This window comes from Henckelia pumila, chromosome 4 (assembly GCF_033568475.1).
Source record: "Henckelia pumila isolate YLH828 chromosome 4, ASM3356847v2, whole genome shotgun sequence".
In the NCBI taxonomy this organism is placed as follows: Eukaryota; Viridiplantae; Streptophyta; class Magnoliopsida; order Lamiales; family Gesneriaceae; genus Henckelia; species Henckelia pumila.
This window is the reverse complement of record NC_133123.1, coordinates 131,265,722-131,337,810: the sequence shown is the minus strand read 5'-3', so window position 1 is coordinate 131,337,810 and position 72,089 is coordinate 131,265,722. Positions and strand designations below refer to the sequence as shown.

At 37.4% G+C, this 72,089-nt stretch overlaps 2 protein-coding genes and 1 long non-coding RNA gene across 3 annotated transcripts; 2 read left to right on the top strand and 1 right to left on the bottom strand.

Moving 5' to 3' along the window:
* Positions 1 to 29,250: 29,250 nt before the first annotated feature.
* Positions 29,251 to 31,920, top strand: LOC140861759 (protein FAR1-RELATED SEQUENCE 5-like). The gene is made up of 3 exons (XM_073264774.1): positions 29,251 to 31,359; positions 31,673 to 31,735; positions 31,819 to 31,920. Exons 1-3 carry the CDS (start codon positions 29,251 to 29,253, stop codon positions 31,918 to 31,920), a joined length of 2,274 nt encoding a protein of 757 aa, XP_073120875.1.
* A 4,387-nt stretch (positions 31,921 to 36,307) lies between these two features.
* On the bottom strand, positions 36,308 to 40,235 carry LOC140867564 (uncharacterized). The gene is made up of 3 exons (XR_012145186.1): positions 40,115 to 40,235; positions 37,093 to 37,158; positions 36,308 to 36,988 (listed from the first exon to the last, which is right to left on the bottom strand). It is a non-coding gene; the product is annotated as an uncharacterized lncRNA (long non-coding RNA).
* Positions 40,236 to 61,152: 20,917 nt separating this feature from the next.
* On the top strand, positions 61,153 to 61,629 carry LOC140861758 (uncharacterized mitochondrial protein AtMg00820-like). Its single transcript, XM_073264773.1, has one exon. It carries the CDS (start codon positions 61,153 to 61,155, stop codon positions 61,627 to 61,629), a length of 477 nt encoding a protein of 158 aa, XP_073120874.1.
* The last annotated feature ends 10,460 nt before the right edge of the window (positions 61,630 to 72,089 follow it).

Here is a 72,089-nt window from a genome sequence, read left to right as displayed (position 1 = left end):
AAATTGTTGTTGTTTTTGTGTTTGTAGGTAGTTATGGACCTTGATGAGTATTTAAAGGATTTGAGCCTAAAAGATGAAAATTAAAGGAAGAATTAAGAGTTGAAAAAGAGAAGAAAAAGGCAAAAATCGAGTTCAAGCGCGCCCGCGCCAACTGATGGGGCGCCCGCGCTGTTATTGAAGAATTTAGGCAGAAAAGTCGAGCTAAAGGTGCGCCCGCGCTGTTGAAGAAAATTCTGAAGAGTGTTTTGCGAAGTGGAGGCACGCCCGCCCTGTTCCCTGCGTGCCCGCGCCGTCGTCTGTGAGGAAATAAAGAGTCCGACTGTTTATGAAAACTTTGGGGATATCTTTGGTATTATGTTTGGATGATTGTTAGGTCATATTTAAGAGATTTTTCTGAGTCATTAAGCTATCTATCAGCCGCCAATACACACAATATTCTGGAGAGCACTTTTGTGAGTTTTTAAGATCAAGAATTGAAGATTGCTTGGAACGAAGACGAAGACTTTTCAACCGGACACGGAAAAAAGACTACGGCTTTGTTACTTCTTTTTATTTTTTTTTTGATTGTTGAATTATGTTTGAGATATTAAACATGATTTGGATTTTATTGAATTTGAGCATGAACTAAACGTTTCTAGTCTAGAGGTTGACGTAGCTTGGTTGAGACATATTCATAAATCTTTGATTTTAATGAATTGAATTTCTATAGATTAATTGTGTTTCTAGAATTGTCTTCTTAATTTACTGGCCATAAATTAAGTTGTTATATTTACTTAGAATCGTTGCTCGGGAGAGGGGATTTTGAGTAGGATCAATAGGAACTACACTATTAATTGTTTATATAGCTCGGGAGAGTATATAGCTTTAATAGAACCTTTAATGAACATCGTTTTACACATATCACTACATCTAGATTTTTAATAGGGATATTGAAATCGAAATGTAGTTGATACACTCTATTTATTGCTAGGGAGAGGGAAATAGAATAATCTAAGTGTTCTTGGTTATTAATCGAAAGAAATTCATAAAATAGATTAATTAGGATTGAATATTGTTGAGACCAAGTGAAATCAAAACCTCTGGACTATTTTTTCCCTGATTGATAATTTCTCAAAATTTGTGTGTGAGTGAGCTTGATAATTCTTCATTACTTATTTAAGTTTTCAGCAAATTTCCAAAGTTTGATTTTCTAGATAAAATTAAGACTATTTTAATTACCAGTATTAAATATTTTCAAATTACTCTTCGTGGGATCGACACTCTCTCTTTCACTATACTAAAACTTGACACTCATACACTTGCGAGTATTTTTCACAACAACCACCCAAGCCACACAAAGATCGAACCAAGATGCTACTCAAAGTTAGAACAAAATGGACAGGATACATCCGACAGTCACACAACATATGCGCATAAAAAAAAAAGTAAACAACTCAATCCTACTGCAAATGTATGAGGTAGACCGAGCATGATTATGTCCGAGATTTATGGAGCAGTAAACACGAAGAGAGAGCCCCCAGATTTCTCAAAAATCACGAAATGCACTAAGAATGCAAACATACACCTATACCTTCCACTAAGAATGGAAGGAGAGAAAGGAGCTCGGTTGAGCTGGAAATCAAGCTGAGGAAGGGGATGCTGGGACTTCGAGCAGCACGCCTGGAAGGAGAACCCTGCCGGAAGAAGTATAGCTGCTGCGGCCGAAGGCTTTGAAGGGAATGGGAAGCCCGATCACGAGAGGAAAATGGGGAGAAAATTTTGAGAGGGCTTCGATCAATTCTTGGAGGAGGGGAAAATACTTATGGGCCGAGATTGGCTAGAGAGTTTCTTTAATGGGCTGTGAAGTTGGGTTGGAGAATTTCCTTTGGGCCGGGTCAGCTCATGAGTTTAAGCGGGTAGGAAATGAAATAAATAAAATATAATATGTAGTATTTTAATAGCGTTAGACTCAAATTTCGCAAATACTCAAATTTGAAAATTCAAGAATTAAATACTTAAATTCTATATACCAAGTTTGAAAATGCTAAATTTTCAATACTTAAATAATTTGATGTCACCGCGATAAATAAAATATTTAAATAATAAACAGAGCGATTAAAATAATTTAAACAAACTAGTCTAACGTTTAAAAGTAATTTAAATTAATACACAAGCGAAAATAAAAACCTTTAAAATGATTTGAACAATTAAAAAGCATTTAAATAAATAATCTAGACATTTAAAATAATTTAAAATAACTAACCTCTAAACTTAGGTTGTTTAAAATAAATAAGTTGGACACTCGAAAATATTTAAACAAATAAGTTAAACGGTTAAAATCATTTAAAAGAATAAACTAGACAATTAAAATTAAAATCATTTAAATATGCAAGCCTAAACCTTTAAAATATTAAAACAATTAAATTGCATAATAAAAATCATTTTGACAAATAAACTTAAACAATTAAAAATATTAATTAAATAGTTAGTACAATAAAATCATTGAATAAATAATAAAAATATTTTATTAACACGTAATTCACATAAAGAGTTTAATCAATTAAACTTAAAAATAATAATCCTAATATTTATTAAATTTAATGCATGCGATTTAGTAGATTGGGTTTTAGGTACTACAATAATCGAGTGGCCTAGGCGTAGAAGTTCGCCTAGTGTCAGCATACTCCTTATAGTCGCACCAAAGTCTAGAGGATGGAGATACGTGACACCACCTCGATCGGGAGAGTCGGTGGGTTGTTTACGGGATCTCATCCTCGGGATCCCAAAAGAATAGCATAAATTCCTTGATTATCAGAGTTGATATCCCGTTTTTAAAGACATGAATTTTATTCGTATTATCATTGAATATGATGTCTTTATATCATGTTATTGATATATTACTTGTTATTGCATGTTATGTTGCTTTTACTGGGAATATCATTCTCACCGGAGTTATCCGGCTGTTGCTTTGTTTTGTATGTGTATTTGGCAATAGTTGGGGCAGAATCGAGTCAGAGGAGACTTGGTTAGCATGGAGATCAAGGAATAGAAGTGGGACTCGGTTTAGAAACCGAACAGCATGTCAATCTAGTTTATATCTTGAAAAATGTCGAACTTTTGTTGTAATTGGAAGCATGTTTAGAATTCTATCTTTTTTGGAACTCGTTGTATCGACTATTCGTATATGGATGCTTGAATGTTGTTGTTGCATGATTTAAGAGCAACTTCTGATTGATTTTTGTTCAGAGCAGGGTTCGCTCGATCGGCAGAAAGTTACCGATCGAGCGAGGAGCCCCTCTAAGCGAGACAGAACTTTTCTCGCTCGATCGGTAACATTTTACGGATCGAGCAAGAAGGCCCTGGAGTTTCGGGCAAAGTTTTGCCCGCTCGATCGGTAAGAAGTTACCGATCGAGAGAACCCCTTTTTCTTTGAAAAATAATTTTTTTTATTTGACTTATCTATTGGTTTATCTTAGCTTATTGTTTTAAGTATTCAAGATTAGATGATTAGAACCGAGGTCTCATAATTTGGTTGATTTATATTAGTCCGATCGGGACTTTTAACAGCTTCAACCTTGACTTCCTCATGAGTGAATCCGATACCAAATCTATTCCTGTTCATTTGCTCTATTGACTTTCAACTCTTTAGGAAAAGTTTATCATAGATTTCTCCATGTTCATTTTCCCTACATGCTCGTACAAAGTGTATGAACTTCCATTTGCACATATTTAGTTTGGGTAGAGTACTGGATTCACCGATGTCATCAGTTTTACCAAACCCTAGACCACTTTTGTCACTTGTGGGTTTTTGTAAACTTTGCATTTCTATCAGCATGCTTGAAGATCTATTCCATGAACTTACCAAATCATTCAATCTATGATTTTCCATTGTAAGATTCATTAGTTCGATCTTAAGTTTCTCATTCTCAGTCTCAAGCTTAGCAATCTCTGTTTCAAGATTAATTTTCTCAACTGATTGTTCCCAGTTGGGTTCAGTTGAGGAATCTTGCAGATACTCTTGCTTTGATTTGACTTCATCAAATGCTATGGATACTTTGTGATACTCATTTGCCATTTCGTGAAGTGTTGTGATGAGATCTTCTCTAGAGAATTCATCAGAGCCAAAATCGAATATCTGTTCACTTGTAGATGCCTGTTCATGATCATTATCCATCAGGCATGTTACTTCTTCCTCATCATCACTGGAGCTAGAGGAGTAATTTGATTCATCTGTTTCACTGTCAGTTTCTGCTCATTTGGCTTTACTTTTCTCGGCAACAAGTGCTTCATGCTACTTTCTAGATGTGTATTTTGTTGGAACACGGTCGTTCTCCGGATCGAAAAAGTGATACCCATTGCAGCGGAAGTTTTAAAATTTTATATGGAACGATTCCATATGGGTATCAAATTCCTACGATTAAAATTGATAACATAAAATTTAAACAATGTAAATTTTACCTTAAAATCTCGAAACGAGATTATGGACACCAACAGATTAAACTACTCTTGTTGTATATCCCAGGAACTGATGAACGAACGTTTCTTCAATCAGGTCCACAAACAGAAGTTTAATCCCTCTGATAGACTGCACTAGAAAGTCTATCAGAAGTTTCTACGAAGAGAAATAACAGATTTGATCTGTTAAATCTGACTGCAAATTCGAAATTTGCAGACTGAAATTCTCGAACACAGTAGGGGAGGGGGGTGGCCGAATTCTCTAGAGAGAGAGCTCTAGGGTTTCGAATTTTATTCCTTGTGTTGTGTCTAATTTTTGTACTGCAATAACTTATTTATAATGTGGGCTGCTAACAGCTTAGGGCCCATTAGTCATAAGTTCAAACCTGAAAAGCAAAGCCCGCATGTTCATAAATTAATATAAAATTCATCGTGACTCAGATTGATAAACCAATTTCACCAATGTGTACAGAAACCATTTCTGCATCTTTTAAAGTCAAAATAAATTTTCTGAATCCGAATTCAGTGATTTCCAAAAATGTCCATCACTATGTCATTTTAGGAAATCTTACTCCCTCTACTCTTAAATAAGAAGTCCCACTTCTTTATTCACTAAATTTAACTCTTTAAATTTAATTATCTCAACGGGGATTAAAAATTCATTACTTGTGTGACCCTCAATGGTTCAGGGATACAGCTAGCCGTGGGCTCACAACTCCTTGTGACTCGCAACAACAATTTCTGACTTACTTAACGAATCATGGTAAGAGCGCCTAACAACATCGCCCCATGATTCCCTAGGTATCACTGATAGTGCCTGCAAGAACCAATAGATTTTGGTTAGCGTACAGTACGGTCCCTTTATCCATATATCCCGATCGAATCAACAACCATTGGTACATCGAGAGTCGTTCGAGATTCGATAACTATGCAATGCATCTTGAAGATCAAATAGTGACATCGCATGTGCTACTAGGAAACCAAGTAACCTAAAACACATCATGTACTCTAGCCAGAGATTCGTCACACTAATATCTCCTCAGATTGCATAGGATATCCACACTCGCAAGTGTGCGGTGAATCCTTGACAATAAAGCATCGACTCCTATATGTGTCATAACTGTACCCAATCCCGACACCTGATGACCCTAATAGAGTCGGTAAACGAGTCAAAGCACAGTATTAGCATATAGAGTCTCAATGATGTTTTAAGTAATAAGGACTAATGGTGTACAACCAAAATCGCGGACTATATCCACTCGATAAGTGATAACCACTTGGAAAGTCCGAATAGGGTAGTTCGATCATTCATCATATGAATATCCATTGCATGATTCGAACATCTCTATGTTTCATACTAATGAAATGTGGTACTCGGCATCGCAAATGCTAGTCTCAATCTCGAGCGATCCTTATCCTTATTTGTGGATGGCTCAATTGACTAGGAACTGTTTAGAATATACAGTGAACATAAGATGTGTTTCATGACAGTGATCTCTCTATATTCACTATCTCATCTTACTTTAGTATATTCAAGGTCTTTATCAAAATAGCAACAGTATATCATTATATAATAATAAGATAAAGTGAACGCCATTTAAAGAACGTATATTATATTAAACAAATATTGTTTACAAAAAGAGACTCTCAAAGCCCTTAGCCACAAGTTGGCTAGCGGGGCATCAACTCTTTCAATCTTCCACTTGCCCTAAAGCCAACTAGTCATACTACGTAGTCCCATTGCTTCGCGATGTTTGTCAAATAATGGTCCTGGAAAGGGCTTAGTAAGTGGATCAGCGATATTGTCTACAGAGGCCACTCTCTCAATAGTGATGTCTCCTCTTTCCATGATCTCCCGGATGATGTGGTATTTCCTTAGTACGTGTTTGGATCTTTGATGAGACCTTGGTTCCTTTGCCTGAGCAACGGCACCCGTGTTGTCACAGTACACCGGGACTGGACCAACAGCTTCAGGAATAACGCCCAACTCTTGGACGAAATTCCTCATCCAAACGGCCTCTTTAGCAGCAGCTGATGCCGCAATGTATTCTGCCTCAGTGGTGGAATCCGCTGTGGTGTCCTGCCTGGAACTCTTCCAAGAGACAGCACTGCCATTGAGCATGAACACAAATCCAGAGGTTGACTTCGAGTCATCCACGTCACTTTGGAAGCTAGAGTCGGTATAGCCTTCCAATTTCAGTTCTCTTCCTCCATAAACCATGAATACATTCTTAGTTCTTCTCAAGTACTTAAGAATATCCTTCACGGCTTTCCAATGCATTTGACCAGGATTGGCTTGATATCTGCTCGTGACACTCAGAGCAAATGCCACATCTGGTCTGGTAGATATCATCCCATACATGATACTCCCTATGGCTGACGCATATGGTATGTGTGTCATTTTCTCTATCTCTTCGTCAGTCTTGGGACACATAGACTTGGATAGAGAGACTCCATGACACATAGGTAGATGTCGTCTCTTGGACTCATCCATTGAAAACCTTTTCAATATAGTGTCGATGTAGGTAGCTTGAGTAAGTCCTATCATTCTCTTAGATCTATCTCTATAGATCTGTATCCCTAGAATATAGGACGCCTCACCCAAATCCTTCATCGAGAATCTACCTGACAACCATATCTTTGTTGACTGCAACATCCCTACATCATTCCCAATGAGTAGGATGTCATCAACATAAAGTACTAAGAATGTTACCGCATCCTTAACTACTTTCTTGTACACGCATGGTTCCTCCGGGTTCTTGATGAAACCAAAATCCTTTATTGTTTCATCAAATTTCTGGTTCCAACTTTTTGATGCCTGTTTGAGACCATAGATCGATCTCTGAAACTTACATACCTTATGCTTGCTTCCCATGGATGTGAATCCCTCGGGCTGCATCATATAGATCTCTTCCTTAATGTTTCCATTAAGGAATGCAGTCTTCACATCCATTTGTCATATCTCATAGTCATACCATGCAGCAATGGCAATAAGGATTCTTATGGACTTGAACATTGCGACTGGTGAAAAAGTTTCATCATAGTCAACACCTTGTCTTTGAGTGTAACTTTTTGCAACCAATCGTGCCTTGTAGGTCAGTACCTTACCATCAGGACCAAGTTTTCTCTTGTAGATCCATTTACACCCTATTGGAACAATTCCATCGGGAGGATTTACTAAAGACCAAACTTGGTTTGTATGCATCAAATCTATTTCCGACTGCATAGCTTCAAGCCATAAATTCAAATCCGCATCAGAAATTGCTTCCTTGAAGTTTCTTAGATCACATCCAATGTCGGGTTCACTTTGATCCCCTTCAAGAAGAAGACCATATCTAATAGGAGGCCTAGAAGTCCTCTCGGATCTTCTAATAATAGGCGTGTCTTGTGTTGATTCTTGATGTATAGGATCGTTATTTTGTATCTCGGGTTCTTCTCGAATTTCTTTGAGTTCCATCATCTTGCCTTTCTTATCCAATAAGAACTCCTTCTCCAAGAAGGTGGCATTTCTTGAAACAAACACTTTTGTTTCAGTGGGATGATAGAAATAATATCCGATTGAATTCTTCGGATACCCTACAAAATAACATAAGGTGGATCGACTATCCAACTTATCTCCCACTGTCTGCTTTACGTAAGCAAGACATCCCCAAATCCTCAAGTACGAATACTTAGGAGCTTTGTCATTCCATAACTCGTATGGTGTTTTGTCCACTGCTTTAGTGTGGACATTGTTCAACAACAATACCGCCGTTTCAAGAGCATAGCCCCAAAACGAAGGTGGGAGCTCGGTGAAGCTCATCATAGATCGAACCATGTCCAACAAGGTTCGATTGCGATGCTCCAAAACACCATTTAGCTGAGGTGTCATAGGAGGAGTCTACTGAGAGAGAATCCCATTCTCTTTTAGATAATCCAAGAACTCGGTACTTAAGTATTCTCCACCAAGATCTGATCGAAGTGCTTTAATATTCTTACCTAGTTTGTTTTCTACTTCAGCCTTGAATTCTTTGAACTTTTCAAATGATTCAGACTTATATTTCATCAAATATAAGTACCCATACCTAGAATAATCATCAGTAAAGGTAATGAAGTAGGTGTGACCAAATTTTGTACCAATACTAAATGGTCCGCAAACATCTGTATGGATCAAATCCAATAGATTTTGACTACGCTCTGGCTTCCCTTTGAAAGGAGATTTAGTCATTTTTCCTTTGAGGCAGGACTCACAAGTAGGTAGAGAGTTAATATCAGACATATCAAACATGCCCTCTCCCACTAGCTTGTTCATCCTTCTTGAAGAAATATGACCTAGCCTAGCATGCCAAAGGTTTGCTGGGTTTTGACTATCAATTTTCCTTTTATTTGTTGTTATCGGTTTATCAACATAATTAATTGGAACGTCTTTTAATTTTAAGTTATATAGATCGTTTTCAAGTTGTCCACATCCAATTAAACATTCATTCTTGTAAATATTGCAAATCTCATTCACAAAATTGCAAGAAAAACCATCTCTATAAAGCATAGAAATAGAAATAATGTTTTTAACCAAATCTGGCACATATAAAACATCTCTCAGAAATAACTTAAAATCATTCTGCAAAATTAAACAAATGTCTCCCACAGCTTTGGCTTCAACTCGAGAACCATTTCCGAGCCTCAGCTGGGTCTCACCCATCCTAAGCTTGCGACTTCTTGTCATCACCTGCAAATCATTGCAAATGTGAGATCCACATCCGGTATCCAATACCCAAGAAGTAGTATTAAGTGAAATATTTATTTCAATATAAAACATACCCTTCGCAGTTCGCAACTGCTCGAGATATTCCTTGCAGTTACGTTTCCAATGACTGGGTTTCTTGCAGTGATGGCAAACATCCTTGGATTTTTCCATGTTTGAAGCCTTTGTCTTGTTCTTCTTCTCGGGTCCGGTTTTCTTGGATGGGGCAGAACGTTTCTTACCCTTTGTACTTGGCCCCTTCTTAGCAGAAGAAGAGGAGCCCACCAAGAGAACCGGTTTATCCTTCTTTAAAGTGGCTTCATAAGTTACAAGCATATTGACCATCTCTTCAAGGGAGGCCTCTATCTTGTTCATATTGAAATTCACCACAAAACCGTCAAACGATGAAGGAAGAGAGAGAAGTAATAAGTCCACATTGAGTTCATGCTCCAATATCAATTCAAGCGTTACCAACTTCTGAATGAGCCAAATCACGCGTACCCTATGATCACGAACCAAAGTCCCTTCACGCATGCGATACGTCATTAACTCTTTTACAGTAGCGAACCTTTCAGCTCTCGATTGAGCCCCAAAAAGTTCCTTGAGTTGTGCGTGAATGTCAGCAGCATTCACGGTATCCTCAAATCGCCTCTGGAGTTCATCAGACAACGAAGCTTGCATATAGCATTTGGCCTTGATATCATGGTCCCACCATTTATCAAGTTTGGCCAACTCTTCCGGACTTATATCAGCTGGTGCTTCCTTCGGAGGAGATTTTTCTAACACGTAGAACATCTTCTCCGAGGTCAAGACAATCTTAAACTTACGGAACCATTCCGTATAGTTTGCGCCAGTCAGTTTGTTTTGTTCGAGAATAGAGAATAGTGGATTTCGCGAATTCATCTTAATGAAATACTGAAAAGAAACAGACAATAATCAGTGATTGTTTAATTAATTTACTAAGACATAAAATAAGACGAAATTTATTTTATGAATCTCACTCCCACTATTTTAACGATTTCACTACCCTCTAGTGAAAACGAGAAACATTTTCTTTAGTGGGAACATGGAGTCCAATTGACAAACTATAGTCCCGAATAATATCAGTCAACCATAATTTTCAAATGGTAGAGCCCAATTGCTTCCAAAGCAACCTCCATGTTTTTACCTCATGTCCAATAAGAGCCCAATAATATGACGTCGTTTATTGTGACACGTCAAGATGACCCATCAATATTAAGTTGTGATGGACGGTCGCCATTTGGATCCCCAATAATATGAGCCAATCCCATGGGAGTTCCATCCAACTTACAACATGTGTCGATCCAATATACAGCTTTCTGACGAACGGGCCCCCCCAATAATATGAGCCGGACCGTATCCGCGGGTAGCATCTCATACATTGATCGTTGATGGAAGGTAGGAACATTTAAACAATATTTAAATGCCCTTTTGTTTATCTTGATATCAATTTTAAATCATATTTAAAATGAGGGATTTTAATTTCGAAAATTTGTCTCATCATTTAAAATTTGTATGCTTGCGGGATTCATACAATTTAGTCTAAACATGCATACAACAATCATATAATATATTATTTTAGGATGATTGATTCCATTACTAATCGACCTGTGCTTGCCAATCACGAGTCTAAGTCCAATCCTAGGTAATATGCAAGTATGCAATGCAATCCTATTACATTGTCTTCACATTTACATTTCTTCGGTCTTTATTGTCTGCTGGGCCCACCTTTGTCTTCAAATCTTTATCTCCCACTAAGTCTAATAAATTTACAATAAATTTCGATGACAAGCAGGGGATACATATTTAAGGGGTGGGAACGGGCCATAAACCAGGCCCACTTTTATTACATATGACAATTCATATTGGGCCATAAACCAGACCCATTAATAAATTCAACAACAATAATTAAAAACAAATGTAAACAACCTAACATACACCTATAATATTGGTCATGGCAATCGATCATCCTTATCCAATATTATTTAATTCAAAAATTAATTTATTGGATATCATGCAATGACAATAAATATAAATAGATAAAATCATATTTCATACATAAATATTATTTTATATCTAAAATCATATTTTATCTAGTTTATCCATAAAATCATATTTTACATATAAAATCCAATTTTATACATAAAATCATATTTTATTATCAATTGTACCAAAATTATTAATTTTATAAAATCTAATTTAATGGATAAAATTTATAAATTTTCCAAAAATTCAAATTTATCCAAAAATCAATTTTTAAAATTTTGGACTCAAACAATTTGATCCGATGCCTCGTGGACCAATCAAAAACAATTTTTAATCGGACCAAAAATTGAAATTTCAAAAATTTCAAAAATCAAAAAATTAAATTTTAAAATTTTCGGACTGCCCGGGACAATCCCGGGCAGCCCGGCCTCCACGTGGGACAGGGCTGCCCACATGGAGGTGGGCAGCGATCAAATCGCTGCCCGGCGCTGCCCCGGGCAGCGACACTCGCTGCACGATTGCCCTGGAATTTAATTTAAAATTTTCGTTTTATTTTTCTGAAAAATCGAGGCCGGTACAATCGAATAAATTTTAATCATAAAATCCGAGAACAACCTGGCTTTGATACCACTGTTGGAACACGGTCGTTCTCCGGATCGAAAAGTGATACCCGTTGCAGCGAAAGTTTTAAAATTTTATATGGAACGATTCCATATGGGTATCAAATTCCTACGATTAAAATTGATAACATAAAATTTAAACAATGTAAATTTTACCTTAAAATCTCGAAACGAGATTATGGACACCAACAGATTAAACTGCTCTTGTTGTATATCCCAGGAACTGATGAACGAACGTTTCCACGAACACAAGTTTAATCCCTCTGATAGAATGCACTAGAAAGTCTATCAGAAGTTTCTACGAAGAGAAATAACAGATTTGATCTGTTAAATCAGACTGCAAATTCGAAATTTGCAGACTGAAATTCTCGAACACAGTAGGGGAGGGGGGCGGCCGAATTCTCTAGAGAGAGAGCTCTAAGGTTTCGAATTTTATGCCTTGTGTTGTGTCTAATTTCTGTACTGCAATAACTTATTTATAATGTGGTCTGCTAACAGCTTAGGGCCCATTAGTCATAAGTTCAAGCCTGACAAGCAAAGCCCGCATGTTCAGAAATTAATATAAAATTTATCGTGACTCAGATTGATAAACCAATTTCACCAATGTGTACAGAAACCATTTCTGCATCTTTTGAAAGTCAAGATAAATTTTCTGAATCCGAATTCAGTGATTTCCAAAAATGTCCATCACTATGTCATTTTAGGAAATCTTACTCCCTCTACTCTTAAATAAGAAGTCCCACTTCTTTATTCACTAAATTTAACTCTTTAAATTTAATTATCTCAACGGGGATTAAAAATCCATTACTTGTGTGACCCTCAATGGTTCAGGGATACAGCTAGCCGTGGGCTCACAACTCCTTGTGACTCGCAACAACAATTTCCGACTTACCCAATGAATCATGGTAAGAGCGCCTAGCAACATCGCCCCATGATTCCCTAGGTATCACTGATAGTGCCTGCAAGAACCAATAGATTTTGGTTAGCGTACAGTGAGGTCCCTTCATCCATATATCCCGATCGAATCAACAACCATTGGTACATCGAGAGTCGTTCGAGATTCGATAACTATGCAATGCATCTTGAAAATCAAATAGTGACATCGCATGTGCTACTAGGAAACCAAGTAACCTAAAACACATCATGTACTCTGGCCAGAGATTCGTCACACTAATATCTCCTCAGATTGCATAGGATATCCACACTCGCAAGTGTGCGGTGAATCCTTGACAACAAAGCATCGACTCCTATATGTGTCATAACTGTACTCAATCCCGACACCTGATGACCCTAATAGAGTCGATAAACGAGTCAAAGCAAAATACTGGCATATAGAGTCTCAATGATGTTTCAAGTAATAAGGACTAATGGTGTACAACCAAAACCGCGGACTATATCCACTCGATAAGTGATAACCACTTGGAAAGTCCGAATAGGGTAGTTCGATCATTCATCATATGAATATCCATTTGCATGCTTCGAACATCTCTATGTTCCATACCAATGAAACGTGGTACTCGGCATCGCAAATGCTAGTCTCAATCTCGAGCAATCCTTATCCTTATTTGTGGATGGCTTAATTGACTAGGAACTGTTTAGAATATACAGTGAACATAAGATGTGTTTCATGACAGTGATCTCTCTATATTCACTATCTCATCTTACTTTAGTATATTCAAGGTCTTTATCAAAATAGCAACAGTATATCATTATATAATAATAAGATAAAGTGAACGTCATTTAAAGAACGTATATTATATTAAACAAAGATTGTTTACAAAAAGAGAATCTCAAAGCCCTTAGCCACAAGTTGGCTAGAGGGGCATCAACTCTTTCAAATTTGGCATCTTTTGAACTTCTCTTTTTTTCAAACTTCTTCTTTCCTTTCTCTGTTCATATTTTTGCATCTTTCTTTGGTTTAGGACAATCTGATATGAAGTGTCCTGTCTTTCCACAGTTGAAGCATGCTCTCGGTTCTTCACTTGCATCTTTCTTTTGAAAATTTCTTCTATAGGATCCTTCTTGATTTCTCCTGATGAACTTTCCAAACTTTTCACAAATAGTGACATAGCATCACTACTTAGCTGTTCTGCAGTTCTTTCAGTTTGAGTTGATGACTCTATTTTGACTGCTGTTAAGGCTTTGGTCAGTTGAGAGGTAGACTGGTCCTCTTCTTGAGTTTTCAATTCAAACTCATAGGATTTTAAATCAGCAAATAGATCATGCAGTTCTAGTTTATTCAGGTCCTTTGATTCCCTCATTGCCATTGTTTTACATCACATTCTTTGGAAGACCTCGAATAACTTTCAGGATAACTTCTCTGTTGGGATATGTTTTTCCCAGAGCATTGAGTTCAATCACAATGCTACTGACTCGTTCATCAAACTCTGTCATAGATTCTCCTGGCTCCATTTTGATATTACCAAATTTTTGAGTAGCCACTGACAGTTTGTTTTCTTTTGTCTGTTCATTTCCTTCACAGAGCTGAATTAATTTTTCTCAAATTTTTTTTCCAGTTTTACGCCTCTTGATCTTACTGAAAGTATTCTTGTCAAGAGTCTTGTCAAGGGGATCCTACCCTCAAAACTATGTTTTGATTTCTTTTTGAAGATTGAATTTGGTTTTAATGCATTCTTGATTATATTATTGAGTTTATTGAATCTTTGGAGATTGATCAACTTCGAAGTAATTTTATATGTTATAATTGATACCAAAAAGAGATTTTACAACATGATAGAGTAATTTAATCCATGGATATACAACTTTCATAGACATATGAGGTCGGGTACATGTTGATAGTCATAGTCCAATAGGTAGAAAGCTAGAGGATTCCATGATTCGCTAATGTAATTGCAATTGTTAAATAACACAAGGACACTTGGTTATTGCACTTTGTTAATTAGATTAATATAGCTAGACATATTATATTGATATATTATGGAATTCTGTCAAAAGCATGGTTTGAGAATCAAAATTCAATCGTTAGAAAAGATTAAAGGGTAGGTGAACCGAGATCCTAACAATCTTTTATTTATTATCTGAATTGAATTTATTTAATTTGATTTTGTGTCATCCTTTTTATTCTCGTTTATTAATTTATTCTCCATCTCATCTTAAGGATAATACTTGAGGTAATTTTGTTATAAGTCAATCTCTGTGGATCGATACTCTTACTTTGTACACTATATTATTACTTGACTCGTTCACTTGCGATTTATTCGAGCTTAATTGATATATATATATATATATATATATATATATATATATGTAATTTGATTTTATGTGGTATTATTTGCTCGATCAGGCTCACATTTCACTTGCCAATTCACCTATTCCATCTCCAGTCTTGGTGTTTCTTGGGTTTTTATCCATCTAGGCATGGTCCGGGCGGTAGCAGGGTGCTTCCAAAGTCGTAGCGGAGGTGTGCCCAGGATTAGGGCATTCTATAGCAAAGGGCTGACTACGGACACAGGTATAACCCTAGATCCCTACTAGTATTAGGGAGTATCTATTAGCTTAGTTAAGGTTTCTATATCAATAATAGTGATATGGTAAAATCAGCTTGTAGGTTTGGACCCTAGACTTGTGCTACTAGGACTGCCTTAATGACGTACGTAAGTACTGACTAAGATAGCCAGCAAGTATGCATGCTTATATGATTCATTTTATGTATCATGATACATGTTTTACTGCTTTGATATATTATGATGCATGTTCATATTCATGTTGAGTCGAGTCTCTTTCGAGATAGCCTTTGTAGTATGGTCGCTCATCCCTATATTTCTTGATAATATTGTCTGACACCGGGAGATGTCGTGTTGATGGATATTGACACTAAGGTGATCTGGACGAGTTTGTGGAAGTACTTAGCGGAGTTGACCCCAGATGATACTACATACTCATTGACGTCTAGACTGAGCAGGACTTGTGATAACCAGTACCCAGTCATTTGCATGCATCATACTAGGTTCATATACTCGTGCTTATCGTATTGAATGTATTTGCTCACGTCCAGTGTTTTGTTCTTGGACACCCTATTCGATGGAGCAAGTCTCAAGTTGGACGACGTTGGTAGGTCTAGACATGGTTGAGAATTGGAGCAGTGGTTTTCGTGAGTTTCTTTAGTTCAAGGGATTTGATAAAGTATCTTTGATTTGGTTGTATAATGTAGTGACCTGTACCCAAAATAATATGATTAAGGGATTAATCACAATTAATTAAATAATTAAGTAAATGGCAGATCGGAGAGGATCGAAAGCTCCGGTCCGATCGGAGTTCGGACGCTCCTGTAGCGACCCTTCCCAGATCCACTACCTAATCAGAGTGATTGGCGCAAGCAACAATAATTAAAGCGTTAAATAGCGGATAATTTCAAAGTACAACAAATCCAATCGGCAGAATACAACCGAAGATAGAAACAGTGTATAATTCTTTATACAACCAAATCGAAATTAGGGTATCAGAATCCCTAACAAACTACCTCTACACGGTAGCAACCTCAACCCTGCTGGGAACCACCGGGATCGTCCAGCCTCAGACCTGCCCCGCCACAAGGTACACAATACCCAAACACAGGGGCGTGAGCTAGAACGCTCAATACAGAAGCAATAATATAAATACAAATATGAGCATGCACATGACTTTAAAAATCAGGGTTAAATCAATTTACTCATGGCGCCTGGAATACACAGTACCAGGCAAGAGAGCGACTCCGCGTGGTACTCGTATATTCCCAAGACATGAATCCTCAGGAAGAATCGCCTCGACTGATGGAAACTATCATGACTCACATCATACCTGATGCAGTCTCCGTAAAAACATATGCATGTGCTAAAAACAGTAAAACATAGCCAATACAGCACATACATCATGCATCACACACATATGTATAAATATCATGCCGGCTATCTTACGTACCTCTAACACTGCAAGTCAACTCCTAGCACACCCGTCTAGGTCCAAAGCCTACAAGTCTGCTCTACTGCGTCTACACATGCAAAAGTCCATGCATTACTATAAACGCTCTAAAAGCCTTAACTAAGCTATTGCATACTCCTAAATATTTTTAGGAAGCCAAATTATACCTTCGTCCGTCGTCAGCCCACTGGTGTAGAATCGCCTCAAAACTTAGGCACACCTCCGCTACGACGCCGGGATCGCTAGGCAACTTCCTGATTCCCAATAGGATGCCTAGAACTCCGTAGATCTAAGTAAGAAGGTTCGAAAACCAGAGGAAAGGAGGGGAATTCGGTGCACAGAATGAGGGCTCGGACCCCTTATTTATAGACGGCGATCGGAACCTCCGAACCCGATTCGGACCGTCCGAACTCGATCGGAACCTCCGATCGCACCTTCGGAGCATCCGATCGCTCAATATTACGTCAGCCATGATGTCACCTTGCTGACGTAAATGATGACGTGTGCCCTGGTCCAGATCGGAGCTTCCGATCTTGCCGACGGAGCTTCCGATCTCGATCGGAGCCTCCGATCTTGGCACGGAGCTTCCGATTTATCTTGGACTATTTAGGCATAATTTAGTAATTAATTACCTTAATTACCTTGATTAATTGCGGGTTACTACATTCTCCCCCACTTAAGAAATTTCGTCCTCGAAATTACATCTTAAGGAAAACATAGAACGCAAAATCAATGCTCTTATTACAACTGAACAATATACATTCGATACAACAGAGTACAAAATCTTAAAACAACTCGGGGTGCTCGGCTAATATCCGACTCTCCAACTCCCAAGTAGCTTCCTCTGTACCTCTGCGTTGCCACTGTACCATCACCAACGGTATGCGCTTGTTACGAAGCACCTTGTCCTTCCTGTCGAGAATCCTGAGAGGTTTCTCCACATATGACAAATCGTGGTCTAGTTGCACCTCAGTCGGACGCAAGATGTGGGATTGATCCGCCACGTACTGTCTCAACAAAGACACGTGAAACACATCATGAATCTTCGAAAGATTCGGTGGCAAGGCTAGACGATAAGCCATGTCTCCAACTTTCTCGAGAATCTTGAAAGGACCAATAAATCTTGGTGACAACTTACCCTTGAGACCGAACCTCATCACCTTCCGGAAAGGTGATACACGCAAGAATACATACTCTCCTTCTTCAAAATAAAGTGGCCTGCGGTGAGTGTTCGCGTAGCTAGCCTGTCGATCCTGGAATGCCTTAATCCTACGTCGGATCAATTCTACTGCATCAGTCATCTGCTGAATCATCTGAGGACCCTCTACCTGCCGCTCACCAACCTCATCCCAAAACAAAGGTGTACAACAACGACGTCCATAAAGAGCCTCAAATGGTGCCATGCCAATGCTGCTATGGTAGCTATTGTTATAAGCGAACTCCACCAATGGCAAATGATCGTGCCATGCGGGGCCAAAATCCATTACGATAGCTCGAAGCATGTCCTCGAGAGTACGGATAGTCCTCTCCGATTGTCCATCAGTCTCTGGATGATACGCTGTGCTCAAACTCAAAGTGGTACCAAGAGCACGCTGAAAACTCCCCCAAAATCTTGAGGTGAAACGAGGATCTCTGTCGCTCACAATACTCAGTGGAATACCATGCAAACGGACAATTTCTTGCACATACAGCCGTGCCATCCTGTCGAAGGTGAAATCTCAATTATATGGTAAGAAATGCGCGGATTTCGACAATCGGTCAACAACAACCCAAATCGCGTCGCAATTCCTGGAAGACATAGGCAAGTGGGTGACAAAGTCCATCGTCACATGCTCCCACTTTCACTCAGGAATATCGAGATTGTGAAGTAGACCTCCGGGTCGACGATACTCTGCCTTGACCTGCTGACACACAAGGCATCGGGACACGAACTAATAAACGCTGCGCTTCATTCCTTTCCACCAAAATCGAGTACGTAGATCCTTGTACATCTTCATGCTGCCAGGATATACTGAGAACCTACTATGATGAGCTTGCGATAAGATCTCGTCTCTAAGTGTGGAATCATCAGGCACAACCACACGGCCTGACAGACATAACAAACCATCCGCCTGAAAATGGAAACCAGCTGAATTCTCACCCTCAGTGAATCGGGCTAATCTCTGAGTCTTGGGATCAACACCCTGTGCCTCACGAATACGTCTATACAAGGCTGGCTCGGCAAGCACAGACGCAACACGAACTCCCTGTTGTTCCTTCTTATGACGGAAAGTGAAACCCAAGGAACAACACTCTTCGACCATTCGTGACACTGCACTGGTACGAAGGAAACTCAAATAAATCTTGCGACTAAGCGCATCAGTAACCGGATTAGAAGATCCTGGATGGTAATTGATTTCGCAATCATAGTCCTTCAGCAAGTCCATCCAACGGCGCTGTCGCATGTTCAACTCTGCCTGAGTGAACAGGTACTTCAAACTCTTATGATCAGTAAAAATCTGGAATCGTTCATCGTACAAATAATGACGCCATATCTTCAGAGCAAAGACAATGGCTGCAATCTCTAGATCATGTACGGGATAATTCTCCTCATGAGTCTTTAGTTGCCTGGAGTCATAGGCAATCACATGCCCATTTTGAGTCAACACACACCCCAAACCCTGAAGAGAAGCATCGGTGTGGACTACGAAACCACCAGATCCAGTCGGCAAGGATAGTACTGGAGAAGTCGTCAATCGACGTCTCAACTCACAAAAACTGTCTTCGCACGCGGAAGACCACTCAAAAGAAACATCCTTTCGCGTCAACTGTGTCAAAGGCCTGGCTATCTGAGAGAAATTCTCCACGAATCGATGGTAGTATCCGGCCAAACCCAAGAAACTACGAATCTCAGATGCTGTCGTCGGGCGCGACCAATTAAGAATAGCCTCTGTCTTGCTAGAATCCACTGATACTCCATCTCTAGAAATGACATAACCAAGGAACACAACTCGGTCAATCCAGAAGTCACACTTGCTGAGCTTAGCATACAACTGATGTTCTCGCAAGGTCTGTAAAACAGTACGAAGATGAAAGGCATGCTCATCCATGCTACGAGAATACACAAGGATGTCATCGATGAACACTACAACGAACTTATCCAAGAGCTCTCGGAAAACCCTGTTCATCAAATCCATGAAAACAGCTGAAGCATTCATCAGACCAAATGGCATCACTAAGAACTCATAGTGCCCATATCGAGTACGAAATGCTGTCTTTGAAATATCCTCGTCTCTCACTCGCAACTGATGATACCCAGAACGCAAGTCGATCTTGGAATAGACAGAAGTACCCTGCAATTGATCAAACAGATCGTCAATCCGCGGGAGAGGATACTTGTTCTTTACTGTCACTTTGTTCAACTGACGATAGTCAATGCACAAACGCATCGAACCATCCTTCTTCTTGATGAATAGAACCGGGGCTCCCCAAGGTGAAACACTGGATCGAATGTAGCCCTTATCAAGAAGATCCTGCAACTGCTGCTGCAACTCTCGCATCTCAGATGGAGCTAATCGGTACGGTGCTCGGGAAATCGGCGCTGTCCCTGGCAACAAGTCAATGCCAAAATCGATCTCTCGCACAGGTGGTAACCCTGGAATCTCGTCGGGAAACACATCCGGGAACTCACTGACTACTGGTATCTCCTCCATGTCCGGACCTTCTAAGGATGCATCAATCGCATTGATCAGGTAGCCTTTCCAGCCAGACTCTAAAGCACGTCCGGCTTTCAGAGCAGAAACCACTGGCATCGGGGGTCGCGCTCCCTCACCATAGAAATACCAAGCATCCTCAGCCTCGGGGCGAAACTGGACAAATCTCTGGTAGCAATCCACTACCGCTCGATACGAAGTCAGAAGATCAATTCCGATGATACCATCAAAGTCATCCATCGCTAAAACCATCAGGTTAGCGCTCAACAGATGTCCCTCAAATCCCAAAATACAACCCAAAACAAGACGCTTAGCTAAGAATTCCTGACCCATCGGAGTCGAAACCGCTAACAAGACGTCTAAGGAAACAAAAGGTAATCTATGCCTCTTAACAAACCGAGCTGATATGAATGAATGCGAAGCACCGGTATCGATCAAAAGATAAGCAGGAAAACCGCACAAAATAAAAGTACCTGCAATCATGTTCTCACTGTCTTCCTGAGCCTGCTCCTGGTTCAGCGCAAACACCTGCCCCTGAGCACGCGGGCGCGATGACTGTCCTCTCGAAGAAGACTGAGAATGATGTCGCTGCGATGGCTGCGACTGCTGACGCTGCTGCTGCGAAGGCTGCTGCTGATACTGCGGTGGCTGATAGATAGTGGTCTGAGAACCATCAACACTCCCCGAACCACTCACTGTACCAGCCAAAGTGGGACAATCTCTCTTCATGTGACCCTCCTGGCCGCACTGAAAACAAACACCAGTGATATGAGGACACGGTCCTGGGTGATGCTTCCGTTTGCACTGACGACAACGTCGTGAATCACCAAAACGATGGACACTGCCAGATCCGGAAGAAAAAGAAGAAGTAGCACCCTGTCTCTTAAAAGACTGGGCCCTTGGACCCAAAGAGCTAGATGGTCTAGATGCAGAAGATCCGAAGGTCCTATTCCTCTGCAGATTGTCCTCTGCCTGGTGACAATTGTTCACCAAATTCTCAAAGTTCCTCTCTCTGCCCACGGCAACCAACTGATGAATGTCAGGGTTAAGGCCCTGAAGAAATAGATCGTGCATCGTCTCTGAGCTACTCGCAATATGGGGACTGAAATAAAGAAGCTCAAAGAATTTCTGCTGGTACTCATCAATGGTCATAGTACCCTGTCGCAAACTCAGCAACTCGCTCGCCTTCGTCTGACGCAAAGCTGGAGGAAAGTAATGCTTCTCGAAGGAAGACTTAAACTCAGCCCAAGTAGCGGTACCCCTGGCGGCAACAAACGGAGTAGAAGTAGCTCTCCACCACCTCTTCGCATTTCCCTCTAGAACAAAAGCTAAAGTCTCCATCTTCTAGGCTTCAGTACACTGATACTCCCGAAACAACTCTCCATACGCTCCAATCAGTCCTCAGCAACTACAAGAGTCTCGCCACCCACCAATGGCTTAGGAGCCATCTGAAGAAAACGGTTCATACTAAAACGCCTATGATCCTCATGATGATGTCTACGGTGATGTCTCTTTGGTGGATCACCCCAACGACCACCGCTAGCCTGACTCTCGTAATCATCATCTGCCATCTGTCAATAGCAACAGACAACTCTTAAAATCCGCTTTACTAATTCCCAGTTGCAATGCGCTCTGATACCAATAAATGTAGCGACCCTACCCGGATCCACTACCTAATCAGAGTGATTGGCGCAAGCAACAATAATTAAAGCGTTAAATAGCGGATAATTTCAAAGTACAACAAATCCAATCGGCAGAATACAACCGAAGATAGAAACAGTGTATAATTCTTTATACAACCAAATCGAAATTAGGGTATCAGAATCCCTAACAAACTACCTCTACACGATAGCAACCTCAACCCTGCTGGAAACCACCGGGACCGTCCAGCCTCAGACTTGCCCCGCCACAAGGTACACAATACCCAAACACAGGGGCGTGAGCTAGAATGTTCAATACGGAAGCAATGATATAAATACAAATATGAGCATGCACATGACTTTAAAAATCAGGGTTAAATCACTTTACTCATGGCGCCTGGAATACACAGTACCGGGCAAGAGAGCGACTCCGCGTGGTACTCGTATATTCCCAAGACACGAATCCTCAGGAAGAATCGCCTCGACTGATGGAAACTATCATGACTCACATCATACCCGATGCAGTCTCCGTAAAAACATATGCATGTGCTAAAAACAGTAAAACATAGCCAATACAGCACATACATCATGCATCACACACATATGTATAAATATCATGCCGGCTATCTCGGTCAGTACTTACGTACCTCTAACACTGCAGGTCAACTCCTAGCACACCCGTCTAGGTCCAAAGCCTACAAGTCTGCTCTACTGCGTCTACACATGCAAAAGTCCATGCATTACTATAAACGCTCTAAAAGCCTTAACTAAGCTATTGCATACTCCTAAATATTTTTAGGAAGCCAAATTATACCTTCGTCCGTCGTCAGCCCACTGGTGTAGAATCGCCTCAAAACTTAGGCACACCTCCGCTACGACGCCGGGATCGTTAGGCAACTTCCGGATTCCCAATAGGATGCCTAGAACTCCGTAGATCTAAGTAAGAAGGTTCGAAAACCAGAGGAAAGGAGGGGAATTCGGTGCACAGAATGAGGGCTCGGACCCCTTATTTATAGACGGCGATCGGAACCTCCGAACCCGGTTCGGACCGTCCGAACTCGATCGAAACCTCCGATCGCACCTTCGGAGCGTCCGATCGCTCAATATTACGTCAGCCATGATGTCACCTTGCTGACGTAAACGATGACGTGTGCCCTGGTCCAGATCGGAGCTTCCGATCTTGCCGACGGAGCTTCCGATCTCGATCGGAGCCTCCGATCTTGGCACGGAGCTTCCGATTTATCTTGGACTATTTAGGCATAATTTAGTAATTAATTACCTTAATTACCTTGATTAATTGCGGGTTACTACACTCCGAACTCTGGCAGTCAGTTGTACGTGTGATGTCAGCAATGATGTCATCAAAATGACGTAAGGGATTACGTCACTGATGGGATATCGGACGATCCAAAGTCCCAATCGGAGGCTCCGATGTGCTGGCAGGATGCGTGGCAACCATGCGGAGATCAGACGCTCCGAAGGGCTGATCGGAAGCTCCGATCTTGTTCTATAAAAGGCAGGTCTTTACTTTCTTCCAGATCGACCAGCTCTTTGGGTCCGCGAACCCAGTCTTTCAAGAAGCAGGGTGGCACTTCTTCTTCCTCTTCAGGATCTGGTGGAGTGCATCGTTTGGGTGGCCAGAAGTTGAGCCAGCAGTGTAGGCGGAGGCATCTTCCAGGACAGTGTGCTCGTGCGACCGGTGCCTGTTTTCTTTGTGGTGGAGCAGGGCTGAGGTTTGACGGTCCAGGAGGTTCGCACCAGGATTGAGACCGGTGACAGAGCTGCATAGTGAGTATAGTGGATAGGGATTTGATACCCTAATATTCGATTTGGTTGTATAACAGAGTTTATGCACAAACTTTATGATCATTGGTTGTATTCTGCCGATTAGATTTGTTGTATTTTACTTTCCGCTATTAAGCTTCCATTATTTGTATCGCATGCGCTATTTAAACTCTGATTAGGTAGTGGATTCGGGTTGGGTTGCTACATATAAACAGTTTTATTACCATCGGTTTTTAGTCACTGGTTGTATTCCGCCGGTTTGGTTTGTAAACCTTGTTTTAGTTTCCGCTGTTATCTATTTATCGTTTTGTTTAAGTTGATTGCATGCTTAAATAGGCTTATAGTAAGTGATCTGGATAGGGTCACTACAACACCAATTTCACTACATGGATAAAAAAATTTGTGGCATTTTTGCGGTCCTTGATATAAAAGTTAGGTTACTAAGCATAGAATAGCATGAACAAATCCATCCATGGCTAAAGCCACGAACACCGTTTGGTGCATGTGATGATAAGTCAATCTCAACAATCTGATGTTTGCGACAAGGACACCATGGTTCCCAGTAGCAGTGTCGGACCTGAGTTTTTTTAGGCCTGAGGCGAGCATACAAAAATTGGTGGCTTTAAAGCTTAACATTCGTATATTTTTTTATCGATAAATATAATAGTATAAATAACATGACTTCTACAAATAAAATTAAAGATAGATAAAAATATGTCATAAACAAATACTAATAAAGCCAAGATCATCCAAATAAAATGTTAAATTCATGTTTTGAACAAGTACATATTCACTTGAATATTGATCGTCTCTCAGTTTTGGAAGCGGAAATATTGATTAATTTTGCATAATAAGTGTTCTCAAACACTTCTTTTTCTTGATTGATGCATATCCAAGTCATTTATCTTTCATATAATATAGTTGATCGGAGATTATTTTCGCACAACTTCAACTTGAAAAACCCTCTTTTGGAAAATAAAACTTCTGATGGATCACAAAATTTAAGCGGTTAAGTGTTGGAAAATATCCTGAAATGAATCGATAAATAGAGATCGAGTGATAGTGAGCTTGATTATCATAGAATAGTGGTGATTTAGTTTTTAGCGGGAACTTTCTACATAGATATTTCGGATTGATTATCGATTCTTGCTAAATGTTTACGAGATATAAAAATATAAATAAACAGTGAGACTTCAAGTCTTCATCATAGGCTACTACCCACTAATTATTATTCATGAAATGAGGTCATGAATTAATTATATATTATACAGGTAATTTTTCAAAATTTTGGTGCCCCAAAATTTTGGGACCCGAGGCACTTGTCTCAAAATTCATACTACAGGTCCGGGCCTACCCAGTAGTTAAAGAATCTTGGCAAATATCAATTTCAATTAATTGTGAACAGCACACATGCAAAATTAGGAGACCAATTTAAAAGAAGGCGCACCATTCCATCTCCAATGGGGGGCGCTATTCTCGGCGCCCACCAAATTTGGCGGAGGCCAAAATCTTTTTCTTTTTTTAAAAATTTTTTTAATCCTTTTTATTTGTTTTTTATAATTATAAATAATGATTAACTATTTATTTTATTGTTTTAATAATTAAATATTCGAAAAAAATTTGATTTTCATTATTTATATTATTTAATAAATAAATATTTATTTAAAATAAACAATAATATTTTTCTATTTAAATAAAATTTAAATAATTAAATGATGATTTATAAATAATAAAATTAAGTAATATGAATGCAGTAATTAAAATAAAAATGTAAATTGGACTACAAATACCAAATTGAAATACACCTAATTGAAATACAAATACAAATTGAAATACATAATTGAACTACAAATATAATTGCAATACATAATTGAAATACACCTAATTGAAATACAAATACAAATTGAAATACATAATTGAACTTCAAATACATAATTTGTATATTTATCAATTTTAATAATTTTCATATATTAATTTGTATTATCTATAATTTTATATAATAATAATTAAATAATAAACTTAAAATTTATTATTTATATGTATTAACACTCAAATATTTTTTAATTAGTAAAAATATTAATTAAAATTTGTAAAAATATTTATTAACAATAAAATATTTTTTTATAAAAACAATATTAATTATATAATTTGTAAAAATATGTCGAATAAAAGTAATTAATATATTTGAAATAAAAAGAATATTTCGATAATATTTCTTTTGGTGTAAGATTTGGTGTAAATGAGTTGGAGATCGATGTTGTATTTGGTGCAAAAATTGCACTATTTTAGTGTAAAACTTGCACCAAAATGGTGTTTGTGGTTGGAGATGGCCTTAGGTTCCGTTTTTGTTTTGTTGGCTACATCCTAGGGTTTTTATTATTATTAATTTTTTTTTAAAAAAAATTACAAATTTAATGTAAACGGTGGAGGATTGCTCCACCACTGATGCGGACACTGCAAAAAATTCAGCATCTGCTCTGATACCAGCAATTTGTACGCGGGGACAATTTTTTTTATTAATTATATAATTAGTAAATATATTTTTGTAAAAACATTATTTACTTGCATAAAAATTCCTGTGAGACGGATATCTTATTTGGGTCATCCATGAAAAGACACTACATTTTATGCATAAATATTACTTGTCCATTTTTTTGTTCTTTTAATATTAATAATTATATAAGTTCTTAAATATTTTTGTAAAATCAAATATTGGTATAGTTGACTTGTCTCATGAATAAAAATCTGTAAGAGCGTCTCACAGATAAAGATCTGTGAGACCATCTCATAAAAACCTACCCATTTATTTGTTATTAATATGATAATTTTTTCGTCAAAAAATCAAAATTTTAATTTTAATTTTCAACTTTGATTACAAGCTAAAAAAAATTATTAAGGAGACAAAAATTAAAAATTGAACGGCTAAAAAATAAACTGGTTAAATAAATTTATTTGTGATTAGTTATATTTATATAAAAAAAATTGGTTAACCTAAATAAACATATCTTGATTGAATTTATTTTATATTATATTTTCTAATACAAATTATTTTTTTAATTAAAAATTTGGTTAGCGCAGTTACTGGCTTATTTTATTTCGTTTGAGTTTGTGGAGATCCCTCAGTTTTATGGACAAACCTAGTGGAATCAATTCAGATAAGTTCGAATCGGGTTGACGCAATAAAAAAATATCGATTATATATAATTTAATTTGAAAGTCTAAAGGTAGAAAATGTAAAATATACTTGGTAAAAAACATAAAAATATTGTTAACAAAAATCAAAATTTTACAACTTAAATATTAAATGATGAAAATATATTATAAATATACAATAATTTTTTACAAAATACAATATAAGAAATTTAGCTAATTTTTCTTAATTTTATAATAATAATAACAATAATTATAAAATTGAGTTATATTTGGATCAACCTTAGGATGACCCAACCCAACCCAAACCCGATTTTTTTTTGTTTTATATAAATAATAATAATAAATTTAATCAAAATAATTTTATTTAGGTTAAACAATTTTTTATAAATATAACTAATCACAATAAATTTATTTAATCAATTTAATATCTTTAGCCGTTAAATTTTTAATTTTTGTCTCCTTAATAAATTGTTTTATTTGGTCATCAAAGTCGAAAATTAAAATTAAAAGTGTGATTTTTTTAAGGAAAAAATTACCATATTAATATTAATAACAAATAAATGAGTAGGTCTCTTGTGAGACGGCCTCACGAATATTTATTTATGAGACGGTCTCTCAGACCTTTATTCATGAGATGGGTCAATTCTACCCATATTTGATTTTACAAAAATATTTACTACTTATATAATTATTAAAAAAAACCAAAAATCTTTCCAAAAAAAAAACCAAAAAAACCACACAAAAAAAAGAACACTTGGTGTAGGTCCCCACGTGGCGGATGCTGCATTTTTTTTCCAAATGCAATCCTCTCCTACACTTCCTCCTACATTTCCTCCTACACATTTAAATTTAGTAATAATATTTTATATTTTTTACCATGAAATTAACCATTATATCTCTCTCACTTCTTACCTTTATTATAATTCAATGATATCTAGTTCTTATGGAAATATTGTCATATAATAAAAATGGTTGCATTAAATAAATTTTATTTTACTTAAAAACTATTTACACTAAAATAATATATATTCTTTTAAACAAATTTGTTTATACGTATATATACATTTAGAGAAAAATAAAAACATTGATTAAAATTTAATTAGATATCAAAATTTTAACTAAACTAAATTATATTGCAATTAAACTTATAATAAAATATTAGAAAATTATATATTATGGATATCGATTTTTTCAATTTTTTTTATTAAATTTCTTAAATCTAAAATTTTGGATAAAAAAATATTTATACATAATTTCAATTTCTTCTTGAAGTATTACAATACTCATTTTATGTAATCCCAATTGCAATCCTCTCCTACACTCCCTCCTACATGTTTAATTTAGGTAAATAAATATGCTATACAATCTATTAATTGATTTATCAATTAATATCTCTTTCACATCTTACCCTTATTAAAATAAAATAATATTTAGTATTTATGGAAATATTAAAATATAATAAAAATTTTACTTTTAAATAAATTTTATTTTAATTAAATAATATTCAATACATTGTAATAATATCTATTTTTTAATATCCATATTTTTATACGTGTGTGTATATATATGTATTATATTAAAACATTGATTTAAAAAATAATTAAACATTGATATTTAAATTCAAATATAGAAAAATAATTATAATATAATAAATAATATTTAATTATGGATATCAATATTTTTATTCTTCAATTTAAACGTTAAATAATCTTTTTCCATAAAATCTCAACCTCTTGTACAATTATTGAAATATGTTATTCAATTATAAAGCAAAGCAAAACATTATATGTATTTTTCGGTTTACAAAAAATCAAGCAAGTCTTTCTTTTTGAAGTAAAATAACGTCCCAAGAAGTTGTTGCTACTACTTGTTGTCATTAAGGTACATTGTTTATTTAACCCTTTTTTTTCTTGAAATTCATCGCAAATACTCGTGCTAAGTTTTTTTTTCAACTCTTTTTTATGTAATTGTATAATAGATACTTATATATATATATGTGTGTGTGTGTGTGTGTGCAATTTTCTTCCTAGTATATCAACATTGAATGATTGAATATTATGTGAGATACTCTTGATAATTGAAATAAAAGTTTCGAATATTTTACTGAAAATCGGAAGTTTATTTGATAATTTTTTTAATTTATTTGTTAGTTTTAGATATATAGTATTTATTTATTATTTATCTTTAATTTTTATTTTTAATTATAATAATAAAGGTAGTATAATTATGAACTAAAAATATAAGTAGATGATATTTCTATTAAATATAATTGTGCAGGAGTAATGGATAGAGATTCTATCGTGAAAGACAATCTTACATCTCGTAGGTTGGACTTTGATCAAGAAAATAATATATTAGACACTATTTATGATGATAAGGAATATGAAAATATTATTGAAAAAGTTTATGATAAGGTCCTTAATGATTTTCATACCAATATTTCAAATACAAGAATTTCACAAGTTGGTATGGAATTTGAAAGTGAAGAAGCGGCATATAACTTTTACAATAATTATGCAAGGGCCCTCGGTTTTAGCATTAGAAGACAGGCATGTCACAAGGATAGCAATGGAAATATTATTGATAGGACATTTTGTTGCTCATGTCAAGGTCAAAGAAGAAAAGATAAACAAGATGTGTGTGTCAAATCTCATCGCCCTGAAACAAGAACTGGTTGTTGTGCAGAAATGAAAATTAATGCTCGTGAGACGGGTAAATTGAAGGTCGTTGGTTTTATTGCTTCTCATAGTGGACATAACTTGGTTAGTCCGAATAAATCACACATATTGAGATCTCAAAGAAGCATTAATATCGGACAAGCATCACAAATATCTAATATTGACAAGTCAGGAATAGCACCAAAAGCAGGTTTGAGTTATATTGCTAGTCAAGTTGGTGGTCGTGAAAATGTCGGGTTTATTCTTGAGGATTATAGGAATTATTTGCGCTCAAAAAGAACAATGGATATTCAAACAGGAGATACAGGAGGTGTACTTGAATATTTGCAGCAGATGCTATCGGATGATCCAAATTTTTTTTATGCGATTCAAGTTGACAGTAATGATCATATAACCAATATTTTCTGGGCAGATGGACAAATGATGGCTGACTATGTGTATTTTGGAGATGTGGTTTGTTTTGATACAACATATAGGAAAAATAAAGAACGAAGACCATTTGCACTATTTGTTGGTGTCAATCATCATAAGCAAACTGTCATTTTTGGTGCAGCATTGTTATATGACGAAACTGCTGAAACTTTCATGTGGCTCTTTGATACATTTGCTAAGGCTATGAATGGAAAAACTCCCGTAACTATTCTCACCGATCAAGATGCAGCTATGACAAAAGCTTTATTGGAAAAATGGCCTGAAACATACCATCGCTTGTGCATTTGGCACATATATCAAAATGTAGCTACTCATCTTAGTTCTTTTTTCTCAAAATTTAAAGAGTTTTCAAAATATTTCAGTTCTTGCATATATGACTTTGAGGAGGAAAGGAACTTTTTAACAGCATGGCAAGAAATGTTGAATAAATATGATCTCCAAACTAATCCATGGCTCGAAAGGATGTTTAAAATTAAGGAAAAATGGGCTCTTGTATATGGAAGAAAAACATTTTATGCAGATATGACTACTACTCAGCGCAGCGAGAGTATGAATTGTGCTTTGAAAAAATATGTAAATTATAAGAATGATTTGTTACAGTTTTTTCAACATTTTCGGAGATTGGTTGATGATCGTCGCTACGAAGAGTTAAAAGCTGATTTGCGGACAAACCACAGTACACCAGTACTTTTCTTTCCGGTTGAAATTCTAAAGCATGTAGTGAGTGTTTACACGCATGAAACCTTTCAGTTATTTCAAAATGAGTTGAGCAAGGCGCATGATTCAAAGTTAGAAGTTGTTACTGAATCTGAAGTTATATCCCACTATAAGATCTCATCTTTTAGTAAACAGTATCAACACACTGTTACATATGATTTCTCTGATGATAAGATTTCTTGTAGTTGCAAAAAGTTTGAATTTGCAGGCTTATTATGTTCTCATGTCCTCAAAGTATTCACTTATAAAAATGTTGTGAGAATTCCCGAGATTTATATTAAGAAAAGGTGGACCAAAATGGCAAAAAAATGGATCGTTGGAACATTTTCACCACCTAATGATAAAATAGAAGAATCTTTGGATGAGATAAAGGAAGAAGGTGAAAAGGTAAAAATTGGGATGCGATACAAAGAACTATGTCGATTGCATCATCAACTTGTGACACGTGCTGCATTGATAGAAGAGACATATGAACTAACAAAAAGTGTTATTATTAAGGCGATTGAGGAGGTGGATATGAGTTTAGAAAATAGAGGAACACCAAAGCAAACTCCCAGTCTCAAAGTAAGCTCTGAAAAAAAAAAATATTGGAGAGTGGTTGTAATGAAGTTGTAGTAAAAGGGTTAAAAATTAAATCAAATTCAAGAGCGAAATCTGAAAAACGGCCAAAATCTGCTTTGGAAAGAGCAAAAAAAAAAAAAAAAAGGAAGTCAAATAGTAACAAAGACAAGGCATCATTCATAAATGATACTGGCATCAATATTGAACAGGTAAAATTCTTGTGGTGATATCTAGTCAGTAATCACAGTTTCATTTCATGAAATTAAATCATTTAATTGCATTTGTCTTGAAGTAACTTTTTTGTTTGAAATGACAGAGTTCTCAAATTCACTATTCCAGTTGGAGCATATCTGAAGTAGATTTGACACAACCATTTCAGGTGATTCATTCACTTACAAGTATCACCTTTGTAGATTATTAATTATCTTGCATATTTATATCTTATGATATGTATACATGCAGCGGCAAAATTCTGGACTCTTTGATTTGAACGTTTCATCAACTGAAGGCCACGAAGAAGATATCAAAAACCAAGATATAAATCAATACTTTCCTGAAAAATAGAAGATGTCATGGATTAGAACACATCCGTAGTTGATGTGTTTTATTTATTATATTATTAGCATAAATGATATTTTTAAAATGATATTTTATATTTATCATGATATTTATGGATTCACTAAGTTAGTATATATGTTTTAAAATATTCAATGAGTGGACACATGATATTCATGGATTTTATATCTTTGTTTTTTTTCCATATATTTGAATTAATTGTTTTTCATCTAAATAATTTAATTGATTTTATTAAGCATAAAACTAAAAAAAATTAATAAAAAAATTAAAAATTCGATATCCATAATCAGACGGATCTTCTAACATTTTAGTATAATTTTAAATTGTATTAGAAATTAGTTTTGTTAAAAAAATTTCATCTTAAATTTTAATAAATCTTTAAATTTTTTTATTATGAATAATATGAATATATACGTGTATATAAAATAATTTATTTTTATTATATCTAAATATTTCCATAATTAAATATTTTTTATTATATTATAATTATTTTTCTATATTTGAATTTAAATATCAATTTTTAATTATTTTTTTAATCAATTTTTAATATTTTCATTATCAATAATACATATATATGCACAGACGTATAAAAATATGGATATTAAAAAATAGATATTATTACAATGTACTCAATATCATTTAATTAATTAAAATAAAATTTATTTAAAGTAAAACTTTTATTATATTTTAATATTTCCATAAATACTAGATATTTTTTTATTGTAATAAAGGTAAGATGTGAAAGAGATATTAATTGATAAATCAATTAATAGATTGTATAGCATATTTATTTACCTAAATTAAACATGTAGGAGGGAGTGTAGGAGGAAGTGTAGGAGAGGATTGCAATTGGGATTACAGTATTTTTGCAATCCTTCCCTATTTACATTAAATTTGCAAATTTTTTATTTTTTTAAATTAATAATAAAAAAAACCCTACATACTATTTTTTAAAAAAAGGACAGATTTTGCACTTGATCTCGTCTCTTCAAATTTCATTGTGTTCGGTTCAAATTTTAAAATTAATTATTAAGATAAATGTCAATTTTTTGACCTTCGATATATATTTTTTTAAAATAATAATAACTCGTCTGTGCTCGTTGGAATATGCACATAAATTTTATTTTACTTGCAATCAATCAAATAAATAATATGAGGAAAATATAATATGAAATTAAATTTTTATATATGTATGTTAAATTAATTAAATTCAATGACAAAATATGATGTTTATAGCTTCTAAAATTATTTTGATTTCCCGTCAAAAAAAAAAATATTTTGATTTAATTATTTTATTAATAAAACAATTTTAAATTTATTTATTTATTTAATATATTTAATAGAGTATTTTTTCATGATTTCAAAAAAAAAAAATAGAGTATTTTTTATAAATATTTAATCATTTACAACATATAACTTATCACACGTACACTTTAATAATTATCTGTATCATTTATTTTTTATTTTTTTGAGAAGACTGTATCTTTTTATTTTATTATATCTCTTATTGCACATTTTTCACATGTCCCATCCAATCAAGGTGCATATGCCTCTTTACACGTAAATATTTCACTTGTCTCGTCCAAGGGAATTCGCATGGATTAACCTGTATTAATCCACCATTCATCTCAACTCTATTATTTGAGAGTTTCACCGTCCATTCATATATCTTTATTATTATTTTACAATAAACAAACACCTTTTAAACTTATTTTCATATTTAAAAATAAATATAATTATTTTTTTAATTAATATAATTTAAATTTTGATTAAAATAGTTTCAAAATTTTTATTTTAACTATTTTTGTATACTACACCATAAATAACACCACCCCCACCCAACGGCCCGTGGTTCTGGCAAAAAAAAAATTTTAACGTGATTAATTGTAATAAATTTCCAGTATTTGGGTTTATTCTGATTCCTTGGAGGCGATTATGGCGGTGAATGATTCGTCAGTTTGATTGGTCCGGAGGGAGTGTTGGTGTCTTCCATCTAGGGGTGGAATAGGGTCGGGACGCGTCCCGTAAACACCCTATCCAACTCACGTCTCGAAAAGAGTCGGAAAATTTTTTTTTCTCCCAATCCCGTACCCGAAATATTTCGGGACCCGACTATTCGGGATCCAGAACATTCGGGATCCCGTCGGGTAAGGAGAGAAAATCCCGAATTATAAAAAAAATGTGATTATTTTATTAAATATACTATTTAGAAACTTATATATATAAATAAAAATAAATATTTAACTTAAAACATATAATATTAAAATATTTTGCATAATGTTTCAAGGTTTTGTTAAGAGAAAAAATGTATCGGATAATTATTAATAAAATATTCGGATACAATTAGTAAATAAATTTTGTTAAATAGATTGTCAAATTAATCTCTTGAGTCTTGTTCTACATATTTTTTTTTAATTAGATAATTATCAATATGAATTAATTAAATTATTAATTTATTTTTAAAAAAATACACAAAAATAAAATGTCATTTCGTGATTTTACAATTTTATCGTTCCAACAATATAAATTATGCGAATTAAGTCTACAATTAAGTGTTATATGAGTTGAAACATAATAATATTTAGCTTATTATATTAATAAAGTTATTAATAAAATATATTATTATATTTTTTCGGGACGGAACGGGTTGGGAATCCCGTCGGGATAAGGTTTTATTCCCGATTCCTCTACAGATATTAATCGGGATGGGAAAAATCTCGAAAGTTCGGGTCGAAAAAATTTCGGGTTGAGATTTTTTTGGGACGGAAATGGGATGGGATTTGGGAAGGGTCGGGATTTCGGGAATTTTTGCCACCCCTACTTCCATCCGGGATCTAGTGTCTGAAGATGTTTTTTTGGAATTTAAACACATGCGTAAAAATGCTAATGTCTCGGCTCATAAATTGGCCAAGTTTGCTTTCTCTAGTCCTAGATCTTATTCGTGGTGTTTTGTTGATTTTCCTTTTTGGCTAAAAGAGGTTGTTTGTAATGACATTTCTGAGTAATATATGTTCTTTAGTCTCAAAAAAAAAAAATTGTAATAAATTTCTCGGCTGATATGTCAAACCAGATTATTAATATTTACACTCACATTAGTGCAATAATATTAATTGATGTTAATAATCACCAATTAACCCACCACTGTAGACACTCTTATTACACATCTTACACTTGTCTCGTTCAGTGAACCAAACGACGAGTTTTCCAGCTTTATTTCATAAACATTTAATTAAAAACTTGAAAACACTTGCAATAAACTCTTGCAAATCCTGCCTTAGTTTTGCAAATTTGTAGGATAATAATGTTGAGATAAATAATTTACAATATTTTGTTATTTCTTATAATTCTTAGGTTATTAGGTTATTGATTTCTTTTATCTTTCATTTTTTTCTTATTTTTCTCTTACAAATTTGATATAAAATCTGATAAATAAGCATATTTTTATCAAAATAATTCAAATTTGAACAAATGTATTTGTATGAGGTAGATAGATAAATGGGGGATGGGTAGGCTATGGATATCCGATACTTCGACGGGTATGGGGATGGGGATGAAATTGAATACCCGACGGGTATGGGTATGGGTATGAGGATGGATTTAATAAATGGGTATGGAGATGAATACGTGATATCCTACCCATATCTGACCCATTGTCATTCCTACATATAACTTATCACACGTACACTTTAATAATTATCTGTATCATTTATTTTTTTATTTTTTTTTAGAAGACTGTATCTTTTATTTTATTATATTATATCTCTTATTGCACATTTTTCACATGTCCAGTCTCATCCAATCAACGTACATATGCGGCTCATTCTATGCTGCACCAGCATCCACCGTTCATGAGCCCGGGCCTCACACAATTTATGTGTGGGACCCGGCCCCTGTATGTGGGGCCCAGGCTATGAACGGCCCAGATCCACCATGTGGGGACCTCGGGTTGCTAATCTCATTTTAGGGCATTTAACGATTACTAAACAATTAATCAAGTAATTAAAGAATACACAAACCAAATAAAAAAAAAATTTAAAAAAAACTTGCACCTCGCTCGATCGGTAAGATCCTACCGATCGAGCGGGCAAGGAAACTCAACTCTCGGGTCTGAGCATATTTGGTCTCGCTCGATCGGTCAAATCCTGCCGATCGAGCGAGCAAGATTTTTCAAGATCTCTGTTTTGCATTTTAAGGCCTCGCTCGATCGGTGAAATCTTGCCGATCGAGCGGCCTCCAATTTCAGAAAACTCTGCATAACTATTTCTTTTGCTGTCAAAACCATATACTATCAAATCTCACTACCATAATCAATACAAGGCATGGTTTCAAAGTTCCAAAACTTGCATCTACATATAAACAAGGTCTCAAGCATTTATACATGCATTTTATTACATCAAACAAGTCGCTAAAGATCGGTAAACGACAACAACTATCGCGAGTGTCATACATGTATTTCAAAACCAACATAACTAAGGTTTAATGCTTCTAAAGTTCAAGATCTCATCTACAACCCGAGTCCTCATGTGCTAGACTCTCTCCCAGCTGTCAATGACGTCGATGATCAGCTCCTGCCCTCTCTGTTGTCATGCACACATATAAAACAAGACAACAGCCGAATAAAGTCCGGTGAGAAATGATTCTCAGTATAATCAACAAATAGAAAACGTTAAATACATCACATCGACTCTATTTAAACCCGACTCAACAAATAGAGTAAATTAACGCTTCAAATACGAATTGATTCACATAAATTCGAGGCCATCAAGATTCATAACTGATCTTGACATGGATATCCATCTAACGAGTTCGTAACCGACTCGCAAATAAGGTTAACAACAACCTTGGCATAGAATCAATTCAATATAGCATCATATCAACTCAAATGTAAAGATCCACTACCTGAGATGGATCGACAACATCACAATCAAATCAAAACATAAACAAGTATGTGGTTTTTACGGGCCAACTCAAAAATAGTCGTTCTTGAGTTTCAACGTCCCTACTTCACGATGTCGTCATTATACCTTCGTTTATCTCGATTCTGAACTCTTCAAATCTGAAAGATACAATCATAACACATATATCAAACTTCATTTCAATCTATCATCTCAAAATCAAGTCGAAAACATCATAAAATCATCGATCAAACACATTTCAAACCTCAATCAACTTTCTTCGGTTCAAAGTCGTTGTCTCGAGTCGTTGGCCTTCCAAACTCAACTGAAACTGAAGAATAAAATTCTATAACATTCACATCATCAAGATAAGTGTTTCAGCTTAGCTATCAAATATCAAAACAGTCCAAAAACTTGATTAAACGGTGTAGCGATTCAAAATCGGTAATCGACGAATTTCCGAAATCATTTCTAACTTCAATTCTATTCAAACGTGCTCTCAATTCAAAAACCAGCATTCCAACCTTGTTATCAGCAGCCATAATTCTCAATATACATGCTAGCAATCATAATCAATCCATTCAATAATCCAACTTTGATCCGGTTTCGAGATAGAATCGCATATAAACCAAATAACATGATCAATGACTCAAAATCTGATCTCTGCCACAAACTGATTTCGAAATCCATATAAAACATCATAAAACTTACACGAGATTGAAGCCCTCGTCGTAAGGATTCCAGGACAATTTACGGAATCGAAATCGGACAGCCGATTCAAAAGTTACAAGGATTTGAAGATCAAATTTCCCAAAGAAAACAAAGAAGATCTCAACTCTGTTTCTCAATTTCTAAATAAGGACTGAAGGTACACGTGCATATGCTGAGTAATCCAACACAAATCTGATACTTTAATTAAAATTGCACTTTAGTCCCTCAATTCTTCAATATTTGCAATTTGGTCCTCGGCCCTTATTTTAATTCAATTTCAATCCTAAATAATTTAAGAATATTAGAATTAAAATCGCAACTCTAAATATTCCCAAATTAAATATACTCGAATTAAAATTAAATTAAATTCAAATTAATTTCTAATTAATCTCGGGCCTTACACACCGGGTGATATTCACCCGGTGAATCACCCGTGCATATGCGTTGCCTCTTTACACGTAAATATTTCACTTCTCTCGTCCAAGGAACCATTATCTGTAATTTTTATATCATGTACTACAAATATTGTCCCATCCAATCAAAGGGAATTCGCATGGATTAACCTGTATTAATCCAACTTTCATCTCAACTCTATTATTTGAGAGTTTCACTGTCCATTCATACATCTTTATTATTATTTTACAATAAACAAACACCTTTTAAATTTATTTTCATATTTAAAAATAAATATAATTATTTTTTTAATTAACATAATTTCATTTTTGATTAAAATAGTTTTAAATTTTTTTATTTTAACAATTTTTGTATACTTCCCCACCCCCACCCCAAGGCCCGTGGTTCTGGAAAAAAAAAAAAACGTGATTAATGTAATAAATTTCCAATATTTGGGTTTATTCTGATTCCTTGGAGGCGATTAAATGATTCGTCAGTTCGATTGGGTCCGGAGGGAGTGTTGGTGTCTGAAGATGTTTTTTTGGACTTTAAGCACGTGCGTAGAAATGCTAATGTCTCGGCTCATAAATTGGCCAAGTTTGCTTTGTTTAGTCTTAGATATTATTCGTGGTGTTTTGTTGATTTTCCTCTTTGGATAAAAGAGGTTGTTTGTAATGACATTCCTGAGTAATATATGTTCTTCAGTCTAAAAAAAAATTTAATAAATTTCTCGGCTGATATGTCAAACCAAATTATTAATATTTACACTCACATTAGTGCAATAACATTAATTGATGTTAATAATCACCAATTAACCCACCAATGTAGACGTTCTTATTACACATCTTTCACTTGTCTCGTTCAGTGAACCAATCGACGAGTTATCCTGCTTTATTTCATAAACATTTAAAAACTTCAAAACACTTGCAATAAACTCTTGCAAATCATGCCTTTGTTTTGCAAATTTGTAAAAATAAATAAATAAAAATCCATAATCGTTTTTCTTCCGGCATTTACAAACACTGCCTATAATTTGTTGGTTCTAGATCGTTTAAAACTTGTAATAGACTTTTCGATTTTGGTTCACATGACAGAACTGGAATCAAGAAAATTATTGAGGTGTGCCAATGTCATCTCCTCATCATAATTTATTTTTACGACAAAGTGCATAACAATGGATTTGGCGGATTCTGACTAGAATGCAAGCATTTCCAAACTCCAGGATTGGTGTTTAAGATCCTCAGCAGCGAGATTTTTCAAGGATTCCTTTTTCTTATGGGTGGGAGTAGATGTAATTTGTCCGAGTTACTACTGATAACCAAATGGTTTATGATTAGGGGAAGAAAATGACCACCACATGGTCAGATGCTAAGCTCGAGCTCCATTGTATTAAATCTGAATGAAGTTTTATGACATCTCCAAGAGCAGATAAATATTTATTTATTTGTTGAGCTTTTTTAATTAGTTTTATTTGTTGAGCTTCTTTTAATGCTAACTACATTACAACCTCCAAATTCCAATCCATAACCTCCATCACACATGAAAAAAAAAAAAAAAAAAAGCGATGGCAGCCTACACTACGGCTCACAAAGGCTGGGATCAAGCTCGTAATATCCAAGACTCGAAGAAAAATTTCAGCAAAGAAAGTTTCTAGCAAGAATCGTACAAAAAATCGAGCGAGCTATCCAACACTTTAAATTACGTTTGAAGTGAAAAATAAGGATTTCCATCAAAATAGGCACTATCCAATATATGACATCGTGTGTTTTTAAAAGTCATTTCAAAAAATAAATTAGCAAAGAAAAGTTTTAAAACTGGCCCAGATTTCCCACATAGAAGAATTCACCGCTCCTGCCAACATGGTAGCAATTTTCCAATGAAGGATATAATTGTTCTAGAAATAGACACACACTCTAGTCCGAAAGAGCAATTGACAAGTAGCTAGAACAAACACCAATGTAATCAATCACGATATCCTACATGCCAAACCAGATATATATGCATACATCAGTTTTCGTTCAATCCCGTGAGGCGATTTTGAGCATTAAAAAAAAGTGTCACTTCTACTACCCGTTGTTGAAAATTATCTTTATCATGTACTAACATTAAAAACATCGATACAATGGAAATCGAAAGCGATACAATGAAAACTTTACAAATCTTGATAAATAATTACAAATTACCAGAGTTGTAGCTTCTTCAGTTCGATATGGGCTTGGAATTTCTTTGTTGAAATCAAAGGCGATGGAGTTTCACCCTTCAATTTTGTACGGAGAACGCAAGGCTGGAGTTTGGATGTTCAATTTTGAGAGAGATTTTGTAAGAAAAGCGATAGAATTTGAGCCAGATTATTTTGAGAGAATTCGGAGTAAAATTTGACGGGTCGGGTAATGTTTGCCTTATTAGTTACAAACCAAATTAGGATCAGTTGAACGAAATATGACCGTGCAACGGTCTCATACAAATGTTTGCCTTTTAAAAAAGGACATATTTGGCACTTGATCTCGTCTCTTCAAATTTCATTGTGTTCGGTTCAAAATTTAAAATTAATTATTAAGATAAATGTCAATTTTTTGAGCTTCGATATATATATTTTTAAAATAATAATAACTCGTCTGTGCTCGTTGGATATGCACATAAATTTTATTTTACTTGCAATCAATCAAATAAATAATATGAGAAAAATATAATATGAAATTAAATTTTTATATATGTATGTTTTTTTTAAAGTAATCTTGTAATATTATTAAGCAAGATTGAAATCATTCGTTATGAGATGTACTAGCCAAAAAGAAAAATTTCCAGGTTTCCAAACAAAATGGGAAGGGGATGAACTAGCAAATTTTGGAAGTTCATGTACAGCTACATTCGCCTTTCTAGAAACATGTTTTAGGCCTTTCTAGAAACATGTTTTAGTTTAAGGCCAAATAGGCTATCCAGACTGGAGCGAATATTCATTGCAAGAGCACCAGTGTAGCTAATATCCTCAGCTGGGTTGACGACTGTTTGCACCGCCAGAAGAGAATCAATCGTGATTTCATGAATTATCATGTCTTGATTTTGTACCAAACGAACTCCTGCACTGACAGCTACCAAGTCCCAATAGACTACAGATAGAGGTTTCAAAATTATTTTGTCAAATGCCACCAAAACATGGCCCTCATGGTTTCTCACAACACCACCAACCCAATAACATCCAGAAGCATAATTGATTACAGCACTCACTTCCAATTTAAGATGATTTAGGTAGTGTTTGCAACCTTTAAAAATAAGTGATTACGGAGATTTTCTTTACAAATCTTCATAATCACTTATTTTTAGAGGTTTCAAACACTACCTTAGTCTCGGTTGTTAAAGTAGATGCCCTGCAATCCAAATATTGGTCAGGAATTTTATTGACTCAAGTATAATAATAATATTTATTTTAATATAATTAATCTTTTATCTGGCATTTTCTTTATCTGTATACCCATGTAAGTTGCATAGATAAAGACCTTGACTATACTATAGTAAGATATGAGGTTGTACATATGATGACAATCATGAAACATATATTATTAATTACTGTATATTCTAAATCAAGTTCCTAGTCGATTGGGCCGTCCAAAATAAGGATAAGGATCGCTCGAGCTCGAGACTAGAATCTGTGATGATGTGTACCACGTTTCATTGGTATGGACATAGAGATGTTCAATTATACAGATTGGTGCTCATACGATGAGTTCACTGAACTACCCTCCCTTGGACTTTTCAAGTGGTTATCATTCATCGAGTGGATAAGTCAGTGGTTATGGTTGTACACCATTAGTCCTTACGACCCGGAACAACACTGAGGCTCTACATGCTAGGACTTTACTTTGACTCGTTTACCGACTCCATGAGGGTCATCAGGTAGTGAGGTTGGGTACAGTTGCGACACATGTAGGAGCCAGTGCATTGTAGTCGGGGATTCACCGCTTACCTATGGGTGTGGATATCCTATGTGATCAAGTGAGATAATAGTGCATGTAATCTCTGGTCAGGGTGTAAGATGTGTAGTAGAGTAAAATGTTTACCAAGTTACACATGCGATGTCACTATGTATTCTAAACAGACATCACATCGTTATCGAAATTCACATGCAACCCTCGATGAACCAATGAATGCAGTTTCGATCGGGATATATGAGATGAAGGGACTGTACTGTACGTTAACCATAATCGACTGGTTCTTGCAGGCACTATCAGTGATACCTAGGGAATCATGGGGCGGTGCTACTTAACGCTCTTACCATGATTCGATGGGTTAAATCAGAAATGAGTTTTGACATTTTATGATCAAGGAGTTGATGCATAGAATGAGGCTAATAAGGGTAAGCCTGAACCCACAGCTAGCTGTATCCCTGAACCATTGAGGGTTACACAAGTACTGGTTTTCCTGTTCCCGTTGAGATAATAAATTCAAAGAGTTGAATTTATGATAAACAAATTTGACTGGATCGATAGATAAGCTTTATAAATGGTTTATAAAGGCTTATAGAAATTTTGAGAGCAAAATTAATTAAAAGGGTTTAATTAATTTTTCCGAGTTGGACTCGGATTTAAGAACTCACACAATATATATATAAATGCATATATATATATATATATACATATATATATATATATGGATATATATAATAAATATATATTTATGGATGTGGAACCTTATGTTTATAATAATATATTATATTATTATAATTTAAAAAAAGAAAAGAAAAAAAAGGAAATAAATGAGTTGTCTCTCGAAAACTCATTTACTCACCCCAATCAATATTTCAATTGATTGGGGTTGAGGCATTTTAGAAGAAAAAAAATGGTTTCTTCTATGTAATGCTCTTATGTTCGAAGCTCTCTCCTCTCTGGTTCTGCTCTCTTCGGCCAGTTATATTCTTTGTTTTCTCTTCGTTAAATTTCTTCTTCTTTTAAGTGCGAATTAGAAGAGGAATAGGAAATCCGGTCGTGGACCTGATTTGAAGAAATACCGGCAAAACCATGTTCTGCACGAGTTTACAGACCTTACGCTCGAAACCTGTCATGCCTTAGGCACTCAAGGTATCTCCTGTGAAGGTCTATCTGACAATCTCTCCAGCTACGAGTGGAGAATATCTTTGGACTAAAACCACATGGGTTATTATACACCATTCGTTCCAAAAAGCCCTCAGAGGTATCTGACGCGATATACTCTTTCTTCCCTTCCAATCTTCCCTGGTTGAAATCCATATATTCTTCGATCAACATCCCAATGCATCGAATGATGAACCGTCCACAGCAGTCAGTCTATCTATTGATATGCTACTACTGGTGTTCTCATCACTGCTGCATTCCTTATAGTAAAGACTTATGCCGCAAACCTCGGCAATGAAAAACCAAATCTTCTTTCGCTAGGCCTCAATAAATCCTACAAGGATAATCAAGAAGTCTTATTATCAATTTCCTAAGTCCCTTGCATGCAGCTCTGATACCATAAATGTAGCGACCCAACCCGGATCCACTACCTAATCAGAGTTAAGAGCATAATTAAGCATGCATTAAATAAAATCGCTGCGGAAGACTTAAATACAAGCAGATCGGCAGAATACAACCGGCTAACAAACTCGATTTATACAACCCAATCGAATTACTTAGATAAAAACCTACAGCTAAATACTGCTGTCTTCAAGGTCGCTGGCTCCTCCAGGCTCCTGGTGCTCAATCCTGCACCTACACCTACCCCATCGAAATAGGGTATCCAGATACACAGAAAATACTGGACGTGAGCTCTAAGCTCAATACGAAAGCACGGATAAACATACAAATATGATGCATGCAAATGACAGGGTATCCATATCTGGGATAACTGTATACGAACTACTCAGACTGGCGCCTGGGATATAAGCTCTTCACATCGGGGTAGCTAACCACTGTGTGCGACCACTCATTTCCGAACCATGGACGCGGACCACGGAGTCCTTTAGGTATCAGTACCTAGGGGTACTCGATATCAAACGTCCTAACAGGGCTGAGCAACCCTAACTGGCTCATCTCGAAAGATATATAGATGTACAGGCACAAAATGATATGCACATGCCGCATAACAATAATAACATGCAAACACATAAATGCAACATATAAGCATGCATATCCGCTGGCAATCTCAGTCAGTACTTACGTACCTTTCTGAGGCAGTCCTAGTAGTCCCACTCTAGGTTCCAAGCCTATCATCAAGTCTACAATGCAAATACCCATGCATCATTCAATAAGATCTAAAAGCCTTAACTAAGCTATTGCATACTCCTAAATAATTTAAGGAGACCATAGCTATACCTGCGTCCGTCGTCAGCCCACTGATGGCGACTATCCCGCAACTAGGGCACTCCCCTGCTGCAAATCCACAGCCTCGAACACGGCTCTACAACACGAGCACTGCTCCGCTACTATGTCAGACACTGTCTGACTATACTAAAACAAATATCCTACTCCAACTTTAGAATAAGAGTACCCAAAGCCTTAAAATAGGACCACGAGGGCGAAGGAGAGAATTCGGAATTGGCAAGAAATGAATGCCTCGAACCTTATATTTATAGGCATCGATCGGAACCTCCGATCCTCGATCAAAACTTCCGATCCTTGATCGGAACGTTCGATCCTGCCATCGGAGCTTCCGAACATCCTTATCTGCCACATGTCAAAATCTCACTGGTTGACTTCGGATAGGGGTGATCGGAGCTTCCGATCCTGTTCGGAGCTTCCGATCAACCACACGTCATGGATGATGTAATTCGATCGGAGCTTCCGATCGTTCATCGGAGCTTCCGATCACCTTCGGAGCATCCGATCCTAACTTCGGAGCTTCCGATCTGTCTGACCCTCCGGATCATTTCTGATCATTTTGGATCTATTTCCGGGCTTTGTTAATCCATTTACAAGTCTTCTTAATCATTTTTTTTCTAAATCTATCATGATCACACGATAATTACTCATTATCGTTAATTCTGGATATGGGCCACTACATTTCCACCACCTTAAAAGGATTTCGTACTCGAAATCTAAGGTAAACCTCGGGACTATAGTATAAACCATTCGTCCAATTCATTAGTAGTTCCGGTTCAAAACATCTGGTCAAATAACCTTCGACAATACCAAACCTCGCTAAACCTGCAGGGTCTGTTCATTCACTGAACCACATCAGAACATAAACTCGATTTATAATTTGCACTGATTTCAAACTCGTACGCTTCTCTGGAAATCACTGCCTTCTTATCAGCAATCCTGCGAGAATCGAGTAACACTGCTGACTATCGTCAGTTATCCATCGATAACTGCAACAACACGGCACCTTCGATCCAAATTGCCGACTGTATCAGCCACACTGCCTACAAATCTTAGCGATGACACTCCTGCTAAGATCGTAACTAGCCATTAGCTATTTTCTAGACATGCACGAACTCCATCGCTGCCCACGATAAAACCAGATACAACACATTGTATTTCACTGATCTAATGGTAACATCGCATCCCTTGACGTTATCGCAAAGTTCTAAAACAAATTGATCTAGATTTGACTTTCGGTCAAATTCCAAGAACTCATGTGAGTTACTCTTTACCACGAAGGATAAAATATTTCTTCCCAAAATAGTACCTTATGCGAATATAAATGGCAACTACTGGCCACCAGTTCGCAAAGCAATTGCATCACTGCCACCACTCTAACCATCTGAAATCCTTAGACTGATTGCGATAAACCTTGATCTGAATCCCGCTATCGTAGATAGCATCTACATAATCGTATTAGTCATCCTTCCATGGATAACAACAAAATCCTGACAATTCCTGGCGTCATAGTACGTACTTTCAGTCTCACTCTGCCCGATGAATGTTTCCCAAAGAACACCAACTAAGTAACCAGATGACAAAATCTTTATACACAATTTCTTGTCTAAATGTATCCTTCGAGGTCGTCGCCTCAAAATTCACTATCATCCTGCTGAAACTCCCAGATGGACTAACACCATTCTCAGCAGTAGTCTTATATCAGATGCTTACTTCTATCTCGGAACTAAAGATAGTATCGACGAAAACAATCTCCGTTTTATCCTGTTCCAGATAACCAAATCCTTGGCTCCCTAGCGGGGATAACCAAATTGATTCACCTTGATCCCGCACAGAATCTATCAATACTAGTGGCAATTACGTTATCTAACCCTCTCAATGACACAATATATCAAAACGCACTAGGATCTCAGTGACAAAAATCCTGCCAGACTCAGAAACACAAGTCTCAGCTGTTGTTTCATCCCATGAAACAACTAATGCTAACCTGCTAATGTTCATTGAAATCCATGAGCACTTGTCGAATCGCCTCTCAACAACAAATCTTGAGAAATCTGCTGGAAGCATCCCAAGCAAAACACTCTGACTAACAGTCTTCAAAATTCGTCCACTGACAAACCTGGGACGATCACTGAATCATATTTCCGTAAATTGAATAATTCATTGCTAACACCAAGCAATTCTCAGATCAAAATCCGTCACTGGTAGCCAAAGCAACGTTACCAACATCTACGATCACAAGAGCCAACCAATGATCACTTTCGTTATTCGCAGAATCCAAAAGTCTCGATTCCCGCATTCCTGGAGATCCCTTAGCGACTAAAGAATTTTCTAAATGCACGTGAATCGTTATATCAAAGCATACCATACTTAAAGTACCATTCCCAGTACTTCTTGATTCACTATATCCCATCTGTACCGATTGGAATAATATGATCAATCAAATCGATATACTGTAGCTCTCGCCATGCCCGACGATATCAACCCTAATCAGACAATCACTGATCAATGAAACTCTCATGGCTCGATCAATATCGATGATCTCACTGCCACACGTCTGCATATCCCAAATACTTGGAATAAAAAGAATCACGTCTGATTCAATCACTCATCTTTGACAGAGTCAGACAACAGTTACAAGTAGTCACTAGCGCTAAACATGCACCAGTCTAGACATACTATCACTGTCTATCTTCATCCAAGATGATCATAAGGACTTGTTCAATCCAAGCCGCAATACAAGTCCAAAAAGATTTCAACTATCGTTGAACATGCTCCTGATAACTATATCTCTTGCTAAGACTGCAACAAATCGAGACTGAGGTTACTTGCCGCGGTGTCCCACCTGAAATCACCACCAAGTGTACACTGGCATAAATCACGCTATCCTCACGCCTCAAATAGTCATGTACAATCCTTAGCATCGGATATAATCTATCACTGAAGGAAACCATTAATGCTGAAAACTACTCATCCCCGAGTCAAATGTTTTAGGAATTTCACAAACCCATCTCCTGGATAGCCCCTATCACAAGAGCATCCAAACCTCGACTAGATCCACTAGTCTAGCAGTTCCCAATAGCTTAAAACTATCTGCTTAGAGTACGCACTCGTCAAGGAAAATCCCTTCCAAGACTGGTCCTTATGACAAAACTAAAAACCAATATCTCTGACGACAGTCAGTTGATATCTAAACCGCTGATACCTAACCAGGCATCTAATCCAATGTCATACCCCGTCGTGACTGTTACCAAAACTCTAGACTAGGTAGCCTTCCCACCGCCAATCCTGAAGCACTAAGGCTTCCAGGTATTCTCCGAAGTACAAAAGACTCCCAGAGTAATACTGGCATAGGGTCGCGCTCCATCATGTCTAGTCATGATCATAGTCCACAACTCTCGATATGCACTCAACTGGTTCCTGATGAAATCCCATCATCACGAATTCCCAACCTATGAAGGTCAATCAGGCTACTGTTCTACGGAAACAACCTAGAACGAGACTCAAAATTTCAAAAAAGATCAAAATTCTCATGCCCCCAGATGAATTACCTCGTCAATGGCATTAACCCAGTCAAACGACTTATTAGGTCAGCCCTAGGAAGACACCTAGACTAACCCTATGTCAATTCGTTACCGCTGGCTTACCCAAAATCCATGAGTTAACATAGTTGATCACCAATCAACTAATTCCAAGCCAAACTTAGTAAAATTACTTGTAATCAAAAACGAATCTTTGAATAAGTAAAACATGTATCATTACTTTAAGTTATGTACAATTTCTTTTATTACAATCTGTTACGCCTTAATCGCATATAAATCTCGAATTATGAGATTAATGTTTTTAATGCATTAACAAGTCTTATTTCTCTATGTTTTGATGATTAACAAAACTAGGTTAAAATGTTACTAATATTTACATTGAGCTTATTACAGAGTTAAAATTTTCAAGATGAATTAAGACTAAATTCATACTCAAGATCAGAAACAAAATTCGAAGAAGTATACTCCTACGGGATCGGAAGCTCCGATTGGAGATCGGAACCTCCGATCATGATCAGAAGCGTCTTCGAAAGCTAAGGGTAGATCGGAAGCTCCGATCAGGGTTCGGAAGCTCCGATCTATTTCAGGGAGTTTTATATTGTTCGGAATGAAAAACGAAAGCTACGAAGAACAAGTTCGGAAGCTCCGATCTATGATCGAAAGGTCCGATCATTTTTTAAGAATATTATATTGTTCGGAAGAAGATCGGAGGCAACGAAGTGAAGCAGATCGGAAGCACCGAACGTGATCGGACGTTCCGATATTGAACGGCCGCCTGATAATCTTGTCCGGAAGACTTTTGCTCGACAACACATTTATTTCGCCGATCGGAAGCTCCGAAGTGGATCGGACGTTCCGATCCAGTACACCCGCGTGTCTCAGAATTCAAATTTCGGAAGCTTCGATGTAGGGATCGGAAGTTCCGATCGATGCCGAATTTTTAGCTGTAAAAGGAGGCATTCTGAGGCCATTCAACACATCCCAACATCTTCAAGTCTCTCAATCCTCTCAAGCATTATTCAAGCCATTTGTTGAGCAATTTGTAGCCCTTTTTGAGTGTTCAAAATATATTCACATATCAAGTTGTATACGGGGTTGTAAAATCGAGGGTTGTTTGTTTGTGAGTTGGTTGCTCGGTTTTGTAAACACTTGTGTGTGAAGCCAAGTGTATTTTACGAGTGTTGAGGCTATCCTTGGAGCCCTTAAGGCCAAGAGTGTTGAGTTGTATCGGCGCGGTGATCGTGTCAAGTTGTAAGGCTATCCTTGGAGCCATCAAGGCCAAGACGTTCGAAGTGCTAGTGGATCCTTGGTTAATCGACTTAACCAAGAAGGGGAGACGTAGACAATTTATCGTCGAACTTCCATAACATCTTTTATCCCTTTTACTGCTTTATTTACATTACGCATTTATTTATCGCACTTATTATTTGATTGCTTAAGTCTTCCGCTTGCGTACTTGCATAATCGCTTTAAATTGCTAAAATTGCCAATAGAACCTAAATCTCCCCCCATTAGGTTCTAACAAGTGGTATCAGAGCCACCTTTTTTACAAAATATTTTCAAAAAGGCTCTATGGCAAATCTAGCGAGCGACTATGCTCAAGGGCAATCAACAAATCGTCCTCCTCTTTTCAATGGCATAAACTACGGATATTGGAAAAACCGAATGTCCCTATATATCCAATCCGTAGATTATGATCTTTGGAAAGTTACTGTGAAAGGTCCCTACATACCTACTAAAGAGGTTGAGGGTGTCAAAATTCCCAAGGGAATGGACGACTTTTCCAAGGAGGACATGCGATTAATTTCTCAAAATGCTAAAGCCATGAATATTCTTCATTGTTCCTTAGATATGAATGAGTACAACCGGATCTCAATGTTCTCATCAGCTAAAGAGATATGAGACAAGTTGGAGATATGCCATGAAGGGACTAATCAAGTCAAAGAGACGAAGATCGATCTACTCCAACTCAAATATGAAATATTCGAGATGGAATCAAACGAAGATGTAGATACTATGTTCCGAAGGCTTACTCAAATTATCAATGAGCTAGCCCAACTCGGGGAACAATATCCAACCAAACAAGTGTGGAGGAGAGCTCTACGTGCCTTACCCAAGGAGTGAGATGCCAAGAGGATGGCCATCATCGAGTCAAACAAAGGCGACACCGCATCCTACGATCTTGATCAACTACATGGGACTCTAAAAACCCATGAGCTGGAATTATCAACAAGGAAGGAATTAAAGAAAGAAGATACCAAGGCAAAAGGGATTGCTCTATCTAGCCAATCCAAAGAAGATGATGATGATGATGATATGGCACTCTTCGCAAGAAAGTTCAAATGATTCATACGAGGAAACAAATTCCAAAAGAAGCCGGATAAGGAAGTTACTTGCTACAACTATCAAAAACAAGGCCACTATGCAAATGAGTATCCTCTCAAGAAGAAAGTTGACAAGGGAAAGAAGAAAGCACTTCTAGCCACTTGGAGCGATAGCGACGATGACGAGGAGGAAGCCAACATCTGCCTCATGGCTAAAAGTGATGACATTGTCTCCGACGACGATGATGAGGTACCTTCCTATGACGAACTACTACATGCATATAAAAACATGTTTGATATGGCTAAATCTCTTAGAAAAGAAAATAGAAAGCTCAAACATGAATTAGAAACTAAGGAGCATGAAAACCTAAGATTAAAGGATGACATAACTCACTTAGAGAAATCTTTTGATAAATTCAATGTAAGTAGTAATAACTTGAATAATTTACTAAGCATGCAAAAATGTAGTTTTGATAAGGGTGGAATAGGGTATGGTAAGAAATCTATAGATTTCACTAGTCTAATTGCTAAAGCAAAAATGAGATCACCCCCCTGCATGTTCTTACTGTTGTAAATAGGACATGCTAGACATAAGTGTAGATCCTTAGAATATCAATATGATAAAAAGAGCTATATGAAATGGAGGCCTAAGAGTACTTAACAACTCATCAGTTGGCATTATGAGATCATGATCTAAGGGAGTTCATCATAGACCGGTTTAAATTGTCTTGATGCGACTGGTCTTCCTGATGAACGCTGCTCTGTCCAAGAAAATAGGTTTTTAAAGAGGCATAGCCCTACCTACTACTGGGAGCACTCTTAGAAAGTGGCGATGATGTCGCTATGAGAGACTGAACTCTTGGAAATATGTTTTGTATTTTTCTTTTCTAACACTGTGGACCCAAAAGAACTAAAGGGTACCAAAATCTTTTCTTGTAGGGAAATAGGAAAATTGTTCTCCCTAGCATATGGTATCTAGACAGTGGATGTTCTAGACATATGATGGGGAACAAGGAGCTACTTCAATCAGTCAAACCAAAGGAGAAGGAAACTGTAACCTTTGGAGACAACAGCAAAGGAATCATTGAAGGAATCGGCTCAATAGGTATATCTGAATCTTGCTTGATTGATGATGTACTCCTAGTGAAAGGGCTTAAGCATAATCTACTAAGCATAAGTCAATTGTGCGATAGAGGTTATGAAGTCAAATTTACTCCCCAACACTGCACTATATCACTCACGACTGACAAATCCATAAATTTCAAAGGATATAGAAGTGAAAATGTTTACAAGGTTTCTTTAAATAATTTATCTTTATCAAATATTAAAAGTCTTGTATCCTTGAATGTTGATGACAACATTCTTTGGCATAGACGACTAAGTCATGTTGGTCCTAGTACCATAGAAAAACTTTTTAAACTTGATTTAGTTGTTGGTATGCCAAAACTCAATTTAAAATTAGATTCTATTTGTGATGCATGTCAACTTGGCAAACATACAAGGGAATCTTTAAAAGCAAAAATTTTATATCAACCTCTATGACCCTTGAACTTCTTCACCTAGATCTATGTGGTCCCTCGAGGAACGCTAGCCTAGGAGGGAAGCTTTATGGATTTGTCATTGTGGATGATTTCTCACGATTCATGTGGACATTGTTTTTAGCCCACAAAAATGATGTCTTTGATTATTTTAAAACTTTTGTGAAACGTGTTGAGAATGAGAAAAATCTTTCAATAAAGCAGATCAGTAGTGACCACGAAACTGAATTTCAAAATGAGAGTTTTTCAAACTTTTGTGAAGAGAAAGGCATCGGTCATAATTTTTCCTGTCCTAGGACTCCTCAACAAAACGGGGTCGTTGAGAGGAAAAATAGGACACTTGTGGAGATTGCGAGGACCATGATATGTGAGCATTCTCTACCAAAATATTTTTGGGCTGAAGCAATGAACACTGCCTGTTACATTATCAATCGCGTATCAATAAGGCCAATTCTCAAGAAAACTCCATATGAATTATGGAGAGGGAGAAAGCCTAACATTTCTTACTTTCGAGCTTTCGGTTCCAAATGCTACATACATAACAATGGTAAGGACAACCTTGGCAAATTTGATGCCAAATCCGACAAAGGTATCTTTCTCGGATATTCTACCTCAAGTAAGGCCTTTAGAGTTTTTAATAAACGCACTTTACTTGTTGAAGAATCTATGCATGTTATTTTTGATGAATCTATGTCTACTATTGTTCGCACTAACATTGATGATGTAGAATTACTCGAAGAAGAGTTGGCTTTCTCAAGCCTAAATGATATAGATGTTTCCGTTGAGGAAACACCACTTCCGAAGGATTGGACGCTTCACAAAGATCACCTAATGGATCTTATCATCGGAAGTCCTTCGAAGGGAGTAGCCACTCGTTCTTCTCTTAATAATATTTGTAATCATCTTGCCTTTGTTTCGCATGTTGAACCTAAATGCATAGATGATGCTTTGTTAGATGATGCATGGATAATTGCGATGCAAGATGAGTTGAATAAGTTTAAACGCAATGATGTTTGGTTTCTTGTTTCTAGGCCGCATGATAGATCTATCATTGGTACTAAATGGGTGTTTAGAAATAAACTTGACGAGCATGGCACTATCACTAGAAATAAAGCTAGGCTTGTTGCTAAAGGATATAGACAAGAAGAAGGCATAGATTATGATGAAACTTATGCGCCTGTTGCTAGACTAGAATCTATTCGCATGCTACTTGCTTTTGCTTGCTCTAAAAATTTTAAGTTATTTCAAATGGATGTCAAAAGTGCCTTTCTTAATGGTGAATTGAAATAAGAGGTTTATATTGAGCAACCTGATGGCTTTGTTGATCTTTCTTTGCCTGATCATGTGTTTAGACTAAACAAAGCATTGTATGGTTTGAAACAAGCTCCTCGAGCTTGGTATGATAAACTGTCTACTTTCTTGCTTTCAAATGGTTTTTCAAGAGGAAAGATCGACATTACTTTATTCACCAAGAATGTCAAAAATGATCTTTTAATTGTGCAAATTTATGTTGATGATATAATATTTGGTTCTACTGACGAATATCTTTGTCAAGATTTCTCCAAGCTTATGCAGGAACACTTTGAGATGAGCATGATGGGGGAACTTAACTATTTCCTCGGATTGCAAATCAAACAGTGCAAGGATGGGTTCTTTGTGAACCAAAGCAAATACATCAAGGAGATTCTAAAGAAGTTTGGGATGGAGAACACAAAATCATCATCCACACCGATGAGCACAGCAATCAGACTCGACAAGGATGAAAATGGTAAAACTGTAGATCAATCTTCCTTTCGTAGTATGATTGGCTCCTTACTTTATGCTACTGCTAGTAGACCGAACATTATGTTTAGTGTTTGCTTGTGTGCACGATTTCAATCATGTCCAAAGGAATCACATTTGTTCGCCTTAAAACGCATTTTCAAATATCTTTCAAATACTCCAAATCTCGGCTTGTGGTATTCAAAAAATTCTTTCTTTGATTTAAAAGCATACTGTGATGTCGACTTTGGTGGATATAAGGTGGACAGGAAAAGCACTAGCGGAACCTGTTTCTTTTTAGGAAACTGTTTAGTTTCTTGGTTTTCCAAAAAGCAAAACTGCGTTGCGTTATCAACGACCGAAGCCGAATATATGGCTGCCGGTAGTTGTTGTGCGCAAATTTTTTCGATGAAGTATCAATTGCTCGACTATGGCGTCTCTTTTTCAAAAATCCCTATTTTCTGTGACAACACTAGCGCCATATGTCTAACAAAGAATCCGATTCAACATTCGCGCACCAAACATATTGACATTCGTCATCATTTTATTCGTGACCACATCGAACGAAATGAAGTTGAACTTCAATATGTTGACACGTCTAATCAAATTGCCGATATTTTTACAAAACCACTAGATGAAAATACTTTTATTCGTTTGCGTGGTGAACTTGGCATGATTGAGTTGTAATCACTTGTAGGCATAAATTAAATTTAATGTCATATTAAGGGGGAGTTTAATATTAAATTCGAGCAAATTAATTTTGGATAATACAAATCAATTGTATTTATTCAAAATTAAGAAGCTCATATTTTTATGTGAATTATTTGCTTAAATGTTAAATAAAATAAATTTTAAAGAGTCAAAATCATGCTTTCTTCCTAAGGCAGATCGGAACCACCGATCCAGATCGGAACTTCCGATCTGTATCCCGCCACTTTTCAACTTGCGCGGTAAATTTTCCCTCCAAGATGAGGATCGGAACCACCGATCACGATCGGAAAGTCCGATCCCCATCTGATCCGTCTTTTCAAATTACTTTTCACCGCCTTATCTTTAATTACCGCCTCAGGATCGGAACGTCCGAAGCCTGTTCGGAGCTTCCGATTGACACGTGGCCTTACCGCAGTGGACCGCACGATCGGAATGACCGATCCGGATCGGAGCTTCCGATCGTTCCAACCCCTATAAATATCATATCGCTCAGTCCGATTTATTGCACCTAAATTTCTTCTCTTTTCTCTATTTTATCCGATTCTAACCTATAAAAATGCCTGTCAAACGCCGTCGCGATCAAGCGAGTTCTAGTCGCCCTATTATTATCCGTGATCCTACCCAACCAGCTGTTTCTAGGCCCATTCCTGATGATTATTTGCATCGTCATATTCATCCAGGTCGTATATTAGATACTAAATACTTGGCCCAATCCCATCTCCTTCTGTTGAACTTAATCAATGCTCAACATTGGGAATCCTTTTTTCAGCCATCTGTCCCCGACCGAATCTTTCCTCCACTGATTCACGAGTTCTATGCAAACCTTGAACTCGAATTAGGGCATGGTGATATCACCATTGCCACGATCGTTCAAGGAAGGCATATCATCTTTTCTTCTGCTGATCTGTCCTCCTGGTTTGATCTTCCCAGGAATGGACCCGGTGAATACTTTTCCCAAACTTGGCCACAAAATGATCCAAACTTTGATCGTAATCTCTTTCTTACTACTATTCTCGGTCGACAAGCTACTGCTGCTGACGATCGAATCCATCTCAAGAGTCTTTGTCCTGATTTCCAAATCATTCAAAAACTCATTACCACATCCATAGTTCCCCGCAGTGGAGACCTCTCCACTTGCAAATATCTGGATTTGTATATCCTTTTTCATATCATCTCCTCTCGACCTTTTAACCTTCCGCGCCTTGTTATGCAGACTATGCATCACACGGCAACGACGGCTAAAAAGGTTTCCTTTCCTTTTGCCCGATTTATTAACCGGATTTTGAGTCGTTTTGATATTGATTTTGAGGGGATCCCTTCTCTTGAAATCCAATCGAGTCATATCATCAACCATCAGTCTATTATCAGGATGGATTTATCTTGGAATCCTGTGTATTCTCGATGGGTTGATGATCCTAGTCGAGCTTTTTCTAGATTTTCTCCTATTTCTGATTTTCATCGAGACTTTTCCTCTCTTCCTCACTCTATCCAAACCAAAGGTTTTCCGACTGGTCCGCCCAACACTGATATTCCATCCTCTTCCAGTTTTGAGGCCTTTGCATCTACCATTAGTGATCTTCCTTTCCAGGCTCCTGAGGTTCCTCCTACACCAATAAACCAATTTCCTAGCGACCGACTCTTCGAGACTCTTCATCGCATTGAGACGAGTATGCACACTCATTTTACCGAGTTGACTGCTAGAGTTGCCTCTCTGGAGACTCGTTTTGATGACTTCGCCGCTTGCTATCCTCCTCCGCAGCATGATGATGACTCTTAGATTTTTATTTTATTTTTATTTGTAATTTTTCTCTTGCTTTGTATTAAAAAAATTTATTATTGTAATGAAATTGTTGCGTATTTTTTAATTCTATGTTTCATTACTTTTTGCTTATCACAAAGGGGGAGAATTAATGGTTAAAATATTAATTGGGATAAAATTTGTTTATCTGATAAAATTTGTTTATCCGTTAAACTCTGTTACTTATAAAAAAAATTGTTTATGATTATCGTATATTTTATCTCCTGTTTTTAACCAAGTTTTGTGATCATCAAAAAGGGGGAGATTGTTACGCCTTAAACGCATATAAATCTCGAATTATGAGATTAATGTTTTTAATGCATTAACAAGTCTTATTTCTCTATGTTTTGATGATTAACAAAACTAGGTTAAAATGTTACTAATCTTTACATTGAGCTTATTACAGAGTTAAAATTTTCAAGATGAATTAAGACTAAATTCATACTCAAGATCAGAAACAAAATTCGAAGAAGTATACTGCTACGGGATCGGAAGCTCCGATTGGAGATCGGAACCTCCGATCATGATCAGAAGCATCTTCGGAAGCTAAGGGTAGATCGGAAGCTCCGATCAGGGTTCGGAAGCTCCGATCTATTTCAGGGAGTTTTATATTGTTCGGAATGAAGAACGGAAGCTACGAAGAACAAGTTCGGAAGCTCCGATCTATGATCGGAAGGTTCGATCATTTTCTAAGAATATTATATTGTTCGGAAGAAGATCGGAGGCAACGAAGTGAAGCAGATCGGAAGCACCAAACATGATCGGACATTCCGATCTTGAACGGCCGCCTGATAATCTTGTCCGGAAGACTTTTGCTCGACAACACATTTATTGCGCCGATCGGAAGCTCCGAAGTGGATCGGACGTTCCGATCCAGTACACCCGCGTGTCTCAGAATTCAAATTTCGGAAGCTCCGATGCAGGGATCGGAAGTTCCGATCGATGCCGAATTTTCAGCTATAAAAGGAGGCATTTCGAGGCCATTCAACACATCCCAACATCTTCAAGTCTCTCAATCCTCTCAAGCATTATTCAAGCCATTTGTTGAGAAATTTGTAGCCCCTTTTGAGTGTTCAAAATATATTAAAATATCGAGTTGTATACGGGGTTGTAAAATCGAGGGTTGTTTGTTTGTGAGTTAGTTGCTCGGTTTTGTAAACACTTGTGTGTGAAGCCAAGTGTATTTTACGAGTGTTGAGGCTATCCTTGGAGCCCTTAAGGCCAAGAGTGTTGAGTTGTATCGGCGCGGTGATCGTGTCAAGTTGTAAGGCTATCCTTGGAGCCATCAAGGCCAAGACGTTCGAAGTGCTAGTGGATCCTTTGTTAATCGACTTAACCAAGAAGGGTAGACGTAGACGATTTATCGTCGAACTTCCATAAACATCTCTTATCCCTTTTATTGCTTTATTTACATTACGCATTTATTTACCGCACTTATTATTTGATTGCTTAAGTCTTCCGCTTGCGTACTTGCATAATCGCTTTAAATTGCTAAAGTTTCCAATAGAACCTAAATCCCCCCCCCCCCCCATTAGGTTCTAACACAATCCCATGTAATACATACAGTATTCAAAATACAACAAAATGTATGTCCAATAACTTGAACTGATACAACCAAATTCTGATGATTCATTACAACTGAAATACTGTTTACAAATACATCAATGCAGTATTTAAAATCGTCGAACTTGTCTTCACTCCTTGAGCATGAAGCTTCCAATCGACACACGCATCGATACAAGCATACTTCCGTCCAAGTCTCTCTACATGTCCTCCAGCGAAGAACTCCGGAGAAATGGCACGTGATAGCTAACCAGCTATGCTCTGCGTCAGTGCATGTCAGTCGACTTCTTCTACTCACGATCTACCATCAGCGTTCTTCTTGTATCCAAATCATGCTTTTTGAACATGAAGTTTTCCGTATGCCTACCAAAAGCATCGATACAAGCATACCGGCAAAACCATGTTCTGCACGAGTTTACAGACCTTACGCTCGAAACCTGTCATGCCTTAGGCACTCAAGGTATCTCCTGTGAAGGTCTATCTGACAATCTCTCCAGCTACAAGTGGAGAATATCTTTGGACTAAAACCACATGGGTTATTATACACCATTCGTTCCAAAAAGCCCTCAGAGGTATCTGACGCGATATACTCTTTCTTCCCTTCCAATCTTCCCTGGTTGAAATCCATATATTCTTCGATCAACATCCCAATGCATCGAATGATGAACCGTCCACAGCAGTCATCTATCTATTGATATGCTACTACTGGTGTTCTCATCACTGCTGCATTCCTTATAGTAAAGACTTATGCCGCAAACCTCGGCAATGAAAAACCAAATCTTCTTTCGCTAGGCCTCAATAAATCCTACAAGGATAATCAAGAAGTCTTATTATCAATTTCCTAAGTCCCTTGCATGCAGCTCTGATACCATAAATGTAGCGACCCAACCCGGATCCACTACCTAATCAGAGTTAAGAGCATAATTAAGCATGCATTAAATAAAATCGCTGCGGAAGACTTAAATACAAGTAGACCGGCAGAATACAACCGGCTAACAAACTCGATTTATACAACCAAATCGAATTACTTAGATAAAAACCTACAGCTAAATACTGTTGTCTTCAAGGTCGCTGGCTCCTCTAGGCTCCTGGTGCTCAATCCTGCACCTACACCTACCCCGTCGAAATAGGGTATCCAGATACACAGAAAATATTGGACGTGAGCTCTAAGCTCAATACAAAAGCACGGATAAACATACAAATATGATGCATGCAAATGACAGGGTATCCATATCTGGGATAACTGTATACGAACTACTCAGACTGGCGCCTGGGATATAAGCTCGTCACATCGGGGTAGCTAACCACTGTGTGCGACCACTCATTCTCGAATCACGGATGCGGACCATGGAGTCCTTCAGGTATCAGTACCTAGGGGTACTCGATATCAAACGTCCTAACAAGGCTGAGCAACCCTAACTGGCTCATCTCGAAAGATATACAGATGTACAGGCACAAGATGATATGCACATGCCGCATAACAATAATAACATGCAAACACATAAATGCAACATATAAGCATGCATATCTGCTGGCAATCTCTGTCAGTACTTACGTACCTTTCTAAGGCAGTCCTAGTAGTCCCACTCTAGGTTCCAAGCCTATCATCAAGTCTACAATGCAAATACCCATGCATCATTCAATAAGCTCTAAAAGCCTTAAATAAGCTATTGCATACTCCTAAATAATTTAAGGAGACCATATCTATACCTGCGTCTGTTGTCAGCCCACTGATGGCGACTATCTTGCAACTAGGGCACTCCCCTGCTGCAAATCTACAGCCTCGAACACGGCTCTACAACACGAGCACTGCTCCGCTACTATGTCAGACACTGTCTGACTATACTAAAACAAATATCCTACTCCAACTCTAGAATAAGAGTACCCAAAGCCTTAAAATAGGACCACGAGGGCGAAGGAGAGAATTTGGAATTGACAAGAAATGAATGCCTCGGACCTTATATTTATAGGCATCGATCGGAACCTCCGATCCTCGATCGGAACTTCCGATCCTGCCATCGGAGCTTCCGAACATCCTTATCTGCCACATGTCAAAATCTCACTGGTTGACTTTGGATAGGGGTGATCGGAGCTTCCGATCCTGTTCGGAGCTTCCGATCAACCACACGTCATGGATGACGTAATTCGATCAGAGCTTCCGATCGTTCGTCGGAGCTTCCGATCACCTTCGGAGCATCCGATCCTAACTTTGGAGCTTCCGATCTGTCTGACCCTCCGGACCATTTCTGATCATTTTGGGTCTATTTTCGGGCTTCTTTAATCCATTTAGAAGTCTCCTTAATCACGTTTTTTTAAATCTATCATGATCACACGATAATTACTCATTATCATTAATTCTGGATATGGGCCACTACAATACCGGATGTGGTTCTCATCTATGCAATGATTTGAAGGTGATGAAAAGAAGCAAGAAACTTAGAGAAGGTGAGACCTTTCTAAGACTTGGAAATGGAGCAAGGGTTGCTGCCAAGGCCAAAGGAGATATTATTTTAATATTAAACAATGATTTTAAGTTGCTTTTGAGAGATGTTTTGTATGTTCCTGATTTGGTTAAAAACATTATTTATATTTCTATGCTTGATAGAGATGGTTATTCTTATATTTTTGCAAAAGGTGTTTGCACTATATATAAGAATGAATGTTTGATTGGAACTGGTGAATTACAAAATGATCTCTATAACTTAAAATTAAAAGATATTCCATTAAACAATGTCCAAACAATAACAACAAATAAAAGAAGACAAGATAGTCAAAACCCTGCACATATATGGCACGCTAGACTAGGTCATATTTCTCAAAGAAGGATGCACAAGTTAGTGGGAGAGGGCATGTTCGACATGTCAGATATAAACTCTCTACCTACTTGTGAATCTTGTCTGAAAGGAAAAATGACCAAGACTCCCTTTAATGGGAATGTAGAACGTGCACATGGTCTTTTGGATTTGATCCACACAGACATATGTGGCCCGCTAAATGTTAGCACTAAATATGGGCAGTCCTACTTCATTACCTTTACTGATGATTTTTCGAGGTATGGGTATGTGTATTTGATGAAATACAAGTCTGAAGCATTTGAAAAGTTCAAAGAATTCAGATGTGAAGTAGAGAAACAATTTGGTAAAATTATTAAAACACTCCGATCTGATCGAGGTGGAGAATACTTGAATACTGAATTTTTGGACTATCTTAAAAAGAATGGGATTCTCTCACAGTGGACTCCACCAGGAACACCACAATTGAATGGTGTTTCTGAACGTCGAAATCGAACTTTGATGGACATGGTTCGATCTATGATGGGATTCACGGAATTGCCTAGATCGTTTTGGGGATTTGCGCTTGAAACTGCGGCAATGTTGTTGAATAATGTCCATACAAAGGCAGTGGATAAAACACCATATGAGATATGGATGGAAAAGTTCCCAAATATTCTTATCTGAGAATATGGGGATGTCCTGCTTACGTGAAGCAGACAGTGGGAGACAAATTGGATAGTAGATCCATTTTGTGCTACTTCGTGGGATATCCAAAGAACTCTGTTGGATATTATTTCTATCATCCAAAAGAAACAAATGTGTTTGTTTCTAGAAATGCCACCTTCTTGGAGAAGGAGTTTCTATTAGATAGAAAAGGAAAAATGATAGAACTCGAGGAAATTCGAGATACGACCACGACTGTAGAAGTTGAACCCAATCTCCAACAGCCAGTAGTTGAGTCACACGTACCTAGAAGATCTGAAAGAATAATCAGGCCGCTTGCAAGATATACGCTTCTTCATGAACAAGGCCATGATGAGCCTAGTGATGGATGTGATTCACGAAACTTCAAAGAAGCAATATCTTATGCTGAATCATCTAAATGGCTTGAAGCTATGCAGTCCGAAATGGACTCCATGTATTCGAACCAAGTATGGACTTTAGTAGATCCACCTGAGGAAATTGTTCCCATAGGATGCAAATGGATTTACAAGAGAAAACTTGGGGCGGATGGGAAGGTATTGACCTTCAAAGCAAGACTAGTGGCAAAAGGCTATACTCAAAGACAAGGAGTTGACTATGAGGAAACCTTTCCACCAGTCGCTATGTTCAAGTCAATTAGAATATTGCTAGCATAGCTGCATGGTATGACTATGAAATATGGCAGATGGATGTGAAAAACAGCATTCCTCAATGGAGACATTAAAGAAGAAATCTATATGTCTCAACCTGAGTGTTTCACATCAGTGGAAAGTGAGCATAAGGTATGCAAACTTCAGAGATCGATCTACGGTCTCAAGCAGGCATCTAGGAGTTGGAATCTCAGATTTGATAACACTATCAAAGAGTTTGGTTTTGTTAAAAATCCTGAGGAACCATGTGTGTGTGTACAAGAAAGTTAGTGGGAATGCAGTGAAATTCCTAGTACTTTACGTTGATGATATCCTCCTCATTGGGAATGATATAAGATTATTGCAATCAACTAAAGTATGGTTAGCAAGTAAATTCTCCATGAAAGACATGGGTGAAGCATCTTATATATTTGGAATACAAATCTATAGAGATAGATCAAAGAAGATGTTGGGGCTCACCCAAGTCACGTATATTGATACCATACTTAAAAGATTCTCTATGGAAGAGTCCAAGAGAGGATACTTACCAATTTGTCATGGTGTTACTCTATCTAAATCAATATGCCCTAAGACTGATGAAGAGATAGAGATGATGACACGTGTTCCCTATGCATCAGCAATTGGTAGTATCATGTATGGTATGATATCAACGCGTCCTGATATAGCATATGCTCTGAGTGTTGCAAGCAGATATGAGGCTAACCCTGGTCCATTTCATTGGAAAGTCGTGAAAGATATTCTTAAGTACTTGAGAAGGACTAAGAATTTGTTCATGGTTTATGGGGGTGGAGAATTAAAATTGGAAGGCTATACTGATTCTAGCTTCCAATGTGACGTGGATGATTCGAAATCGACTTCTGGTTTTGTATTCATGCTTAATGGTGCTACTGTCTCTTGGAAGAGTTCCAAGAAAGACACAGTTGCGTATTCCACCACTGAGGCCGAATACATAGCAGCATCTGCTGTAGCCAAAGAGGCAGTTTGGATGAGGAATTTTGTCCAAGAGTTGGGCGTTATTCCAAATGGAGTTGATCCAGTCCCGGTGTACTGTGACAACAGTGGTGCCATTGCTCAGGCAAAGGAACCAAGGTCTCATCAGCGATCCAAACACATACTGAGGAAATTCCACATCATTCGGGAGATTGTGGGAAGATGAGACATATCAATCGAGAGAGTTGCCTCTACAGATAATGTTGCTGATCCACTAACAAAGCCCTTGCCAGAACCATTGTTTGAGAAGCATCGCGAAACAATGAGATTAAAACTAATGAGTAGTTGGCTTTAGGGCAAGTGGGAGTGTAGTAACCCAGATTCTATTTTAAGATAATAATATGTTAAAAATGTTTAAGGGTTAGTAATTAACCAATGTCGGAGTGTAATTGGACTTCAGAAGGAATTCGAGCTTTTGACTTTGGGCCAGATCGGAAGCTCCGATCCCAGCCACTTCAAAAGCCGATCGGAAGCACAGAGATCGGAAGCTCTGATCCTGGAATGGAAGTTCCGATCTCCAGCTGCCAGCAATGTTTGATGACTCAGCCGCGAGTTTTGACAAGTGTAGAATGGAGGGCAGATCGGAAGCTCCGATCGTCGGATCGGAAGTTCCGATCCTGGCGTGTTAAGCATGCACGCAGTGAGCTGGATCGGAAGCTCCGATCCCGAAATCGGAAGTTCCGATCCTGACCGGGAATTTTGCCTATAAATAGGGCTTGTCTGATTTCATTTGAATTACGAATTCCGAGTTTCTTTCTTCAGTTATATAGTGTGAAATATACACTTGAGGGCCCTATTGGTTATAATAGAGGTTCTGGAATAACCAAGGAGTGGTTATAGTCATCCGGAACTAGCGACTCCAAAGGGCTATCTACGGACGAAGGTATGGTCCGGGAATCTATTTAAGTTTTGGGAGTACTTATTAGCTTAGTTAAGGCTTATAGAATTTATGTAGTGATACGGTGAACTTTTGAATATAGGCTTGGAACCTAGGATCCTACTATACTTGAACTAGCCTAGAGGTACGTACACATTGACTGAGATTGTCAGCGAGTATACATGTTTATATGTTGCATTTATTTGGCATTAATATATGGCATGATATATGATTTACTGCTTTCTATATTCATATGTCATGTGCATATACACGTTGAGCCTATACCTTGTTATACCTGACTATAGAGCCGCTCAGCTCTATACTCGATAGTCTGTCACTGAGAGTACCGCGACGGCGGGGGCATTTATGTCTGTCTACTCTGGTGTACTAGACGAGTGTGGTTGCACCCAGATGTTGATCCGTGCGGTGGCAGCACTCATGTGGCACCGGTACTGAGCATGACTTTTCAGATAACCCTATACCAGTCATCATGTTGCATGCATTATATACATATGTTTACTCATGTCTATGTACTGGGCGTTAGCGCTCACGTCCTAGTTGTTATCTTAGATACCCTATCCTATGGAGCAGGTCGCAGGATGGACGGAGCCGGTGGTTCGAGGCAGGACTAGGGAGCCGGATCTTTTCAGGAGAATTTATACAGCAGGATTTGTTTTAGCTGTATAATGTTTACTTTTAAGTATTTCGATTTGGTTGTATCACTACAGATTTAAGCCTGGATTTTATTACTAAGCTGATATGTACATTATGGTTTTGTTTCCGCACATTTTACTCTGTTAAGTTATTTTGCTGTATTAAGTTTAATGCATGCTATTAGTTGCCAGTTAGTAGGTGATACCATGCAGGGTCACTAAATTTTTGGTATCAGAGCATGCATAGATTTTGGGATTAGTACTTGGGATTTAGTCTAGTAATTCTTGCGCATTGGGATTTTAATGTGCAATTCTTTTCAGGATATGGCTGACGAGAGTCACAGTAGTGTTGGCCAGGGAGGTGGTCATCATCATCGTCGCCACCATCATCAGGATGATCGACATCCTCCTCATGAGGGTAGACGTCGCTATACTATTAATAAGTTCATGCAGGTAGGATCAAAACCCTTGGTGGGAGGCGAGAATCCTGAACAGGCGAGGAGTTAGATGTCTAAACTCGAGAGTACTTTTTGTGCTTTCGATTGTACTGAGGATCAGAAGCTGGAAGTTCTAGAATTCGTTCTAGAGGATCAAGCACATTTTTGGTGGGATGCTAAAGATGCTCAGGCACGTACTGAGAAAGGACAGGTGACTTGGGGAGATTTCTGTGAGCAGTTCCAGAAACTGTATTTTCCTCCGGCTGTTCGCCAAGCACGATCTATGGAGTTTCTTACTTTGAGGCAAGGATCAATGACTATTGATCAATATCAGCAACTATTTCTTGATCTGCTACCTTTCAGTCCTCATATCAATGAGAGTGATGCGTCGAAGTATGATATCTTTCTACAAGGTTTGAACCAAGATATCTACTCTCAGGTTGTCGTCTGTGATGACCCGGTATCTTTTGAGACTTTGGTGAACCGTTGCCGTCTTGTGGAGACCAGCAACAGGCGAGCACAGTTGATGATGTCAGCATAGCCTAGTGGATCTTTTGAGCTTCGAGCTCAATCTGTTGTGCAATCTGGACCTACGTCTTCTTCTACTCCTAATTCATCTGAATCTCGTGGTTCACGAGGTATGTTCTATTTTGGGAAGAAGAAGAAGGAGGAGGAATTTTGTAGCCATTGTGGAGGGAAGCATCCTGCAGCTTCATGTCGGAGGACTACTGGGGCTTGTTATATTTGCGGTCAGCAGGGACATCTGCGGAGAGATTGTCCTCAGCGCATGGGTTCTGCTAATGGATCGGGATCACAGGTTGGATCTCAGGCTTCTATTATTCCACATCAGCAGCCAGCACCATAGAATTCTTCTGGTTATCGTCCCCAGACTCAAGGGCAGGTGTTTGCTCTGTCTCAGGAGCAGGCTACTGAGGGAAGCGATCGCATGTTGGCAGGTACCTTTCTGTTATGTGGTATTCCTGCACTTGTATTAATTGATACTGGAGCATCGCATTCCTTTATTTCTAGTCGCTTTGTTAAGAGACATAGATTACCTTATGTATCATTAGATATGGATTTAGTTGTATCTACTCCGTTGGAGCAAGAGATAGTAACTAAGCGTCTAGTGATGGGTTGCCTTCTGGAGTTTGGGGGTAATGTGTTAGCGGCTAATTTGATAGCGATGACAGATTTTGACTGTATTTTGGGAATAGATATGCTGACTTTGTATCACGCTACTGTGGATTGTTATCAACGTCTGGTACAGTTTCATCCTGTTGAGGGTGATAGCTGGTACTTTTATGGTGAGGGTGCGCGACCTCCGATGCCACTTGTTTCGGCTCTGAAGGCATGTCATGTCTTGGAGTCAGGTAGGGAGGGCTACCTCATCTATGCAGTTGATATGTCCGCGAGTAGTCCGGGTATTGATCAGCTACCGGTTGTCAGTGAGTTTCCTGACGTATTCCCTGATGAGATTCCTAGTTTTCCTCCGGTTCGAGAGGTTGAATTTGGTATTGATCTAGTACCAGGAACTATACCTATATCCCGAGCACCTTATCGTCTGGCACCGTCAGAGATGAGGGAATTGAAACAGCAGTTACAGGATCTGCTTGATAAGGGATATATTCGTCCGAGTGTTTCTCCGTGGGGAGCACCTGTTTTGTTTGTCAAGAAGAAAGATGGATCGATGCGATTGTGTATTGATTACAGGCAGTTGAATCGTGTCACCATCAAGAATAAGTATTCTTTGCCGCGGATTGATGATCTATTTGATCAATTACAGGGTACTTTTGTTTACTTCAAGATAGATCTGAGATCTGGATACCACCAGATGTGGGTACGGGACTCAGATATTTCTACGACTGCTTTCAGGATCAGATACGGGCATTATGAATTTCTGGTGATGCCATTCTGTTTGACGAATGCACCGGTAGTCTTTATGAATCTAATGAATCAGGTATTTCGAGAATATCTGGATAGATTTGTCATCGTCTTCATTGATGATATTCTTGTCTATTCTCATGACAAGAATGAGCATGCATAACATTTGAGGATTGTTTTACAGACGTTACGAGATAAACAGCTGTATGCGAAATTGAGCAAGTGTGAATTCTGGCTTGATCGGGTAGTGTTTCTCGGTCATGTGATTTCTAATGAAGGGATATCTGTTGATCCTAGTAATATAGAGGCAGTGCTGAACTGGTCTCGTTCGATGATGGTTGCTGAGATTCGAAGCTTCTTGGGTCTAGCGGGTTATTATTGTCGGTTCATCGAGAATTTTGCACAGTTGGCCAGACCTTTGACACAGCTTACATGGAAAGATGTTGCCTTCATATGGTCCTCGGATTGTGAGAAGTCATTTCACGAGCTGCGTAGACGTCTTACTACTGCACCTGTGCTAGCTCTACCTTCTGGATCAGGAGGTTATGTTGTCTATACTGATGCTTCTGGTCAGGGGTTAGGATGTGTTCTGACATAGTGTAGACATGTTATTGCCTATGCTTCTCGACAGTTGAAGACGCATGAGACTAACTATCTAGTGCATGATCTCGAGTTGGCCGCCATTGTATTTGCACTCAAGATTTGGAGGCATTATCTTTATGGCGAGAAATTTGAGATATTTACGGATCACAAGAGTTTGAAGTATTTATTCACTCAGGCGGAGTTAAATATGCGACAGAGACGCTGGATGGATCTTCTGAAGGATTATAATTGTGAAATCAAATATCATCCAGGTTCTGCCAATCTTACTGCTGATGCCTTGAGTCGGCAGGTGAGACTTTCTGCACTTCAGACTAATGAAATATCTCATATGATTCAAGAGTGTTGTTCATTGAGTTTTACGCTCAAGCACAAGACAGGGAGGAATGGGATTCGTTTGTATACTATTCTATCTGAGCCAGCATTGTATTCTCGGATCAGAGATGCTCAGATATCTGATGTTAAGACTCAGCGTTTGGCACGTCTGGCCAATGGAGTTAATACATCTGGATTCCATTTTCAGGCAGATGGTTTATTGTGCCTATCTAATCGAGTGGTTGTACCTAATGTTGCGGGGCTCAGGAATGATATTATTTCTCAAGCTCACAGGAGTCGATTATCTGTTCATCCTGGAAGTATGAAAATGTATAAGGACTTGCGAACTAGATTCTGGTGGAAAGGGATGAAGCGAAATGTATATCAATTTGTTTCAAGATGTTTGGTTTGTCAACAGGTCAAGTCTGAACACCGACGACCAGGTGGATTACTGCAGAATCTTGAGATTCCCGAATGGAAATAGGAGCACGTAACTATGGATTTTGTCACCCACTTTCCTATGACGTCACGTTAGTGTGATGCTATCTGGGTCATTATTGACCGTCTGACAAAATCAGCACATTTCATTCCTTACAACCGGGAGTATTCTTATGATCGCATGACACGCTTATATGTCCAGGAGATAGTGCGATTGCATGGAATTCCAGTGAACATAGTCAGTGATAGAGACCCGCGATTTACCTCACGTTTCTGGGGTAGTTTTCAGGAGGCGTTGGGTACCACTCTGAGTTTGAGCACTGCATATCATCCGGAGACTGACGGATAGTCAGAGCGGACGATTCGTACATTGGAGGATATGCTACGTTCTTCTGTCATGGATTTTGGCTTATCTTGGCAGGATCAGTTACCTTTGATCGAATTTGTCTACAATAATAGTTATCTGAAAGAGTGGGTGCCCGGTGAGCCAACTTGTGGCTAAGGGCTTTTATGACTCTATGTATAAACAATCTTTTGTTTAATATAATTTACACTTTTATAATGGCGTTTACTTTATCTTTTATCATATTATTATGTTGTGACATATTATAAGATGTTTAGATGAAGACCTTGAATATACTATAGTGTATGTAAGATGTGGTGGCACATGGGGATGGCTATCATGAAACACATCTTATAGTCACTGTATATTCTAAACAGTTCCTAGTCGATTGAGCCGTCCGTTAATAAGGATAAGGATCGCTCGAGATTGAGACTAGCATTTGCGATGCCGAGTACCACGTTTCATTGGTATGGAACATAGAGATGTTCAAAGCATGCAAATGGATATTCATACGATGAATGATCGAACTACCCTATCCGGACTTTCCAAGTGGTTATCACTTATCGAGTGGATAAAGTCCGCGGTTTTGGTTGTACACCATTAGTCCTTACTATTTGAAACATCATTGAGACTCTATATGCTAGTACTGTACTTTGACTTGTTTACCGACTCTATTGGAGTCATCAGGTGTCGGGATTGGGTACAGTTACGACACATATAGGAGTCGATGCTTTGTTGTCAAGGATTCACCACATACTTACTAGTGTGGATATCCTATGCAATCTGAGGAGATATTAGTGTGACGAATCTCTGGCTAGAGTACATGATGTGTTTTAAGAAATGGTTTCTTAGTAGCACATGCGATGTCACTATTTTATCTTCAAGATGCATTTCATAGTTATCGAATCTCGAACGACTCTCGATTTACCAATGGTTGTTGATTCGATCGAGATATATGGATGAAGGGACCGTACTGTACGCTAACCAAAATCTATTGGTTCTTGCAGGCACTATCAGTGATACCTAGGGAATCATGGGGCGATGTTGCTAGACGCTCTTACCATGATTCGATGGGCAAGTCGGAAATTGTTGTTCCGAGTCACAAGGAGTTGTTAGCCCACGGCTAGCTGTATCCCTGAACCATTGAGGGTCACACAAGTAATGGATTTTTAATCCCCGTTGAGATAATTAAATTAAAAGAGTTAAATTTAGTGAATAAAGAAGTGGGACTTCTTATATCAGAGTAGAAGAGTAAGATTTCCTAAAATGACATAGGGATGGGCATTTTTGGAAATCACTGAATACGGATTCAGAAAATTTATCTTGACTTTAAAAGATGCAGAAATGGTTTCTGTGCACATTGGTGAAATTGGTTTATCAATCTGAGTCACGATGAATTTTATATTAATTTCTGAACATGCGGGCTTTGCTTGTCAGGCTTGAACTTATGACTAATGAGCCCTAAGCTGTTAGCAGCCCACATTATAAATAATTTATTGCAGTACAGAAATTAGATAACAGAGGTCACAAAATTTTTCGAAAACCTTAGTTTTTCTTATAGTGGCCGCCGCCCCTCCTCTCTCTGCTCGAAAAATTTCAGCCTGTGAATTTTGAATTTGCAGTCTGGTTTAACGGATCAAATTCGTTAATTTTCTTCGTAGAAGCTTCTGATAGATTTTATAGTGCAATCTATCAGAGGGATTAAACTTCTGTTCGTGGATCTGATTGAAGAATTGTTCGTCCATCAGTTCCTGGGATATACAACAAGAGCAGAGTAATCTGTTGGTGTCCATAATCTCGTTTCGAGATTTCAAGGTAAAAATTTAATTGTTATTTAATTTTTACACGCACAATTTAATCGTAAAGTTTTGATACCCATGATATGGAATCGTTCCATATAAAATTTTTAAACTTCCGCTGCACCGGGTATCAATTCTGATTGATCTGATCACCATTTTCCAACAGTGGTATCAGAGCCAGGTTGCTCAGATCAAGCGATTAAATTAATCGATTGTACAAAAATTTTAAGCCTCGGTTTTTTGAAACAAAATAAATTTTTTAAAAATAAATTTTTTTTTTTTGACGGGCAAACGCGGGCTGCCCGGCCCGAGCCCCTTTTGGGGCGCGGGCTGCCCGGCCCGAGCCCCTTTTGGGGCGCGGGCTGCCCGGGATCGTCCCGGGCGGCCCGGGAAAAATTAATTTTTATTTTAAATTAAAATTTTAATATGTTAAAATTCTATTTTTTGGTCCGATTGAAAATTGTTTTTGATTGGTCCACGAGGCGTCGGATCGAATTGTTCGAGTCCGAAAATTTTAAAATTGATTTTAGGATAAATTTGAATTTTTGAAAAATTTATAGATTTTATCCGTTAAATCAGATTTTATGAAATTAATTATTTTTGGTACAATTGATGATAAGATATGATCTTATGGAAATATTGAGTAAAATATGATTTTATGTATAAAATTGGATTTTATATGTAAAATATGATTTTATTTGATAAAAAGATAAAATATGATTTTGTATGTAAAATAAGATTTTATATATGGAATATGATTTCATCCTTTTAATTTAATTGTCATTGCATGTTATCCAATAAATTAATTTTGAATTAAATATTATTGAATAAGGATGATCGATTGCCATGACCAATTTTGTAGGTGTATGTTAGGGAATTTACATTTGTTTTTATTGTTGTTGGATTTATTAATGGGCCTGGTTTATTGCCCAATATGAATTGCCATATTTAATAAAAGTGGGTCTGGTTTATGGCCCGTTCCCACCCCTTAAAATGTATCCCCTACTTGTCATAGTTATTTATTGTAAATACATTATACTTAGTGGGAGATGAAGATTGGAAGCGTGGTGGGCCCAGCAGACAATAAAGACTGAAGAAATGTAAATTGGAAGCACAATGTAATAGGATTGCATTGCATACTTGCATATTACCTAGGATTGGACTTAGACTCGTGATTGGCAACCACGGGTCGATTAGAAATGGAATCGATCATCCTATATAATATATGATATTATCGTTGTATGCATGTTTAGACTAAATTGTATGAATCCCGCAAGCATACAAATTTTAAATGATGAGACAAATTTTCAAAATTAAAATCCCTCATTTTAAATATGATTTAAAATTGATATCAAGATTAAAAGGAAATTTAAATATTGTTTAAATGTTCCTACCTTCCATCAACGATCAATGTATGAGATGCTACCCGCGGATACGGTCCGGCTCATATTATTGGGGGAGCCCATTCGTCGGAAAGCTGTACATTGGATCGACAAATGTTGTAAGTTGGATGGAACTCCCATGGGATCGGCTCATATTATTGGGGGATCCACATGGCGACCGTCCATCACAACTTAATATTGATGGGTCATCTTGACGTGTCACAATAAACGGCGTCATATTATTGGGCCCTTATTGGACATGAGGTAAAAAAGTGGAGGTTGCTTTGGAAGCAATTGGGCTCTACCTTTTGAAAATTATGGTTGGCTGATATTATTCGGGACCATAGTTTGTCAATTGGACTCCATGTTCCCACTAAGGAAAACAGTTTCCCGTTTTCACTAGAGGGTAGTGAAATCGTTAAAATAGTGGGAGTGAGATTCATAAAATAAATTTCGCCTATTTTATGTCTTAGTAAATTAATTAAACAATCACTGATTATTGTCTGTTTTTTTTCAGTATTTCATTAAGATGAATTCGTGCAATCCACTATTCTCTATTCTCGAACAAAATAAACTGACTGGCGCAAACTATACGGAATGGTTCCGTAAGTTGAAGATTGTCTTGACCTCGGAGAAGATGCTCTACGTGTTAGAAAAATCTCCTCCGAAGGAAGCACCAGCTGATATAAGTCCGGAAGAGTTGGCCAAACTTGATATATGGTGGGACCATGATATCAAGGCCAAATGCTAT

What these genes read in the sequence shown, in the direction of transcription:
- LOC140861759 (XM_073264774.1), top strand. Translation starts at nt 29,251, where the DNA reads ATGGATAGAGATTCTATCGTGAAAGACAATCTTACATCTCGTAGGTTG. An exon ending in AGCAAACTCCCAGTCTCAAA is followed by an intron (nt 31,360 to 31,672) that starts GTAAGCTCTGAA and finishes TTGAAATGACAG; the next exon opens with AGTTCTCAAATTCACTATTC. An exon ending in ATTTGACACAACCATTTCAG is followed by an intron (nt 31,736 to 31,818) that starts GTGATTCATTCA and finishes GTATACATGCAG; the next exon opens with CGGCAAAATTCTGGACTCTT.
- LOC140861758 (XM_073264773.1), top strand. Translation starts at nt 61,153, where the DNA reads ATGATAGAACTCGAGGAAATTCGAGATACGACCACGACTGTAGAAGTT.